The sequence below is a fragment of the Arachis ipaensis genome, chromosome B8 (genome assembly GCF_059453495.1).
Source record: "Arachis ipaensis isolate K30076 ecotype BB chromosome B8, ASM5945349v1, whole genome shotgun sequence".
Classification (NCBI taxonomy): domain Eukaryota; kingdom Viridiplantae; phylum Streptophyta; class Magnoliopsida; order Fabales; family Fabaceae; genus Arachis; species Arachis ipaensis.
Window position 1 is genome coordinate 25600510 of NC_142443.1, and position 72089 is coordinate 25672598.

The window sequence follows — 72089 nt, forward strand, 5'->3', positions numbered from 1 at the left end:
TGCAATATTAATTATCTATTAAGTATTACTTAAGTAAAATTAAACATGTAACACCCTAACTATCAAAATGTCACGCTTCCGGCTGCGCCACTCTGATAGCTCGAGTATTACCACGACTCTTATAATATTTAAGACTAAAATATGAGCCTGTTTAAAACTTAAAACCGCATAACCTTTCGATAACTCTTTTTTGTGAAAACCTAAACATACATGTACATGCAAAATCAGATACAACTTTAAGATATATATATATATATATATATATATATATATATATATATATATATATATATATATATACATACACACACACTAATTTACAAATATACATATCATAATTTCCTATCCCTCTTACAAACATAATAAAGATAAAGGCGAGGGAAAACAATAGCTACGGTAATACAAAAGGACCGAATAAACAGAAAATGAACATAACTCTCCTAAAGCTTCGTCTTCCATATCCTGAAAAAGAATAACCTGTAGGGGAATGAGAACGTCGTCCTCGCTTGTTCTCACTATAGGATTACAGAAATTGCTATAACAAGATACGTAAAGATAAAATCATTCTTAGAGTTCAGTGACCATTACTCGTCTTATGAGTCTTTCCAAAAACCATAGGTTCACATTCGTAATCCAGAAAGTTCCTTTTTGAAAACTTGCTAAATTTCTCAAATATTCTAAAACAAAACCTTTTTCCTTTCTTAAAGAAAATGTCTGAAAAGTTTTCCCTAGACTGCAACCATGAAAGCAGTTACCTACGCGGTATAAATGATCATCCCGTTCCAAGCATAGGTTCATTAAGTCTATACTGAACCAATTAGATACTTTATACAGAACTAGGACTCAATATACCAATCACGGCCTCAAGCCCATCCAATCCAACACGGCCCCCGGCCCAAACAGCTCAATCAGCAACCAACTCATCACAAACCAATCAATTCAAACACAATCACAATTAATGTGGTTCAAGCACAATCAAGAGCAATTACAACAAGTATAACAGTTAGCAGTTAACATAAGTATTCACATAGGCAAACCAAATACAATATGCACACCCAAACAATATCATATAGATGCAAATGATGAATGCCTGTCCTACTGGCTGTGATATCACATTGTCGGTTCAATTGCCAACCCGACACATTCCCATGGGAATGTTGCCCTTCGGTCACGTATAAATGGGAACCCTCTGGGATAACGTGCCCGCCACACGGTCCAGGATGTTAGTGCCTGCACACTCTAGTGATCCGAAAGGATGTGAGTGGGATACTTTGCCTCCGACCTCACATCTACACGTAAGCGGGATTAACCACCGTCCTTACGCGGGCGCTGCAACCTCGACAAGCGGGATTAACCACCGTCCTTGCCAGGCGCAAGCGACTTATCAACAATCTCGTCATTTATCAATTCTCTCAGCATAAGCGGGACGAACCCGGCCCTTATGCCTACCAACCAATAACTCATCAATCTTGATGATATCCACAATCAATCAGGCTCAATAACTGATTTCAAATTCATTCTTGGCCCATTTCCTTTTAAATAACAAACGTATTCAATTCACATCTTGCCAAGAATTACTTTTCAAAATGGAGCCACTTTCCAACTCTTTCCAACACTTCCAAACAATCACGAAACCAGGCCAAACTCAAATCTCTTTTGAAAGACTCAAAATCATTCATTTCTAAATCAGGATTTGGTCATAAAATTCCTTAGCAGAGTCTCAAGACTTTAGGGGAGAATAACCTAACTCATTTCGTAAATTCATTGAAAACCTCTGAAACCTTAACTTCTTGGTTTAATTAAATAAAATTGAATTTAAACCAAAATAAAATCATGTGTCCAAATATTCCGAACCAATTTCAAAACCAACTTACTTAGACCAAAACCAAGTCATTTAAACTGAAAACTAATTTCAGTTTCATTCTTCATTCTGTTTCCAAAGGCTTGTGAATTGTATCATTTTTACTAAGTCAAAGTTCTAGTTAATACTTCAAACTTTTCCCAAAATGTCATAAAGTGAAATAGATTAATTGAAAATCAAGTTTCTTTTAAATCCATTAAAACCCCCTCCAAATCTGTTTACTTAAATCAAATTCCAAAACATAAAAATTTTCATATTTAAATTGATTTTTAAGGCATAATTCCTTTCTTAATAATTACACCCAAATTATAAAAATTTTCTTAATAAGGCAAGTTCAAACATAATTTATTTATCAAACATTTAATTCAAATCATAATTCATTATTTTCAAAATAACGTTCCAATCAAGGTATCAGATTTTTATAGAAATTTCGACAGCATCTCCCCTAAAACTTGGACTTTGCCACCCTTTCCGGGTCCCAACCAAACTAATCCTCAACTCTTTTTAAAAGGGATTCAAGACCAAATCAATTTCCAGTAAGAGAAATTAAGACTTTAATTACTAAAATCATTTCAATTCAAAACAACCAGAAACCTCTATTTTGAACAAAATCATACATTATTTCAATCAAACCAGCAATCATATTCATCCAATACAAATCAGGCAATTTATAAGACTCACTTAATCACAAAAAATGCATTTCGCACATCATATCTATTTATAACAATTCTAATTTAAAATAAATGAGTTTATTTAAAAAGCCCCTACCTTGGCTCGTTGAAACCATAACCCAAACGCGTCATAGAAACCTTCTCTCTCAACTCGAAATTACCGGCAGCTTGAATCACAGCTTCACTCACGTTCGCAGTAACCATAGCAACTCTAATCGCAACATATAATAATCAGGACTCGACCCCACGTTACCAAAACTCATATTCATTAACCAAACACAACCGAATACTAACGCGAGGCTTTTCGAAACATAAATTACTTACTGAGCTAGCGAAACGAAGCAGCTGCGAACTCCGAGCACGACACGCAAGCATCGATATACAACCCTGTGACAAATAACGTTACAACGCCTCAGCCGAAATTATCAGAACAGCGACAAAAGGCTCCTCGAACCAAAATGCTTACGAAGACCGAGGGAGAATGGCTGAACCGAATAGCGACGGTCTCCGAACCGATTCGGCGACAGCCCGGCAGCCACCTTAAGCGGCAGCAAGGACTTGAACAACATGTAGCGACAATGAAGTTTCCAGAAGCTCAACAGAAAGGAGAACCAGCTTAAAAATCCTTACCGACAAAGTTTTTCCAGCGACTAAGTTGCATTCTCCGGCGGCAGAGACGGCGAAGCAGCTCGGAACGGCCAGCAACAGTGGCGGCGCTAACCCAGCACCAACATCCACCATCGTCACCACTTTCCTCTCCGGTCAGACCCAACGGCCGCAACTCAGCCGCAGCAACGATGAAACGACAGCAAAAGGATCAGCCTCAACCCGCGATGGTGGCTCTTCGGCGCGACACCAGCACAACAGGAACGGCGGCGGTGAGATCCCAACAGCGACGAGTTTCCCGGCGACAGAACAAGCAGGACTGGCGATGGCAAGGAGGCCCGGCGACGGCGACCCAGGCGGCGATGGTCTCCCCTGTCGCGCCCTCCCTCTCTTTGCTGTGCAAACTCCCATCTCCCTCTCTCTTCATGCTCGCCGACAGAGGCAAGATGGCGGCGACTCAGCAAGGATGAGCTCCTCTGGTTCGGTGACAAAGGCGCGGCTCAGGCTCCAACGACGAGACGGCAATGGCGGCCACGACATGGTTCAGCAACCGCGTGGTGACAGCGCGAACAGATCCTTCTTCTCCCCTCGGCTAGCAACGGCGGAGACACTCCTCGCGGTTCCGGCGATGAGGATAACGGCGTCTCTCTCTCTCTTTCTCTCTCTCCACATGCAGCGAACTCCTCTCCTTCTCCCTCAATGTTGTTTCTTCCTTCCTTCATCTTGTAGTTGCTGCTGCGGTTGTTTTAGTTTGAGGAAAGGAGAAAGCAAAATTGCGTTGCTGCTGCTAGGTTGGGTGAGGACGAAACCGGGTCGGGTACGGGTTACTGGGTTAGGGTTTCATTTTGAAAATTATGGTTAAGGACATTAGGGTAATTTCACATAAAATTGGGAATAATATAGTAATTGAAACCCAAGTTAAACCCAACACTATTTGTACATAGAAAATACTATTTGCTCATCAATTTTATAAATTATTTTCAATAAAATGTCCCCACCAAATAATTAGAAATAATATACTTATTTTCTTCATTTTCCAAAATAGTAATATCAATACTCTAAAATATTAATTATTTAGTCCAAATCATATAAAAATCCTTATTATTTCACAACTACCAACTTTACAATTTAAATATATAAAATAACTCAATAATTGTAAAATTAGATAAAATCTTAATTTGAATAGCCCAAACTCATTATTTTTGGATTTCTAGAACTTTAAGTTGTAAATAGAAAAATAATCCATAATTATAGAGTTTGGATGAAAACCTTAATTTATTTTAAATCCAATTAATCAAAACTACCTTTAATTACCTTCAATAAGATAATTTATAAAAATAAAACTATAAAAAATATAGGGTTTGAGATTAGTTCAAAATAGGACTTTTCAAAAGTCTTGGGTCTTACATTCCATCCACCTTATAAAAATTTTCGTCCTCGAAAATTAAAATAATACATAGGATCATGCATAGCCTTAAATACCTTTTAGAAAAGTAAGAGATCTTAACACATATATATACATAAGTTCAAATACCTGATATCCATAAGATTTAAACATAATGGTAAAATATAGTGCAAGGCAGAAGATAAAGATAGCCTCAATGCAAACAGGTTATATGGTTTCAAAACCTTACAAAAGCTTGGAGAAACAATATAGGGTGCAAGTCAAGATAGGCGTTCACAAAGCAGAGCTATAGTTAATGTGGCAAGAAGGCTACAAGACAAGTTGGTATTAAAACAATGGATATAGCGTTCCCTCACAGCTCTCTTACCCAATCGAAACTTCAACTTCCCAACTCCATCAATCACTTCACAACTCCATAACCGCTCGCAAGCCTACATCCACAAACTCATCTGCGAGAAACAAAACTCTCACACTTCTCATAACGTTGCACACTTACCGCTTCACCTTCCGTATCCACAATCAGGTCTTAAAGAACTAACACATCGCATTACTATACCTAAAGATCACACGCGACATTACAACAATTCTCGAGTTTACTCAGAAGGATAAAAGACTTTGAAAAGAAGGACAAACAACAAGGATAATCTCCGCAAGAATTTTGAAAGGACTACTGAATCTTCAAGTAAACAAAGATGTACAATCGATGAGAAATATTGGAAGGAAGTTTAGTTTAACAACCTCAAGGATGACTCCTGAATCAGAGATAACTGATAGGAACACAAAAGCATAAGCAAGGCAGTAGTTTGAAACTAAATCAAGCTGAGTTAAAAAGGTATAAAATCATAGAAGAAGGTTAACTAAAGCTAGTGATGACACCCTCAAGGTTTAAAATTTATGACAAGTACACATAATACATTTGAATATAAAGAATGAAAAACTAAAAAAGATCACCTCCTATGCTAAAAGAAAGGTATGTAACTCGCATTTCACAAAAGGGTGACAGAAATATATATCAAGACTGCAATAGGGTTGAAATAAAACTAAATTGCATTTTGTCCAAATAGTTTCCAAGTAAAAGATAGAATAGGTGAGGTTTGGAAAATGAAAATCAGTCGAGTTAAGGCCAAACAATTTTTTAAAATCCTGAAAGACATTTAGGTACTCAATCAAATAAAGGTATACACTGAAATCGTGGCAAGTTTGTAAGAAAATCAAAAGTTTGTTCAAGATTTCTCAAGGTTTAAATTCAAACAAGCGTGTATGAAATTTTATAGCAAATATGGAACAAGTTAAACTCTATTTAGAAAAGGAAACTCCGTGGTAAAGTTTGCTTATCAGTCGGTTCCAAAACTTTATTTAAAACAGTGCATGCCAACTCCAAAACAACTTTGTCAATTTAAAGAATAGCTATGGATACAATTTAAGCAAGGAGAATTGATTTAAATATCTTAAGAGAATCCAAAACTTGTTTCAAAAGTTCACATCAAAACTCTAAGATTACACTTGAAATTGCCATCACATAAGAACATTCAGAAATATTAAGGTGTACTTAAAAGGAAATCAGACCAAACAAGAAAGGATCTTAAGTCAAGGGAGTTCAAACAAGATCCACGAAGCGTGGGACACCAAACAAACTTTCTATTGGTCCAAAAGAATGCAAAACTCGTCAGGAAAGACAACTAAATCAACAGTGAATTTTCAAGAAAGAACCTTCGACTAAAGAAGAACAATTAAGAGGACAAACAACACACTTGATAAAAACAAATTCAAGTTGACTCGGATGAGTATGAGATTTACAAGGGAAGGGAAAACTAAGACTAATAGTGATGTTCATAAAGTAAAAGAATAGTAAAAAACAAAATCAAGTATTACAACCATAGAAACAAAAGTTTAAAGAATTAGCCCATACTTGAGAGGAAAGGTATGAACCCAATATTTTCGAAAGAACAACGAATGCATAAATAACGTATCATGCCAAATTAAAGTCAATTTGTCAAACAAAAGCTAATTGGAATTAAAGCAAAATCTTTTCCTTTAATAATAAAAATTTTACCTAAGTACATAGTCAAATAAAGTTACGTATAGAAACCGTAGAAAAATTATTTGAAAAGTCAAATTGTACTTAAAGTAAGTGTAGTTCCGTAAACCAGTAAAAGAACATGCGAGGTATCAGAATTGCATAAGGAATTTTCAAAGTTTTATATAGATATGTGCATACCAAATCAAAAGCGATTTTATAAAAGTTTGAAAATTGGTTATAAATACAGTCAAAAGTTTTTTTTTAAAGGACTCGGAGCAAGGACCTATAAAGGCACACTGCATCAAGACAAGTTCAAAGTCATGCATCACATGGATCACGAAAAAGAGTTCAAACAGAGAAAGACAGATACACCAAGAAATTCAAACTGGCATATACAATTTAGGATCAAATAAGAATGCATATAAACAGAAAATAGAATTGGAAACACCCAACTGCTTTCCAAAAGAAAAGGCAACAAGAACATCAAGATAGGTTAAGAAACAATAGGTCACATGACTCCAACAGAATCTAAAGCACACAACTGAGTAACCTCAAGAATAGTTTCTAACGTTCCCAAAACCCACGAATCGTGTTACCTATTACTCGTATCTTGTCTATGATAACCCATCAGTGCTTTCATATACATAATTCACAAGTATTAAGCCGGCCAAACTTAATATCAGGAATTATGCAATGCAAGACTAACAGCAATAATCAATAGATTGTCATATGCACAAAGATCTAATTCTCGTTATTCGAACAAGACATAGTACATGACAAACGCTCAGAGTATGCAATTGAAGCATAGTCGGTCCATTCCTCAGGCTGTACAGAAAAGACCGTTCTGATACCACAAATGTAACACCCTAACTATTAAAATGTCACGCTTCCGGCTGCGCCACTCTGATAGCTCGAGTACTACCACGACTCTTATAATATTTAAGACTAAAATATGAGCCTGTTTAAAACTTAAAACTGCATAACCTTTCGATAACTCTTTTTTGTGAAAACCTAAACATACATGTACATGCAAAATCATATACAACTTTAAGATATATATATATATATATATATATATATATATATATAGACACACACACACACACACACATACTAATTTACAAATATACATATCATAATTTCCTATCCCTCTTACAAACATAATAAAGATAAAGGCGAGGAAAAACAATAGCTACGGTAATACAAAAGGACCGAATAAATAGAAAATGAACATAACTCTCCTGAAGTTTCGTCTTCCATATCCTGAAAAGGAATAACCTGTACGGGAGTGAGAACGTCGTCCTCGCTTGTTCTCACTATAGGATTACAGAAAGTGCTATAACAAGATACGTAAAGATAAAATCATTCTTAGAGTTCAGTGACCATTGCTCGTCTTATGAGTCTTTCCAAAAACCATAGGTTCACATTCGTAATCCAGAAAGTTCCTTTTTGAAAACTTGCTAAATTTCTCAAATATTCTAAAACAAAACCTTTTTCCTTTCTTAAAGAAAATGTCTGAAAAGTTTTCCCAAGACCGCAACCATGAAAGCAGTTACCTACGCGGTATAAATGATCATCCCGTTCCAAGCATAGGTTCATTAAGTCTATACTGAACCGATCAGATACTTTATACAGAACTAGGACTCAATATACCAATCACGGCCTCAAGCCCATCCAATCCAACATGGCCCCCGGCTCAAACAGCTCAATCAGCAACCAACTCATCACAAACCAATTGATTCAAACACAATCACAATTAATGTGGTTCAAGCACAATCAAGAGCAATTACAACAAGTATAACAGTTAGCAGTTAACATAAGTATTCACATAGGCAAACCAAATACAATATGCACACCCAAACAATATCACATAGATGCAAATGATGAATGTCTGTCCTACTGGCTGTGATATCACATTGTCGGTTCAATTGCCAACCTGACACATTCCCATGGGAATGTTGCCCTTCGGTCACATATAAATGGGAACCCTCTGGGATAACGTGCCCGCCACACGGTCCAGGATGTTAGTGCCTGCACACTCCAGTGATCCGAAAGGATGTGAGCGGGATACTTTGCCTCCGACCTCACATCTACACGTAAGCGGGATTAACCACCGTCCTTACGTGGGCACCGCAACCTCGACAAGCGGGATTAACCACCGTCCTTGCCAGGCGCAAGCGACTTATCAACAATCTCGCCATTTATCAATTCTCTCAGCATAAGCGGGATGAACCCGACCCTTATGCCTACCAACCAATAACTCATCAATCTTGATGATATCCACAATCAATCAGGCTCAATAACTGATTTCAAATTCATTCTTGGCCCATTTCCTTTTAAATAACAAACGTATTCAATTCATATCTTGCCAAGAATTACTTTTCAAAATGGAGCCACTTTCCACCTCTTTCCAACACTTCCAAACAATCACGAAACCAGGCCAAACTCAAAATCTCTTTTGAAATACTCAAAATCATTCATTTCTAAATCAGGATTTGGTCGTAAAATTCCTTAGCAGAGTCTCAAGACTTTAGGGGAGAATAACCTAACTCATTTCGTAAATTCATTGAAAACCTCTGAAACCTTAACTTCTTGGTTTAATTAAATAAAATTGAATTTAAACCAAAACCAAATCATGTGTCCAAATATTCCGAACCAATTTCAAAACCAACTTACTTAGACCAAAACCAAGTCATTTAAACTGAAACCCAATTTCAGTTTCATTCTTAAATCTGTTTCCAAAGGCTCGTGAATTGTATCAGTTTTACTAAGTCAAAGTTCTAGTTAATACTTCAAACTCTTCCCAAAAATGTCATAAAGTGAAATAGATTAATTAAAAATCAAGTTTCTTTTAAATCTATTAAAACCCCCCTCCAAATCTGTTTACTTAAATCAAATTCCAAAACATAAAAATTTTCATATTTAAATTGATTTTTAAGGCATAATTCCTTTCTTAATAATTACACCCAAATTATAAAAATTTTCTTAATAAGGCAAGTTCAAACATAATTTATTTATCAAACATTTAATTCAAAGCATAATTCATTATTTTCAAAATAACGTTCCAATCAAGGTATCAGATTTTTATAGAAATTTCGACAGCATCTCCCCTAAAACTTGGACTTTGCCACCCTTTCCGGGTCCCAACCAAACCAATCCTCAACTCTTTTTAAAAGGGATTCAAGACCAAATCAATTTCCAGTAAGAGAAATTAATACTTTAATTACTAAAATCATTTCAATTTAAAACAACCAGAAACCTCTATTTTGAACAAAATCATACATTATTTCAATCAAACCAGCAATCATATTCATCCAATACAAATCAGGCAATTTATAAGACTCACTTAATCACCAAAAATGCATTTCGCACATCATATCTATTTATAACAATTCTAATTTAAAATAAATGAGTTTATTTAAAAAACCCTACCTTGGCTCGTTGAAACCATAACCCAAACGCGTCATAGAAACCTTCTCTCTCAACCCGAAATTACCGGCAGCTTGAATCATAGCTTCACTCACGTTCGCAGTAACCACAGCAACTCTAATCGTAACATATAATAATCAGGACTCGACCCCACGTTACCAAAACTCATATTCATTAACCAAACACAACCGAATACTAACGCGAGGCTTTTCGAAACATAAATTACTTACTGAGCTAGCGAAACGAAGCAGCCGCGAACGCCGAGCATGACACGCAAGCATCGATATGCAACCCTGTGACAAATAACGTTACAACGCCTCAGCCGAAATTATCAGAACAGCAACAAAAGGCTCCTCGAACCAAAACGCTTACCAAGACCGAGGGAGAATGGCTGAACCGAATAGTGACGGTCTCCGAACCGGTTCGGCGGCAGCCCGGCAGCCACCTCAAGCGGCAGCAGGGACCTGAACAACATGTAGCGACAATGAAGTTCCCAGAAGCTCAACAGAAAGGAGAACCAGCTTAAAAATCCTTACCGACAAAGTTTTTCCGGCGACTAAGTTGCATTCTCCGGCGGCAGAGACGGCGAAGCAGCTCGGAACGGCCAGCAGCAGTGGCGGCGCTAACCCAGCACCAACATCCACCATCGTCACCACTTTCCTCTCCGGTCAGACCCAACGGCCGCAACTCAGCCGCAGCAACGATGAAACGGCAGCAAAAGGATCAGCCTCAACCCGCGATGGTGGCTGTCCGACCCGACACCAGCACAACAGGAATGGCGGCGGTGAGATCCCAACTGCGACGAGTTTCCCAGCGACAGAACAAGCAGGACTGGCGATGGCAAGGAGGCCCGGCGACGGCGACCCAGGCGGCGATGGTCTCCCCTGTCGCGCCCTCCCTCTCTTTGCTGTGCAAACTCCCATCTCCCTCTCTCTTCGTGCTCGCCGACAGAGGCAAGATGGCGGTGACTCAGCAAGGATGAGCTCCTCTGGTTCAGTGACAAAGGCGCGGCTCAGGCTCCAAGGACGAGACGGCAATGGCGGCGACGGCATGGTTCAGCAACCGCGTGGTGACGGCGCGAACAGATCCTTCTTCTCCCCTCGGCTAGCAACGGCGGCGACGCTCCTCGCGGTTCCGGCGACGAGGATAACGGCGTCTCTCTCTCTCTCTCTCTCTCTCTCTCTCTCTCTCTCTCTCTCTCTCTCTCTCTCTCTCTCTCTCTCTCTCTCTCTCTCTCTCTCTCTCTCTCTCCCCACACGCAGCGAACTCCTCTCCTTATCCCTCAATTTTGTTTCTTCCTTCCTTCATCTTGCAGCTGCTGCTGCGGTTGTTTTGGTTTGAGGAAAGGAGAAAGCAAAATTGCGTTGCTGCTGCTAGGTTGGGTGAGGATGAAACCGGGTCGGGTACTGGTTACTGGGTTAGGGTTTCATTTTGAAAATTATGGTTAAGGGCATTAGGGTAATTTCACATAAAATTGGGAATAATATAGTAATTGAAATCCAAGTTAAACCCAACACTATTTGTACATAGAAAATACTATTTGCTCATCAATTTTATAAATTATTTTCAATAAAATGTCCCCACCAAATAATTAGAAATAATATACTTATTTTCTTCATTTTCCAAAATAGTAATATCAATACTCTAAAATATTAATTATTTAGTCCAAATCATATAAAAATCCTTATTATTTCACAACTACTAACTTTACAATTTAAATATATAAAATAACTCAATAATTATAAAATTAGATAAAATCTTAATTTGAATAGCCCAAACTCATTATTTTTGGATTTCTAGAACTTTAAGTTGTAAATAGAAAAATAATCCATAATTATAGAGTTTGGATGAAAACCTTAATTTATTTTAAATCCAATTAATCAAAACTACCTTTAATTACCTTCAATAAGATAATTTATAAAAATAAAACTATAAAAAAATATAGGGTTTGAGATTAATTCAAAATAGGACTTTTCAAAAGTCTTGGGTCTTACAAAACACATATTTCTAAATTTTAAAAAATACTAATAATGATTCTCATTATCTTCCTAAATTCATTTTCTAATAACAATAATAATTAACTTCCTAACAATGATAAATATAATTAACAAAAATAAACTAATGTTCTTTCTTTCAAACATTAATACTAACCATTCAATTTTTATTCCTAACTGACACCCACAATAATATTTAATTTCCTAATAATTATAACTAAAAATTTAAAACAGATTTAAAAAAAACATTGTATAAAAAAAATTGATAATAATCCGGTTTGCATTGTATAATTTATTTTCTAAATATTAATATTCATTTCCTAACACTGTTATAACAGATATATTAAAAAAAATTAAACAAATTTAAAAAAAAACATATGTTTTACCTAAATATAACTATCATCCTATTTACATTTCCAGATTTGATGTCTAACAACAACAATAATAATTAAGATCCTAACAACAATAATTTTTAAAAAAAATTAATAAAAAAATTTTAGAAAAAAAAATTAAAGAATAATCCTAACCATTCTATGTATATTTCTAAGTTCAGATCCTAACAACAACAAGAACAACTAAATTTCTAATAATAATATTTATAATTATAAAAATTAAAAAAATTTCAAACAAACTTACATAATCAGAATGAATGAGATAGTGTCTAATATGAAGCTTTGGGCGATCAACATCTTTAATTTTATATTTCTTTGGCATTTTTCTTTTTTCTCCACCATACACACTCACTACTAGCAGAGGAATGAAGAAGAAGAATGGAGTTTTTGGGGTTGAAAGTGAATGTTGAAAGTGAGTTATCGGATGGTGGAAGTCCCTACTGCATGCACTATGTTGGTATATTGGGCACCATTTGGGGAGGCAGCTTTGGGTGACGCGTGTCCAGAGCCACACAAAACGGACCATCCATGTTGCGAGGGGATGTCGCACGGTCCGAGTTGCTAACTCCATGTCGCACGGTCCGATTTCCTGATGTACTGACACTACACCCATGTGCTGCACTCCTCCTTTCCATAACTGGGTGCAACACCAAAGAGCTTTCCATATAGAAATTAAAAAGCGTATTCCTTCAAGAATTTAATTTGATTAATTTAAATATTATATTATTTAAATTAATTTAATCGGTACTTGATAAAAAAAAAGATAAACAAAAAGATAAGGATTAATCAAACCATATGCATCATATATTGATTAGATAATAATAATATAGTGTTGCATGAAGTTGTTCCAACCTAATACATAACCCTTTTAGCCAGCGCCTGTTCAAAAGAGGCGTCTGGGACGCTTGTCCTTTTTTGTTGTTGTGGCTTTCTATGCAACAGACACATATTTTTTATGTGACAATAACGTGTATTTATGTGACTTCCATCCAGTTTCATCCTGTATTTTTATAACTGTATTATGGCCTCTTGTGTTTGTGATGAAAATGCAATATACATACATTAGATATTAAATGTGTAAACATGTTTTTCAATTTTTGGTGGTTCAGTGGACTTTTTAGTTCGGCTGATTAAATGTATGAATACATTTTTGGTTGGTAAGGTATGCCCTTTAAATGTGTGAATATATTCTTGACCAAAAAAAAATTTGTGAATATATTAGAAAAGTGATACGTTTTTTGTGAGAATATTTTTGCACACTGGACAAGAAAAATTGTAACAAACTGAACCATAGGTAAATATTAAGAATTAAATGATTGTTGTGAGAATGAGACCAAGAAGAACAGCAGCCCTAACCTATTGGGGAATGAGTATGCAATCAGATTGGGGAAGGAAGTTGCTGCAAGGGAAGGAAAGTGCAGCGCCTCTCTTGCACAATGAGGATTGTTGTGGCAGCTTAGGAGTTCTATTGGGCTTGGATTGTGTTGGCCCAGACCTTAGTCTAAAAAAAATGATTGTTGTGTGTATAGCCATAAAAAAATTTAGTTGTTTTGTGTTAACCAAAAACAGAGTTGTTTTGTTAAAAAATGCAGAATTATTTAAATAATTTATTCAGTACCGAAAAATTAAATATTTCAATAAGTTATTTTTTGGAGTTAACTTAAAAAAATGATTTTAACAATTATGAAATTTGATTCTAATTCTATAGAACAATATTATGTAGTTGTCAACTCCTTTTTTGTTCGTAAATTTGTGAATACTAATTTGAGCATGGTATTTATTGGAACATTTTGTCGTCCAAAATGCATTAGTGAAATCATGACACATTAATTATTACGGGAAATGTAACTAGTAATTGTCCACTTCCTTAAATAGTTTTTACCAAAATTATATTAGCGAACGTTTATCACATATATTAAACTTATTAATTGAAAAATTTTTATATTTATTTAAATAAAGACTATTAATTTTTTATTAATAAAAATTTTAATAAGACATGCTAAGTAAACTCTTGTACTATGGATTTATAGCCATCAAATCTAAAGGAAATGAAGCAAATGAAAACAATTTGATGTAATGAAAGCATTCAAATAATGGTTAGCTTTAGTTAGAAAAAAATTTAGGTAGATAATAAGAATACTAAATAATGTGAATAATGGGTATGTCGAATGTTCGATTCAATAGGTATGCAGATGATTATGTTCATTTTTTTATTCGATTTACTCATGCACAGTTAACAATGGTTGGATGTTCAATTCACTAGGTATGCAGATGGTTATCTTAATATTAAAGTTTAAGAGCTAATTTGGGGTGGAGTACTTTTTTACTTTATTGGGTCAATGCTAGAGTCCATTGTTTGCATTGTTTACAAAAATCATTGTCTACTTAATAAAACCCAGTTAGTTATTAATGCATGTCAATATTTTAATTTTCATTTTCCATGTTTTAAAAAGAAGGGTTTTGCTATCCTATATTTTATGGACATTGGTTAAGTATATCATAAAAAAATATTTTAATATTTTTGATATATTTAATATGTTAAAAATGTAAAAAAAATTTGTAATAAATAATATTAAAATATTTTCTTTTATTATATGTTTAACTAATGTTTTTAGAACCTATGATAGCAAAATTCTAAAAAAAAAATAATATATTTCATGATTTTTTTAAAAAAAATTGTTATTCATATAGCACGACTGTTACATAATTATATGTATAAAATTCATATAACTAATGTGAAGTATATTTTTTCACATACTACTACTAGATTTTTTTTTTTTGGGTTAAGTACAAATGATTTTTTTTTTATGATAAGTACAAACTAGACTTTTAATAGTCATTTAATGTTGCAAAAAATTGGACTGGTCTATTATTATAGAAGACTAGAAGAGCAAGTCACGGTCCAAAAAAAGTTTCATGAAATTGTGGGGCTATTTTCTAACTATTAATAACAAAAGTAGTCTAAATTCAGAAAGTACTATATCTAGTGATCAAAACTGAAAATAAATATAAACTTACAAATGATCGACAAACCTGTGTCAAAAAGTACGAGGCGTTCCAGACGCCTCTTTTGAACAGGCGCAGGCTAAAATTCACCAAGAATTCACCTAATAATATAGTGTTGCATGAAGTTGTTCCAACCTAATACATAACCAAATATTAACAAAAAGAGGCAACAAAATAGCCCTTAGCAAAAGAGTGAAAGAAACCAAATTGTAATGGGTTTATTACTACCAGTCAAACACGGGCACATTTAGAAGCAAAAGAAAAGCAAAAAATTGTTGGACAGTTCACTAGTTATTTAAAGAGAAAATTATGGACCAACGTTATTTAACGATGAACTCCACTCATAATAGGTGCACTAGAAGTTCTTCCTCTTGCTGTTTTGAGTGGAGTTCGCACTCCAACGTTCATCATCTCTTTCATCTTTCTTATTTTGTTGGTTTATTATTGACCAATACTCACTACTACCTATCATGATATTCAAGGGTTTTAAGAATTGAATTTGATGAGAAAGACGGTGAGAGGTTTTAGAATTTCAAGTCAAGAAAATAAGATCATAAAAAAACATTCATGGAAAAAAACGACTATGTTTTTGTTTTAGGAAGGGAACAAATAAGTTTTTTACCTTTCTTTGCTGTCCAATTTAGTATTTAATGGTAACATCATCATTGTTACATTATACGTGGATCATTTCCATTAAATTTTAACGTTGGGTAAGACAAAAAGGGCAATGTATCTCACTGCAAACAAAGACAAGAGCCGGATTGTACCTTTTTTGGACAGAGGATGATGTGTCCTTTTCGAAAATGAATAAGAGTTGAGTTAGATCTTTAATAGTGATAATGAGGTATAGTGACACAATTAAAATCATGAAATAGCACTTATAATGATAAAGACGAGAAAGATGGTATTAATAGTGGTGGTTGATTATTTTGTTACTTATAATATTATGAATTTTAAAATTCTACAATTATAATCAAAATTGATATTAAATTAATTTTTATTTGTATTTGATAAACCTTTTAATAAAAGAGTTAATTTATCCCAAAATAATAAAGTCAATAGCTATATTGTCCCTTTTTTATTATCAAAACCCTATTATCTCAAAGTTGACTTGGCCTTCGAAAAAAAATAATTTGTCTAACTTTAGTTTTAGAAAAGAAATTTAGAAGTGCTTTTGAATTACAATGTATGTCCCTCCACTCTATTCTAAGTAGTTCTTGAAATTTTCTATCTATATGTACTTTCAAAATTAATTATGATGCTAGTTATCCTGATTTTGGTGATAGTGCTAGTTTTGCTTGCGTTATCAGAGATTGTAATGAGTGTTGGTAAAGAGGATGTTTGGGAATGATTGAGAGTGATATTATTCATCAAGAAAATCTGTTTGCTATTTGGCGATGTTATCTCTTAGCCTGAGATGTGGGTCAACGAGATGTTATTTGTGAAACGAATTGTGTGGAGGCGTTTAATCTTATTACTAATCATCAATATGCTTTTGAGTTTATTGATTTGTTGTTGTTCAAAATAAGAGATATCATGGATTGGAATTGACGTATTGACTTTCATTTGATTATGAGAGATGCATACACGATAGCGGACACCATAGCAAAGATGGCAATGAGGTTACAACTTCATCAAGTGGAGCTTCCCTCAACTTAAAAGGAATTTGAGAGTAGCCTTAAATGGGGGGTGGGGCTGTCTTTTTGTTTAAGCAGTTCATATTTTTTGTTTTTTGTTTAGCTTCTTTAAGTCACAAAAAAAAATTTTGTTATCTTTTTATGTAAATGAATAAAATTCAAATTAGGTGGTTATTAATTTTCTTTTTTGAGTAAATTACCAATTATGCCCCCAAATTTATAAAACGTTGACAATAATAACCCTCATGTTTGTTAACGATAATTATACCCACAAAAATATTTAAAAACGCTACAAATCTGCCCAACTGTGAGAAGAACCCTTCTCTGTTAAACAGAGCTTGGTGATGTGGCAGATGAAAATCCAATGTGGCATCCGTTTAGGGTTTCAATCCCGTTTTTTCTTTATCCCTAATTCATGAAACCCTAATTGCCTAATTCAAATTAAATGACTAAATTAACCTTAAATGAAAGACCTTATTTGACTCTCACTATATACTACGCACAAAACTGAAGAGTTTCTTGGTGGTCAAGTGGTGTTCTCTTTTTGTCTTTGTCTCTTGTATCTTCACATTCTTCTCTTGGAATTGGTAATATCGCATGCAGGCTCACGTTTGGCATTGATGCTTAGTATATAAATCTCCATTGAACAACTAAGGTTTGGGTAAGCATTTTATGTTTTCATTTTGTTATTATCAATTTGTTGGGGTTTGCATAGTATTGGTGATTAAGTGGATTTTTTTTAAATGGAGGTTCGATGATGGTGTTTTGATGTGTTGATTTAACTGATTATCGCTTATTTGATAATTTTTGTTAGATGACAACTCATATCACATTTGTCTATCACTATCGGGGTTGGTTAGAGAAGGATGAGGATGGTGTGCTAAAGTATACTGGTGGGTTAGTGAGTATCATCGAGAGGGTGCATGTTGATACATGTAATATGTTCCTTGTTGAAGGTTTTTTTCTAGATTTAGGTTATACTAGGTATAATGAAGTGTATTGGTTGGAGCCAGGGATGGATTTAGCTAATGGGTTACGGGTGCTGAGAAGGGATGTTGATGTGGTTAAGTTGTGAAGGTTACAGAAGGAATAGAGAAGGGGATTGAATCTATTGCCTTCTTTTACTTTAATGAAATAAGCCTTTAATTTCAAACTTTCAATTTAAATCTGTTTGAACTGTGCAGCAAAAATTTTATGAGATAATTTTATTTTGTCTCATAAATATCAGAAAAAAGAACTTAGAGGAAGAGAAGAAAGATGACACAAGCATATATCTTGGTTCAGTTGCCTTGTGTAATGCAACCTACATCTAGTCTCCACCACAACTGTGGTGGAATTTCCATTATAATTAAAGTATTACATACACCAATCTCTTAGGATTCACTCAATCTTTTCTCTCTCAAGTTTTTATCTAACTTGACTTGGTTATGCTAATCCTTAACTCTTCACTCTAAGTGCTAACCCAACTTAGAAAGGGGCACCTCACAGGTACAAAATACAAGACACATAAAACAACCTAAAAAAATCTGAAATCACTCTAAGCTTTTATCTCAAGTGTTTCACTTTGCCTTTTGTCATTCATTGACTTTTTTCATGAGCTTTCTCATTCAGCCTTTTACCTCTCAAGAAATTACAGAAAGATATACATTGAAAATGAAATACTAACTATAAAACATGAAGGAGATTAATGCATCAACAACCTCTGTTGCTATAAGTTGAACCGGATTTAGCTGACTCTGATTAAGTTCTTCCTCTTGGCAGAATGCTTCTTTAACTTAGAAAACACTATCCAAAGTTGATGAACTCTTCCTAGAGAAGCTCTTCAGAACAAACTCAAAATCTGGTTCTCTCTCCTTGTCTTCAGAAAGTGAAAAACTTTTTCTTTTTGTACCTCTTGCCAAGTTACTGTTTGTATTTCTCCTTAGTCAACTCGTCGATCCTTGAGCCTCCGATGCTTGTCATCTCACTTTCTTCAATTAATCCCCAAATTAGGAATTTCAAAACAGGTTCTTTTGCTTGACCGAAGACCCCAGATCAGCAAGAAAATGTTGTTCAGTGGTAAACTCAAATCTAAACCCTTGAGCAAGTGCTTTGTCCCCAAGAAATATTTTTAGCCTTTGATTCACAACAGTGATTATTCAGAGAACACTTTCTCCATTTATCCCAAATTGGAGTTGCAGAAATTTGGAGAAGGAGTAAAAAAAGTAAATTCCATGCAAATGGAAATAAATCACCTTTATCCTCTGACTTAGCTCGATGCTTTGATTTGGGTGATTAGACATTAGCTTTTTGTGATTTATCTTTATCTCTCTTTCTCTTCTGATGAATGAACGAGAAGAAGAATGAAGCTCTCTCTTTCTTTGATACTTTTATTTGGGTTTAGATTGAAGATGTGGGCAGCTCCTTTTCCTTTGTTTTTCAACTTGTTTGGACTGCTGCATTTTTATTTCCTTAGCCTGCATCACTTAGCAAAGGCTGATCAAGAAAACAATTGGGTGTTTAACCCAATAAAATAATGTTTGTCATCATCATTTATATTTGTATATACTTAACTCAACAAGTTGTGTGATACTATACTAAAGGATAAAAACAGGGTCCACTTGTATTTTAAGCATCATGTTGATGCCGAACCAGAGTATGTTGATGAATTCTTGGTTTCTGATGATACAAATCAGGCTAGTGCAATGGTTGGAGGACTTGATAACGAAAAAATAGAGGGACCTCCTTCAGAAAATTAGAAAAATCATCATGAGGATCCCCCACAGCATGAGAAGCATGGAAGACCAGATGACGAAGAAGTAGAGGGACCTCCTTCAAAAAATCAGGAAAATCATCACGAGGATCCCCACAACATGAGGAGCAACAGAAAGAAGAGGGTGAACCAATGTTGAGTAAAGGTGGGAATGATGAGCAATTGCAAAATGTCATAGCTATTGAAATGCTACCTAATCAAAGTCAAGCTGCAACAATTGCCAATGAGGCCCCCCAATTTAGGAGACAACCATGATACACAAGTTGAAGGTCAAGAAGGGCAATCTAACCCTGAAGAAGTTGATGGGGAAGGAGACGCAAGAAGAAACATCTAAGGCCCCAACCATCTGGTAGAGCAGAATGTGCACCACAGAACAATAGTGATGCACATACAGGTTAGTATATTTTTTAACGCATGTATGATACAGAATATGATTATGTTTTATAATTGTATATTTGTTGTATATTTTTTATTGATTAAAACACGAAATTATTTACAAATATCATATTAAATGAATTGTAGATCCTATACGAATTTTGTTTAATGTTGTGATTCTATTTTACTTGCAAAAACTTGTCGGTTAATTAATAACCTAATTATATGACTGCGTCACATTGTTGGATTAGATGAGGATGCCTCTGGTGGGATACAAGGTAGGAGGCATCATCCAAGACCCCTTGCATCTGCTCAAAGAATTATACCACCTAAAGAAGAGAATGAGGCACCAAGGGTGATTGTTCCTAACCTAAATGACCATGATGACGAGCCAGCAGAATATTAGTACCACTCTAAGGAGTTGCATACCCCTCCCGGTTCTGATTCCAAGAATGAAAATCTAATATTCCCTTAGCACAATCCTGAGACAAAGTTTGGGAAAATTAGATTGGAGTTTGGCACGGAGTTTGGCATGATGGAACAGTTTAAGAATGCAATCAGGAAGTATAGTATTCAAATGAACAGAGAGGCATTTTTTTCTCAAGGTTGAGCCACATAGGTGCAGGGTCATCTGCTACAATGAAACTTATTCATTGGAGGTTTACTGTGCAAGGAGAAACTAGCCACCTAGTTACCAAATTAAAACATTGGTGGATGAGCATACGTGTCCTAAGAGTAATAGAAGTAGGCCAGTCACTTGTAAATGGTTTTTGGAGGAGTTGATTAGCAAGATTAGGATCTGTCCCAATTTGTCCCACAAAGAGTCTCAAGACTTGTTCACGGTTGAGTTTGATATATGTGTCGGAGAGAGGATGATGTTTAGGACAATGGAAAAGACTAAGGATGTCTTTGAGGGCACATAAAGGGAATAGTATTTGAAGTTAATGACTTACTTAAATGAGCTGCGTAAGGCCAATCTGGGATCCACTTGCCATATGGGTACAACCCCACAACCTGAAGGGTTGCCTAAGTTTAAAAGCCTATACATCTTCCTAAATACCTGCAAAAAGGGATTCAAGCAAGGATGTAAGCCTTTCTTATGTCTTGATAGAGCATTTCTGAAGGGTTATTTTGGGGGGCAGCTGCTGACAGCCATTGCTCAAGATGCCAACAATCATCTATTCCCAGTTGCATATGGAGTAATTGATGTATAAACAAAGAGAAACTAGAAGGAATTTCTAGAATATTTGTTGGCAGACATCGAAGACTATAAGCAATTTGATTGGCACTTCATGGCAGGAGAGTTTTTGGGAGGAAACCATAAATGCAGTAGAAGGAGCCAACACAAGGCCACCCACACTCTGAAACTGATGAAGAGGTATTACATTACTCAATGACTGCTGTTCATAATAATGTGACATGTAGTAATTATATTTAACTTGTTGTAGTAAAATATAAACATATCCGAATAAACAAATCATGGTGCTGGAAGGAGAGGAGCTAGAACCAACCTTGCAAAAAGAGCACCCAGATCTGCCAGAAGTGCTATATCAACTCCTAAAACTCCCTCCAATACTGCTGCTACTAATGCATCTACTAGCAGAAAAAGAATCAGGGTAAAGATGCCTATTATGAGGCCCTCATCAGTCCAATCCCATGTGAGACCCATAGCTCCAAGTTCAACAGCCCAACTTCATATGAGGCTTACAGCTCCAGCTCCAAGAGCACCTCCAAAGCCCAACCCACCATTTAGGCCCCCACATATTAGGCTCATTGTTCCTACTTCAGCTGCTGCTCCTAGTTCAGGAGTTCCAAACACCACAAGGACTCTAATGGTGTCAAATGAAACCAGGAATGGAGCAAGTAAAACAACCACTTCTAGATTCTCTAAGTTCATGACAAATCAGTCAACTTGAAGGATGCTTGGCTCTCTAATTTGTTCTTCTTTTGAGTTATATGTTGATGTTTAGTTTGGATGATTTTTCTACTTTTGGGTTATATGTAGATATTTAGTATGAATAGTTATGTGCCTTTGTTGGACACCTTTAGTATTTTGGTATTTGGTATTAAGACTAATTAGCAAGTAAGCAGTATTTTGGTTGGAACAATTTGTGTTAATGCTTAATGTTATGCACTTCAATATTTTTGGTGTTAGTCTTGTGCTTTTGGCAAATTTAATTTTTTAAGTCTATTTCAACTTAGTTTTTGTTTCTTAGTTGCTGTTTTTAGTTAGTTGCACTTCATTCCATTCATACTTTTTGTTAGTGATGTAATTGAATTTAAGATACAAATCCACTTCATTAACAGGCAAATAAATAGTTACAATAATGTCAACATAACTTTCAGACAACAATAATACATAACATCCATCAAAAAACCATGTCCTACATGCAACCTTTGTCTTATCTAATCAAACAAATCAAACTCAGTACAAGTTCAAACATGATGATGCATAGAAACAATGCAACTCTCTTTGTGTGCTCCATCATCATCTTTTGATCTCTGTGTATCGTCTCAATCTCAATACTGGTAAATCTCCCTTTCAAAACTCCACTTGCATTGCATACTAGTGTGCTATTCTTAGAGCATTCCTGCACCCCAACTGATTCCTCATTAGTTTCGTCCATCCACCGAGAATAACGACACTCAGTGTTCTTCGTCTGCCCAATACAAAAGCCATCCATCAACATCAATTCTCAATAAGAGGGCACAAATGAAACAGTAAATTCATACATACCTTCCACATAGGACACCTGAAAAATAATCTCCTTGGATTTCTCTTCGTCTTCTACTTTGACGCCACCACCTGAAGACGGCAGAAGCATGTCCTGTCGTAGGGCTTGCTCCCATGTTCTTCGATCCCAGAGCTACCATTTTCTATTGACTGTGTCCTTCGATTATTATTGGACATGTCTCTGCTTCCACCAAGCATGACAATGGTTAGGGTTTTGCTTTTTGATGAAATTGGAGAAAACGTTGTCTCTCAATTCCATATAAAATAGAAATGGGATTGAAACCCTAAAGGAATGCCGCGTTGGATTTCCGTCTGTCATATCACCAAGCTCTGTTTAATGAAAAAGGATTCTCTTCGCAGTTGAGCAGATTTGTAACATTTTTAAATATTTCGAGGATATAATTGTTGTTAACAAATATAAAAGTTATTATTATGAGCGTTTTATAAATTCAAGGGCATGATAGTTTATTTATTTTGAGTATATTCGCATTTGTTCCAAGTCCATCCATTAGCTGCCTTTTTTTTTCTTTGAGAGGTTTCTAATGTTACTTTTATTGGGAAATAAAATTTTCCTATAAATTTCTCCAAAATGAAAAAAATTGGTTAAAATAAAAAATTAAGATTAATAATCTTTTAATTAATTTTTTAAAATTAAAAAATTAATAAGTAAAAAGTAACATTTTTAATATCTATAAATCTCAATAACAAATTAATTTAACTTAATAATTATTTAAAGGCAAACAAATTCAATGGATGAACGGATTAACCTCTCCACTATCTTTTCCCTTTTCTTGATATTGTAAAATTTGTTTATGGTGAGGAAACTTGCGTCTGGTCCTTTAGGTAGCGTTTGGCAGAGAGACAGAGACTGAGAGACAGATACTGAGAGACAGAGATAGAGAGACAAGAATTAAAATAAGTCTTAGTATTGTGTTTGGTATAAAATATCATTCCAAATAAAATATAGAGACTAAAATAAATGAAATGACCAAATTATCCCTACTAACTAAAAAAAAAAACCCAAATCCAATCCTTCAAACAACCATTTCCCCTTCCTCCTTTCTCAATCCCTAATCTCCCGTCAGTTCACCCAATTTCGCCGCGTCAATCTCTTGCTTGGCGTCGAGTTCGCCGTCGACGAGGAAGCCTTGCCACCGTTTCATCAATTCCTTCGCTTACGGTTCTCTCCATCTGTCTCTCTCTTTCTCTCTTGCTCTCTCTCACTTTCTTCTGTTGGTTGCAGGGGAAATTCGGTTGCTAGTTATGCTGGAAACAGGGGCTATCCTCCGAATAAGGTATGTAAGCTGATGATTATGATCATTTTGATACCAAATTTCTGATGTTTCCTTGTCTTTGCAAAAGGGTAAAAATTTCAACAAAGGGCACCTGTAAAAATTTGAACTGAACTGTTCTTATTACAGAGATGATTATTTTGAGCATGATAGAATTACATATATACTTGTAAGCAATCACTGGTTTCTCTGACTACTGCGTCAAGTTTTGTACTAAGTATGACCCTTCCTTTTCCAGGTTGTCTGTACTGAAGGACCAGACAGAGTCAGAGAATTAATTGCCATAAGCACTTCATTTGATCATGGAGAAGATGGGAACTTGCCTCTAGTGAGGGAAGGGGGTCATTCACATCGTCGAATTGTTCATGCTGCTGATATGATTGGAAAAGAAATTGAAAGGGCTCTGCTGAAGTCAGTTGTTAATAATCCTAATATTTTTGTGTTTGAACACCATTTCGCTATAGATCTTCTCACTTGTCAGGTTTGTTTTCTCTGATATTATTTTATTTTTATACTAATGGTTTTGTACCGTATACCTTGCTAGTACCTCGCTCCAAGCATGCTGGTATTTGTCAAACATTTGAAGTTTTAAATTCATGGGCTCCATTCACGTGAAATTGTTGCTGTTCAAATTTTACTAGGTACATTTTGAATGTCTCAGTGCGTTCTCTAACTAAAAATCTAAAACATGCCACTGGTGTTGCAGGATGGATTTGATATCACTTGTGTTGGTATTGACACTCTGAATACTGAAACATTAGAGGTGGGGAAAGTGATTTTGTGCAATTGCTTGAGAAAGATGTTATTGCTATTGTTGAATATATTTTTGAATTTTCATCTTTTTAGTTTTTAGGTGGTAAGATTCCTTTCAAAGGTGACTTTGCTTGCATCTGGTGGAGCTGGACATATTTATCCCAAAACTACAAATCCTCTGGTAGACCTCTTTTCTATTAATAAGATAGTTATATCTTGAAAACTAAAGTTTACAAATAAACTACTGATTATTGTTACTTACTCATTTGCAACATCTTATTAATTTATTCTGATGATACACTATAAATTTAGAAATAGCATGATTAAAATATAAACAGAATTAATAAGGTCTAGTTTAAGCTGAAATTGTTGATTGATTAAGTGGTTTTCTTTGTCCTTGTAAGTGTTAATTGATGGCAGTGAAGTGATCCATCTTATTCTGGTTGCACACTTAATATGTTGACTTGCTTATAGTGCATGACCTGCATTTTATGGTCTTATTTCTTTTAATTTAACTTGTTTATCTTTTTGTTATCGAAGGTGGCTACGGGAGATGGAATTGCCATGGCACACCGAGCTCAAGCTGTGATTTCAAACATGGAGTAAGTAGATGAAGGCAAAAGGATACATAACTTATGCATCACAGAATCTCTTGAAGGCAAAAGGAACTACATATTAAGTTATAGTGTTGGGTTTTAATTTGCAGCAGGAGTATTTGTGTGTAATTTATTTGTATTTGTAAACATGTTGTAAAAGCATGTATATGAATGAATTAGATTGACTGATCTGTTGACATTAAATTCTTGAAATTAGATTGGCTGTTTTGAAAAATTCTTGTATTCTTTACCTAATTCCAAACAAAACAACTGCAAAATCTGATCCAACTAAAAAGTTATATTATCATAATATCATACAAAGCATTTTATATAGATGGGAATAACAACTTACTAATAACATAGATGGAAGGACACTGAATTTAGCATATTGAACTCATTAACATAAATTCATGAAGCATTAGTTTGAATATTCAGTATCTAACATTACCTTGAAAATTTATGAAGCAATAATTTGAAAAGTCAGAATCTAATAATAACTTGTGAATTAGGACATTTCACCTAATAATTTATTGAATTCATAAAAATTACTAAATCATCCTAATAAGTTAATGAATTCATAAAAATTACTAAATCATCCACTAAGTACATAAACAAAGCTCATATCTCGATTACACACTCCTAGGACATTAGTACATATTTTACCCTTCCTTGTTCGATATCTTGACTTATCAGACTCGGGGACTGTCACTTCTATATAAGTGCCATCTAATGCTCCCAAGCAACCCTATAATTCACAAAAAAATACAACTTTTAGATAGACAATCCTTCCAGGCTAAAAACAAATTACATACATAATCCATTTAGGTTTACCTTAAACTTTCTCCATGTTGGGTCTATGCAATCCTCTTCAACCGGTGAGGCCTTGGCGAATAACAAGTTTTGCATACGTATAATAGCCTTTAAAACCTTGTTGAAATACTTACTAACTGTTTCCCCAGACCTACAAAATCTAACTTGTAGATTACGGTTTTTCTTGTGATGAGCTAAGATAATTAAAAAAGTTGCAACTTGTTCCGGCAAGCTTACTTGACCATCCTCACAAAGTCCTCCTTGGACTTGAAGCAACTCGCACAAATTAGCAAAGGCATTTGTGTTCATTCTTAACTCCCAAATACAATTCCTATCACCTTCACCAATAATACGCTCTAAAGCATCATGTCTAATTCTACTATTTATTCTTCCGCCTAATGACACTTTCCCACTACTTCTATTCCTAAAGTACACAAATAATGTAAGAACAAAGTTCAACATCAAATTACCATGCTTCGATCTCATTGTTTCATAAAAAGAAACACATCATTTAATAATCTCCGACCGTTCCATTCCTTTCTAACAAAATCATTTCATACAAAATAAGCATAAACATTTAATTTACTCAAATCAAAATCTAAACTAGATATAATTATTCAATGTCTTTTGTCACATGTACTTGAAATAAGAACAGGTTAATAGCCAAATAGCCAAAGTAGTACAATTTATAGCAATGGAATTAGTTACTTAATACATGCTATTGTCATTTTTGTCCATGTCAACTTCATGTGACTTGAAACATGTCTTCATTTCAGCATAAAGGCAGGGGCAACTCTCACAATTAAAAACATTGATATTCAAATTTCAAACCTACCAAGTCAAAATCAATTCAATAAACCAGTAACATTGATTTATTTAATATATGGTTAGTACCATACCCACATCAACCTTATCACCCTTGTTTTGCATGCTGTACCTCTTTACAATCTCCCATGTATAAAAAAAATAATCAATTAATTCCATACTCCTAAGAACTTAGGAGTAATATTATTTGTACAACAAAAGTTAATAACTTTATTTAGAATACTAATTTTCTTCTCAATATTTATATGAACTACCAACTTACTTTTCTACTAAAGACAAACACAACTAGCATTTCTGGCTCCAAAGATCAGAGAGTGAAGATTGGAGTATCATAGAGCACAAATTTAGCTCAAAAAGTAAGTAACCTACCAAATCATAAAACTCATATATTTGGTTCTTCTGTTGGTAAAAGATGTTAAATAAATAAATAAGTGCCATCAACTGCTAACATCCTCTAATATTTGATGCAAATTTTGCAGCTGTCTACTTTTTCAAGTTTTGAATTGTAATATACTCAAAAGGGTCATTAGTATGGTGCTCCCCTTGAGCATCAAAACGTTGTCCCCCACAAATAAAGCCAGCTTTATTAGCAAAAAGGGTCAAAAGGGGAAAAATAAAAATAAAAAAGAAAATCAGAAGCAACACAGCTTAGAAAAATTCATGCATTTGCAGTTTGCATAGACCATGAATTAATTAGATACCCTGTGCATTGCAATTCTAGATCTGAAATAAAAAAATTAGCTTCGAAAATTTTCATTGGTTATTACAGAAAAGTTTCCAACTTGCAAATAAATGCAGAATAATTTGTGAGAAATAAATCGAGTACCATATGAGCTAGATATTAAAAATTGAAAAAATAAGAACGAAACTGCGGGCAGAGACGAATTGTAGGTGTGAAGATGAATTCACCGGAAGGGAGCTAGGGATTCGTCTCAGAAAACTGCATAACAAAAACACGACAACAATTTCCACGCAAGCAATTCCGAGTACAAATTTAAATTATGACTATACAGATTGCATTATATATGGTACGATCTGGAAGTCTGAAAATCATTTAATTTTCATTTCATTATATATGCTAAAATAAAGTTGAGGCAAATGTTGAATGCAGATTATATAACACAATAATTAAGAAATGTATTAATCAGAAAAGATTTTATTTTATACATGCAAGGCATTGGCATTATTAAATGGAGGAAAATAAATTTGTCCTATTCAAGCAATTCAACTCTATTATTATATGAATGAATTAACTAACCCTTTCAGTAGCACCAACCCAATTTAAACAACACATATGATCCACGACAATATATATAGTACCAGAGAACAAGATTCAGCACACTTTTCTGATAATAATACTTCACACATTGCATTTAATTTCACTAACATATAGGTCAGAGAGAAAACAAAATCAGTTCTACATAAGATAAGAAAAAACCATGACTGGTCCACACTCCACAGATCATGGTTTATGAACTAAATACACATATCACATAAAACACACTTCCCAAATACATTTAACAAAAACAGAAAATATCGAAATAGAAGATAATCTGCAGAAGGCGCTGAAATTTACCAAAAATTTCAACAAGTAGAGCAGTAGAAATTTTGAATTAAAAATCATATAACTCCATACAACTATAAAACTGCAATAAAAAACAACACAAATGCTTAAGATACATGAAACAAAATGCAAATATGGAGGAGAAGAGAAGAGAAATAGAAGCTTCATGAGGATACCATGAATTGAAAAATATGCCTATGAAGATGAAGGTGTGACGGCGACTAACCTTGCTCACAGTGGTTCAACGATTTCGACGACGAGGTAGTGGTCTTGCAGGCGGCGATGGGTAGCGGCAGTAGCTTCAGGGTTAGCTCCAAGGTCTGATTGATATGATATTAGAAGAACTCAACCCTGATTATTTGATTTGGTCAAAAGGGCAAATTAGGAATTAGATAATTAGAATGAGGGTATTTTGGACATAAATTGTTATTTAAATTTCTGTCTCCGTCTCTATCTCTGTGTCCCTACTTTTTGGAAGTATTGAAATACTGAAATTTTTAAGACAGAGACTGAAATTTTAGTACCAGTCTCTAGGCCAACAAACATGATACTGAGATGGAGTCCCCTAGTCTCCGTCTCACACTACAAGAAAAAAGGCCTGTGGCCACGCTTTTTTCTTGCCACGCTTCAAAAGCGTGGCCAAAAGTGGTCAATGGCCACGCTTTTATGAGGGTGGCGGTAGATTAGAGATTTGGCCACTTTTTTTTTGCCACGCTTCAAAAGCATGGCGAAAAGGATCAACGGCCACGCTTTTGTAAGGGTGGCAATTGATTAGAGAAACGGCCATGTTTTTTTTCTGCCACGCTTAGCATGGCCATAGAGAGAAACAAGGACGTTTTAAAAGCGTGGCAACAGGGTTTCATTACGGCCACACTTACAAAACGTCGCCATATCCTGGTACTCTTTTGGTATGCTTTAAAAGCGTGGCCAAAAGGTTTTTTTTTTCTGCCACGCTTCAAAAGTGTGGCCGTAGAGAGCTACAGGAACGGTTGAACCGGACAGAGAACCGACCGGTTTAAAAGAAACTTCGTCGTTTTTGCCAAATTTGCTTACTTTCACTCTTGGTTCTGAAGCTCCTTCGTTTCTTTCTCCCTTTCTCCCTCCGTTTCTTTCATTCACAGAAACTCAGCCAAAAAACCCTAACACTGTAAGCCTACACCACCGCCGCCGCAAGGAGTGGCATACTGTTGCCGTCCGTCTGTCTATTTAGCTTCCCTCGTGCTCCAAGTCTTCAACTCCCGTTCGCTGTCACCGATCGCAGCTGCTTCCTCGAGCTCGGCGTCCGTCGTCTTTGTCTGCTCAGCCGCGCTTCCGCCGCTGTTGGTTGTCGTTAACGTTCGCGTCTTCGTTCAGCCGTCGTCTTCGTTCGCGTTCTTCGCCGTTCAAGTTTGCTCGACGTTCACCGTTCGCGTTCACTCGCCGTTCACCGTTCGCATTCACGTTCGTCTGGAAGCCACGTTGCCCTGCTTCAAACTCTGCGACCAACCCGTGTGCTCCACCTAGCCGTCGAACTGCTTTCGTTTGTCGCCGCCGTGAGTTCCCTAAACCCACCACCAGACAATACACTCACACAACACCAATACTCTGCTTATTTCTATTACAATAAGTAACTATTTGATTTGGCAGTGGTTTAGATTTTTTTTCATAGACTGAATTAAAGTATACAATAGTTATGTTCTCTTCTCTATCACACTGATACTAAGCTTTGAATTCTCTTATTTCGTTTCAAGTTTACCGCACTCAACATGTTTGATGAAATGCTTTAACCATATTTCGGGTTGGTTTTATCATTTCTAGCTTTTAGAAACTTAGTAAGTTGATTGCATGTGAAATTAGAATAATTGGATCTTAGTAATTAGGAAATTTTTGCTGCACAAATAGCATCTTTGTAGAAAACATATTAGCATGATGATTCCACTTGCATTAGTATTTTTCTGGTAAATTTTAACTGTTAGTGTGAACTTGTTAATTTGCTAATTGTTCTTGTGTTGTTGTTCTGTTGTTCTTCTGTTATTTTTATTTTTATTTTTTGTTGTGATTTTCTGTTTTTGAACCTGTTAAGTTGATAATTTGCTAAATTATTGGGCTGCTGTTGTTTTAATTTGCTAAATTGTTAGGTTTCTCAAATCCTTACATTAATGTTTTGGTATTTACATTTTGACAATTGTCCTTCTCAAAAGCAAATGGTCACGAGTTAATTATTCTCTTGCCAAAATTATAATTCTTGGTAGGTATTCTTGATAGAGGTATTCAGCTTAATGGTCTTGGCATGAAGAGCTTCATGACTTATGAAAGCAATGTACTTTTTTCCCTTCGCTTCATGATTGATTGCAATATAGCTGGTGGTAATTGGATTGAAATTCCTGCTGGGAAATATAAGAAGATAGCAAGAAGCTTGTCTAACTGTCAGTTAGAGTTTGATTGCTTCGGTTAGAGTTGACCCTGATATTATAATTGGATATAACATCTGCAAATTTGACCTGCCATATCTTATTGAGGTATTGGTTATCTTTGAGATTAGAAAGTATTACCAGTTAATAATTAGAAGCTTCGGTTAATTTAGTCGTGGCTGCTATTTTATTACATGTTTAGTTTATGCTTTTCTTGTTTTCAGAGAGCTCAAGCCTTGAAAATAGCAGAATTTCCTATTTTGGGCCGTATCAGGAACAGTAGGGTCCGAGTAAAGGATACAACTTTTTCATCTAGGTAAAGATAAGAAATAACACGTTATTCTATGGGTTCACTCTCATGTTATTTGTGTTAGTTAAATTTCTGGAATTGTAGTAGATGGTGGGTTTCTTACGAGTGCATCAACTTCTATAAAAAAATGAGGATTTTTGGTTTCAAAAGTAATTACAACATTTTAGGTCCTCAACATTTTCTATGAATTTTAAAACTATCTCGTTTACCATTTGTGTTTTTGCACTGTTAATTGTTTCAACCACTTTCTCGGTGTTACTTGATGGTTTTGTAGACAGTATGGAACCAGAGAAAGTAAAGAAGTTGCTGTAGAAGGGAGAGTTCAGTTTGATCTGCTCCAGGTAATGTTGATTTTGCTTTTCATTAACTACCCTCTGTTTGGATAATCCAACTTTATTACTGAGTAAGTTTTTTTGGCTTTGTTTTATTTGAAGGTTATGCAAAGAGACTACAAATTAAGTTCTTATTCTTTGAATTCTGTTTCAGCACACTTTCTTTCTGAGCAGGTAAGGCAATGTTTTTTTATTTCATTCCATGTAATTATTTCCTTACTCCATTCTATTTTTAATATATCTTGGAACTGTTCATAAGACATGAATTATTGGTAGAAGAAACAATTGACAAATCTTTTTTTGCCCTGGCTTTTTGCTATTGTAAATGTGACATCATGGACTAAATGAGTTATAATAATTTAGCAAAATAAATCTTGATTAGTATGTGTTAGTTACTATTCGTATATTTGTGCATGTGTTTCTATTTGCTTTTTTGCTTTGTGTGGTTCTATTCTAATGGCCAGCACAAAATATTTAAAAAAACTGAAATGTTGCACTTCCATCATGCCTTCATTGCTTGATTTATTTTTCTTTCTTTCTTTTTCTTTTGGAAAAATATAAAGCATACCAATTTAACAAGCCTCTGTCTGTTTGCATGCTGCAGAAAGAGGATGTTCACCATTCTATCATATCTGATCTTCAGAATGGAAATGCAGAAACTAGGAGGCGCCTTGCTGTGTATTGTTTAAAGGTTCATATTTTGATTTGTTTCTCTCGTAGTATGCTTTGTGCAACTACCATTTGGTCTGCATTTTAGCTGGTGCCCCTTACCTTGGAGGAGTTGTGGATGAAGACAGGCAGCTGATTCATATATTTATTTTTTATTTGTTTTGTTTATTTACATTTATATTTATACTATGCATGAGGGGAGTTTGTAACCACTTACAATACATGATACGTGTTCAGGAGGGCATTTAACACGTATTAGTACATTTCTGCTAAACTTTTAATACCTGAGTTATTAAACATGATCACACAATTTGACAATTTAGTTTAGTGTACTTTATCTATGCTAATAGATTCATTAATAACTTCTCTAAACCTGAAGTTGGCTTTAGAATCTATGCTAATAGATTCATTAATAACCTGAAGTTGTACTTTATCTATTTGGCACATGAATTTGAAAAAGGAATTAAACTTTTTTTCCCCTCCTTTCCTTACAGGTACTTTCTCAACTCCTTAGGAAGGCAAAGCAGAAGAACCTGGTTCTTCCTAATGTAAAACAGGCTGGTTCAGAACAAGGAACATATGAAGGTGCCACTGTAAGTTCATTTTAATTATTCAATTGATGATTATATCAGGCTCTATCTTCCTTAAATATGCATAACTTCATGTTTTCTTTTTGTCATGTCTCCTAATACAATGTGAAATTAAGACACTGAATAAGCTTCCTGCCAGCAAAATTATTTGACGATTTCTATGCCCAAAGGGTTTTCCAATACTACGTTGAATGAAATAGATTTATAGATACATGCTAAACATAAATGTTGTAGCAAAGTAGGACATTGCTGTCACAGTGCCACCTAACATCAGAGTTGCTGAATGCTGACATGTTTGTGGATTTGAAAGCTGTTTATAGCTCAATAATGTTATCACCAAGTCTCTTCTAGTAGCTGCATTCTGTAAAGACTGTTTTCTGTTTTTATTTTTTGGCCACTTTCTTTGTTTGTAACCATATTTGTTACGCTCAGAAAAGATGTGGTAGAATATTTTTTACAGTTTAAAAAAGGTTTAGTAGAATTTATACGAAGTCCTCTGCTTGTATTAAATCGGAGTTCTTAAAATACTTTTCACTTGTCTTATCCCTCTTTAAATAACAAAAACAAAGAGTAAAAGAAAAAAAATGAAAGCATGATTTTAAGTGTATATATTCTTGGCATCCTTTTCCTTATTTTCCGTTTGGATGTTTATTTATCCAACTTTTGCTTGTCAAGCACAAGATCATGATTCTTTTAACTTCTGCAACTTGCAGGTATTGGAGGCAAGAGCTGGGTTCTATGAAAAGCCAATTGCTACAATAGATTTTGCATCACTACATCCATCTATTATGATGGCCTATAATTTATGTTATTGTACCCTGGTAAATCTTAACTCTTCATGTTTCTAGCTGCTACCACGAGCAACTTAGTGTTTTTTTATCCCCTGTTGTATTTATTTTTATTCATTAGGGTTCATTGATTTTTTTGGGGGGGGGGGAGGGTAACAGTTTTGACTTTTGAGCACTTCTTGTTTACTGTTTTAAGGTGACTCCTGAAGATGTTCGGAAACTTAATCTCCCTCCAGAATCAGTGAACAAAACTCTGGGGAAACATTTGTTAAATCATATTTGCAGAAGGTCTGTTGCTTTTAGTTTGGTATTTTGAGCATAGTTTAGTTTCGTGTTATTGTACTTTTAGATTTGCATTTACCAATCAGTGAGCATAGTTTAGTTTCTGTTGCTTTATTGTTCTTGATATTTTGCTGCAGGCTAGTATTGGAATGGATAACTTGAACGCTTAATGCACAAAGTGGAGCAGTTTTAGGTTGATTATGATCTTTTACTAGGTATTTAGGCTGAAGAGCATCTCTATTAGTGTAATTTGATATATTATGAGCAGTTCTAACTTGTATTGTTTTTGTATTTTTCTTCGGTTTTTAGTTTTGGAATTTGAACTCGAGATTTATTTTGCATTTGAATATTAGTTTTTTAATGTATAAAACAATTATAGTAAATTATATATGTCACTAATTATTGTTTGATATGTCTTGTAATAAAAATTGCATACTATATTTGTAGGTTTGGTAATAAAAAAGGATTGAAAATTTATATTGTGTAGCAATGAAGATCAAGCAAGGAAAAGAATTTTTTTTTTTTAATTTAACAAGGCTTTCACCACGCTTTTAAAGCGTGGCTGTATATCTTCTACTGCCACGCTTTAAAAGCGTGGCCGTATCTCGTCTACTGCCACGCTTGTAAAAGCGTGGCCGTATCTCTCCTTTCGCTACGCTTTAAAAGCGTGGCCATATCTCTACCTATCGCTACGCTTTAAAAGCGTGGCCATATCTCCCACATACAGCCACGTTTTTAAAAGTGCCAATTTGTAAAAAAGCGTGGCAAAAAAAAAGCGTGGCGATAAACTGAAAAAAGCGTAGCGATAGAGCAACCGCCACCCTTTCATAAGTCACCTTTTAAAAGCGTGGCGGTAGCTCAAAAAGCGTGGCAATAGACGTGTTTTCTTGTAGTGTCAGTACCTCAAAACAAACACTACCTTAAAGACCGTGTAGGAATATTCTAATTGTGTGGTAGAAATTAACTCCGTACATGAAATATTATTTGTGTTATATCTGACCCATAATTTAATATAATTACAAATTACAAATTACAAATGAGTATGATGCGGTTCGTTTGGTTTAGCAAATTCAATATTGGTTTTTTTTTTTCCTGGTCAGGGGCAAATTCATATTGATTAGGGTGCTCATGTAAGAGGTTCAAGGATTATTGGCCTTAGTAGGCTTATTTTTATAATCAGCCCTTTTTTATGGAAGATACCCAATTTTATTTTCATTGGTTTAGACTATTATAAAGAGATTTATTTGAGTTATTTTTTTTTAATTTGATCAAATTGGATGGTTAAATAATAGTTGTTTAAAGTATATATTTATTTATTGACAAAAAGAAAGTATATATTTATTCAAGTGAAAGAAAAAGAAATATATATTTACAATTAAAAGTAAAAAAAAATTCAATACAAAAAGAAAGAATAAAAAAATTTCATGTCCAAAAAAAAATAAAAATATATTTTTTTAATCAATTTGTTGTTTTGATAATAACAGTGAAATTACAAGTGTAATATCTTCTCATCAATAATAAATGAGATTACTATTTAAAAAAATTGAGTTATTGGAATAAATCAGTAAAATTATATTTTGTCACTGTAAATGTATGATATTTTGTGGTGTCAGTAGTTCTTGTGCTTTAATTATTGAGTAAATAAGAAATGAAGTAATAGTAAATAATGAATTAATAATTAATTTTCTTTTGGAATAAAATACTAATTATAAAAAGAAAATTAATCCTTTAAGAATCTTAATTAAAAACCGCTCTGAATATATTGACTAAATAGATAAATATACAACAATAAAAAAAATAATAATCATATTCTAATAAAAATAAAAAAATTTTATTAAAAAAAAATATACGTCTTCAAATTATGGCTTAGAATTACAGTTTTCAGTTTTGATTTTAGTAGTAGTAGACTAGTAGTAGTAGTACAATAAAGACAATGATAATAACATTAATAATTATAATAATAAGAATAATAGTAATAATAATTTTAATAAACAAAATAATACTAATAGTAATTATAACAATAATAATGATAATAATGATATATTATCATAATAACAGTATCGATAATAATGACACTAATGAGAACAATAAAAGTAATAATATAAGCGAGATAATAATAATAAGAAGAACAATATAATAGACCAAAAAAAAAAAAAATTAAGAACAGTATAAAAGCTAAGGTTGCAAAAAAGATATATCCAAATTTGTTCCATTTGTTAAATTTCACTATTTGCGAACCCGTCCCTATAGTTTTGGTTATCTTCATTTATTTCTTGGTCCTTCAAGGTCTAAATTATACTTTCTTCACCTACAAAAAACTCAGATATTTTATTGTATTCGCGTCACACATAAACCCTGAAAAAACCCTAATTTCAGCAAAAATAAAAAGAATTCCCTATTTTCTATCACCATCCCCAATTCCTCCACCCCTTCTTCATTCTCGGTCGAAGAACGCTAGAAGCTCTTCAATGGCGGAGCAGGACCACCTTCCGTTCCCGAAACTTTCCTCTACGAAACCCTTAGTCCCATCTCTTTCTCCGCCGCCACCGCCGACGACGACAACAACAACGAGTCCTACTCTGTCTTCCGCAATGAGATATCCCTCTCTGAAATTCCATCCACCGCTCCAGGTTCCGCTGCTATCGATTTCTTCTCTCTCGACATTGCCAAAGAGACTTCTGATCGGGACTCTCTCCCGCCGATCGTCGTGGCGAAGGAGCCCAAGACGCCAGCACTTGCACCCGAGCCAAAGCTCGAGAGCAGTTGGTTTCGCGGAAATTGCAAGTTCAGGAGCCCCATGCTTCAACTGCATAAAGGTATCGGATTGATTGGAATTTTGAAGCACCAATCCATGCTGCGAAAGAATATCTATTCTGCTGTGTTAGATTCTTACTTAGTATTTGGATTTTTTTTATGTTGGTTTCAAAACAGTTGGTTTTTAGAGGAGGAAAAAGGGCCGGGCGGGGGAGCAGTTTTTATTTGAATTGTAACTTAAACTAAGCATGCCATGTTTTAATGTGTTTTTGAATTTGTTTATTTTATGATTGAATATCAAAAAAATTATATTCAAATATTAGTTTTTACCAATTTGTTTGGGGTGGGGGAGGCGTTATGATTCACTCTTTCTCAGGATGATGGTTTTTGTAATATGTCCGGTTATGCTTGATATGTGCAGAGATAGTGGATTTTTGTGAGTTTTTGTCTTCAACATCTGAAGAGAAAGCTGCACGGGACACGACAATAGAATCTGTGTTTGATGTTATAAAGCACATATGACCCCATTGCCAGGTAATCATTTAGTAATTCTATGCTTTGGTCTTGTTGTTGTTGTACTAAATTTTAATGATGGTTATAATTTATATGGCTTTCAGGTAGAAGTCTTTGGATCTTATAGGACTGGGCTGTATCTTCCGACTATTGATATTGATATTGATGTAAGTCTTGTTGTTACCCCCAATGTGGATCTATATTAATTAATAAGTTGGTGTGCGAGTAGTTTATTGATACCATTGTTATGAAATTTCTAAGTCCAGTTCATCAAATCCTTAAACTACAGGTTGTGATTTTGAAGTCAGGCTTGCCAAATACACAGCTTAGCTTGAATGCACTTTCTAGAGCATTGTCACAAAGGAGCATGGCTAAAAATATTTTAAATAGATTGCTCGTTAAAAATATTTTTTTAAGAAAAATATATTTATAGATATTGAGATTAAATTATATTTTATAAGTGATTTTTTTAATATTTAAAAAAATATCTTTTAAATGATATCATAATTATATTTTTTATTTTATTATAAAAAGTAAAAAAAGTGTAGTGTATTTTATGAAGGGAAATTATAGCGTACAGAGGTAATGTTATACAGATTTGAAGAGATTCTGTGTTGTTAAAGGTTGTCGTGACAAGTGGCGTGTTGATAGTTGTAGAGGAGCAGCTCGGCAGAGGTGTTTCAGGCGTTGTCGGGGCTAGGAGTTCTTGGAGCCGCGCTAAGTGGTCATAAGGAGGGAAGCCCGTAACGGGCCTTGGATGTGGGTTCCGTAACCGTTATTGTATAGAAAATGGACTATGGAGGAAACAAGTTGGACCAAGTGTGTATAGATTGTTAGTGGGTTTAAGGAGTTAGAGTTTCATGTGCCCAAAAAAAAAAAAGGGAATGAGAGTTTCAGGATTGTTAAAACAGGGAAAAAAAAAGTGTCAAGAATGGTAAGATTTGGCTTGATTTAAATGTCTTCTTCTTCTCGTAATTTTTGCAACAAAAATTTATGTAGACTTAATTAGATACAAATTAATAATGAGCATGTAAAAAAATAAAGAATAAAATAGCATAAATTAAGTATATTTAAAAATCAATACATTTTATACCTAAAAAAAATCAACACATTGTTGCTGGATGTGATAAAATGAAGATGAAATTTTACATAGTCATAGATAAATGTTATTACTTTTGTTTATTTTATAAATCGTATTTAATTCGAAGGCAGTATGAAAAAAAGATAAACCGAGAACTTGTTATGACTATGACTAATTTTGATATATGAAAAATTATCCCTTTAGATTTTATATTTACGAAATTAAGCTATATTTTCATTAATTTTGTAAATTTATTAATGTTTATGTTTGTTATATCTTATGTTAGGTAATGTTTGACTTTTTATGTTATCATTCGTTCAAACACAAGTTTTATATATCTAGAAATTAATGTATTTATTTATGAATTTGGATTATCTAAATTTTGAATTTTTACTCTAGAAGATAAAGTGTGATCTCTCACCCTTGAATGATTTCTCTCTCGTATTTTTTCTTAGTCCCACTTATAAAATAAATGGTAAAAGATTACACTTTACACTCTAAAGTGAATTTCAAAATTTAGAGGATACAAATCCATAATTTATTATTGTATTACCACATAAGGTTTTTATGTATGTTGTAATTTTTCTAAATTTGAAAAGTATTTTTAGCTGTCTCTATTTGGTGAAGACTTTCTACTGACGTTACTCTCTAATTAATATTATGAATTTCATTAATAATCTCTGTTATTATGGTTATAATTGGACTCCGAAATATATCTCGTCGACATCAAAAAAGGGTTCCTACAATGCCTGCTTCCTGTGTGTCGTGCTATGGGTTTCTCGTTAATTCGACTAGTGCGTGAAACCTGTGAAAAAGACAACGACGCTCAAGCCAGGGTCAAACTTCAGAATGCTTAATATCTAAAGACACAATGTTTTTTTTTTTGTCATTGTATTGAAACATGTGATGCCCCTCTATAGCTCGCATGGAGTTGTATTTATTATCATGTTGCAGTAATCAACTTAGAGGCGTAGTCTGAGAGTGATGCTGCTTCTATAATGGTGTGAAACAGCTATTTGTTTAAACTGGTTATTGGAAAATGGTTGCTCAGAGGTTGAGAGGCTAGTAGACATCCTTTGAATCAATATCCATATCCGTCACTCGATTGATGGATCTTCCGCCCTCTGGCCATCACGTTCTTTACCCAAGATAGCATTTATTGTACAGGAACTGAGTAGGAACTGCTGCATTAACAATAACAGTATAATTCACACAGTATCGCCAAAAAAAAAAGTGTAAAGATATGTTGAAGTGAATAGTGTATAAATGCAGTTTAGATGTGTTGTGTCAGTGTCATAGTTGTCAAAATCGAAAAGTGTTCAAACCAGTCAGACCTATAATTTACTGGTTTATTGTTCCGATAGATGAATAATTAGTTGAACCGGCAGAACCGATCCTACGTAAATTTAGAATATAAAATAGTCTAAAGTATAAATTTTAAAATTAAAATATATATGTTCATTAATATTTTAAAAACAATCAAGTGATAACAAATTATAATTAATAAGTTATAATCTAGTTATTATTAAATAAGTATATAAAATTTTAGTATTTTTTTATAATAACAATTGCTTAATTTTATTTTTATATTATAATATTTTTTTATTTTAATAATTTATTAATTAGTTTATATTATTTATTACATCGTTATATACTATATGTGTTTATCAAAAAATAGTATTAATAAATATCGTATAATTATATAAAAATAATTATATTGTAAATAATAAAAATATTTAATATTTCTTATTTATAAGCATGTTTAATTATATTTAGATTAATAAATATGAGTAATAAATAATATAATTAATTACGACTATACTAAGTTGTTTGTTTTTGTGAAATATACAATGTATAATTGCTGTGCCACTGGGAATGTTCTAAGTTTGAACTATAACCACATAAATAGATTTTTCTTTACAACATATATTAGTTCCTAATCTTTTTTTGTTTTTTCTAAGTTGTTGACATTGTATAATATTATAATCATTCTAAAATAATAATTAGTTCTTGACCTTTCACCTTTCATAAAATAAAAGATAAATTAATCTTTAATCATTTTTAAACAAGTTATAAACCAATTATTTATTTTTCTAAAAAATAGCATTATTAGAAAATTAGCATCCTAATTGCTTTTGTTAAACACTAATTTATTCAAAAAAAATTATTTGATTCTGATTTTGTAGAGTCGGCTTGCACGTAGGGTGTCCCCCACTCTTGTCTCGAAGCGCTAAGGAGCTAGAGTTTTTGAAACTAGGGTCGTAGAACTAGCACACTAACTTCATCTTGCAATACTAACCGAATTTTGCGATTAAAAGTATAGACGCAATCAATTCGCAACGTGTATCCTCCGAGAATCGGGGAGTATATCCTCTTTCCTTAGAGATCTAAAGGTCGTATGTGAGGCAATGAGTTCTATCAAGATCATCAATCCAATTCGCAACACATTGCATATAGAAAATGGAGGAGGTGGTGACGTGAATGAGAGTGTGTTGACATAAGAGCCTAGCAAAAAAAATCTCTACGGAGTCTTCGCGTCGACCCATTTTGTTTCTTAGGCACATGATATTAATCTTCTTCCTTGTCATGATATCCATCACCTCCATAGATTTTCTTGTTAGAGTGCCTATATTCCATGTCTACAATCTCAACTTTCTGTTGTTTCGACCTTTACCTTTACCTGTTTCTTTGTGAAATAACTTATTTATCCTCATCCGTTCACGAAAACGCGGTTACTCATTTAACATTACACCCGAGCACCGATACAGCGGCTCTTTCTCATTTGACACTGTACTTGAGCCATACAATACGTTGCTTCTGGACAATGACTTAGTTTTAGCGCAATAACGTTTTTGATTCATGTCATGAATATTCAACTAAGTTTTTATGTTGGTTGTCAAAGGCCTAACACAACCCTCCTCCTTTATCCGGACTTAAAATCGGCTATGTACTGCAAGTATAACATAGGCAGAGTTAAATTTATAATTTTAAAAATAAAAATAAAAATATTAAAATAATAAAAAGTGACCAAACAGACATAATAGAGTCAGTTGAGCCGCTAGTTTTAACGTGAAAATAACTTACTTAAATTTAAAATATCAATATTAAATTATTAAGTGAAGATTTGTAAGCAATATTTTTTTATGTTAAATAACATTTAGGAACAGCCATTTTAGCACATAACAATTATATAGTGTTAAATTAATTGTTTCTAATGAAATAACGGTGATTGTATTTATATTTGTAACATGACGAGATTATTGATAAATGAAATATATCTATTGGATAATTTATTTTTTTTTTCCAAAAAATAGAAACAATATAGACAAAGGTCATACTATATAATATAATGAAATTATGTAAATAAATGCTTGCTAAATAAGTCTTTACTGTTTAACGAAAAATAATTAGCAACTAATAACTATGAAAACAAAATCAAATTCTCACAAAAGCTTATTTTCCAAACAAAATATTAAACATTAACTAAAAAAACATAACTATGTCCCCACAAAAATATTATTTTCTAATTTAATGGCCAATGTCCAATTCCTATACTCAGTGTAATGTTTATGGGTTTGTTTTTTTACTCTCGTCTCTCGTATTCATATAAAACAATGGCCCAACAGCCCATCATCAAGAACGGAACTTGGTTAACTCCGTTCAAAATGTTGGCTCAGCTTCAAAACACCCAAGCCACATTTGGGAGAAGCTTTTCTGCAAAACCTGCTCCTTTCTAACCACGTGTAGCAACGACATTTAAATAGGAGAATATCTGTATATTGAATCTTTACCGTAGAACGACCCTTTTATGAATAGATTATATTTCCCTCAGTATGACTAAGTATTCTTTAAAAGTGATTCTTTATTTAGTCCTTTATTTCAATAATTTAAAAAAGATCAAAACAAATACATTTAGATAGATTTAGTGTCTTTTTAAAATTAAATACACATCGGCAATCAGGGTTTTCAAAACAATCAAAGATGGCAAGATTGTCGATATGCCGAAGAACTGATCTCTGTACTTGTAGAACTTGCGGCGCGGTTTGATGAACTTGTAGAACTTGTAATTTTTAAACTACTTTGATAGTCGCTTGGTCGGCTTATAATTACCGTCTTTTTCCACTTATTCGGCAGTGCATTTTCGCTTTATTTTATTACCGTTTTGCTGGTATTGGCTTGTCGCTTGCGTTTGTTTACCGTTGTGTTGGTAATTTGACGAAGCCAAGTTGTGGCTTTATTATTGCTATAGCCGTTTGTTATGGCGTTAATCTGGTTGGTTTCCGGGGTGATCAGTCCCGGGATACCGTGTCGTCGCCTTGTTTAACACATACCATAAGAAATTCGTTGTCATGGGATGGATAAAAGGGAAAAAATAAATTTGAACAAGAGAATATTAATCGGCAGTCGGACAAATCTATGGCAATGATAAGTATTTAACGCAGGTAAATTGTCTAATGATAAAGCAAAACCCGGGTTACTAAGCTTGTCGGGTTCCTTACTTGGCGTGTTTGGACTATGAATAAAATCTTCTTAAGTTACCCGCATTCCAGGTTCTCGGGACTTCTTTGCCATCGAGCCTCTCCAATTTGTAGGCGCCCTTACCAATCACCTCTTTGACCCTGTAGGGACCTTCCCAGTTAGCCGCCAGCTTACATTCTCCCTGAGTCGGCATCCCGATGTCGTTGCGCCGCAGGACTAGGTCATTCTGTTCGAATTCTCTTATGAGTACTCTGACGTTGTAGCGTAGGGCCATTCTTTGCTTCAACGCTGCTTCCGACAAATGGGCCATTTCTCTAGCCTCGTCTATTAGGTCCTTCTCTACGACTTCCTCTACTCCTCTCAGAAGCAGCCGTGGGCTCGGCTCGCCGATCTCTACGGGTATCATAGCATCCACCCCGTATGTCAGGCGGAATGGGGTTTCTCCTGTGGACGATTGCTGGCTTGTGCGGTAGGACCAGAGGACGGAGGCGAGTTCGTCAGCCCATGCTCCCTTTTTCTTATCAAGTCGCTTTTTGAGGCCTAGCAAGATGACCTTATTCGGTGCCTCAATTTGGCCATTCGTTTGGGGATGTTCCACAAATGAGAACTTCTGCTTTGTGTCCAAATCGGCGATGAACTCTGCGAACTTCTTATCAGCGAATTGCGTCCTGTTATCAGAGATAACGACCTCAGGGATGCCGAATCGAGTTACTACTTGCCTCCACATGAACCTCCGACAATTGGATGAGGATATGCTCGCCAATGGCTCAGCCTCTATCCACTTGGTATAGTAGTCGATAGCAACTATAAGGTACTTGACTTGCCCTGGACCGACCGAAAAAGGTCCCAGGAGGTCGACTCCCCAATGTGAGAAAGGTCGGGAGGACATTAGTAGACTTAGCTCGGTTGCCGGTGCCTTGTGGAAGTTGGCGTTCTCCTGGCACTTGGCGTATTTCCTTACGAATTCTTTGGAGTCCTCCATCATTGATGGCCAGTAATAACCGGCTCTGATGAGCTTTCTTGCTAGGGCTTTGCCCTCGATGTGGTGACCACAGCACCCCTCATGGACCTCCTTAAGCACATAGTCCATTTGGTCGGGATGCAGGCATTTTAACAAGGGTTGGCTGAGTCCCTTCTTAAACAACTGCCCTTGTATGATTGCATATTTGGCTGCCTCCCTTCTCAACGCTCTGGCCGACTTCTCGTCATCAGGGGTCTTGTCGCTTTCCAAGAAGTCAGTGATCGGGTCCATCCAAGAGGGGCCTACCTTTGTCAAGTGGAGGGTGACCGCTGGCTCTTTTATCAAACCCTGAATGAGAGATCGGTTGCCGACCCCTGGTTTTGTGCTTGCTAGCTTGGACAGGAGGTCCACCCGTGTGTTCCTTTCTCTCGGAACGTGTTGGATCGTGACCTCCTCGAATTGTTTGCTCAACTCTTTGACTTTCTCCAGATACTTTTGTAACAGGGAGTCTCTGGCTTGGTAGGTCCCATTGACCTGAGAAGTGACGACTTGCGAGTCACTGCATACTTCTAGCCTTGTGGCTCTGACTTCCTGTGCTAAGATTAAGCTGCCCAGAAGGGCCTTGTACTCCGCTTGATTGTTTGACACCGGGAACTCGAACTTGATGGACTGTTCATATATGACTCCAGTGGGGCTCTCCAGGATGAGTCCCCTGTTACTTCTACCAAGAAGTCGGTCATGGCCTGTGCCTTAATCGCATGCCTGGGTTCGTATTGCAAGTCGTATTGGGATAGCTCGATGGCCCAAGTCATCATTCTTCCTGCTAAGTTTGGTTTTTGGAGTATCTGGCGGATTCCCTGGTCTGTCCTCACGACTACCTGATGACCTTGGAAGTACTGTTGTAATCTGCAGGAAGAGGTCAGGAGTGCAAGTGCCAACTTCTCTAATTTGCTGTATCTCAATTCTGCTCCTTGCAGTGCTTTGTTCACGAAGTAAATTGGTTGCTGAACCTTCCATTCTTCCCGCACCAAAACCGCTACCATCGCTTCATCCGTTATGGCCAAGTACAGGTAGAGTGGTTCTCCGACCTTGGGCTTCCCGAGGACAGGTGGTGTTGCAAGAATCTCTTTGAAATGATTGAATGCTTCCTCGCACGTCGGGGTCCACTCAAAGGCTATCCCCTTTCTCATCAAGTTGAAAAATGGCAGGGCCTTCGCAGCCGACGTCCCGAGGAAGCGGGATAGTGCGGTGAGCCTTCCTGACAACCTCTGAACATCCTTGACACAGTCCGGGCTCTTCATTTGGAGTATTGCTTGACACTTTTCAGGGTTGGCCTCCACCTCTCTTTGGGTTATCATAAACCCTAAGAACTTTCCTGCTTCCATGGTAAAGGCACACTTGAGTGGGTTGAGCCTCATGCCGTGTTGTTGAAAGGAAGCGAACACGTTTCCTAAGTCGCTTAAGAGGTCCTCAGGCTGGGTAGTCTTTGCAAGGATATCATCCACGTATACTTCCACCATTTTCCCTATGAGGTCGGTGAATATCTTGTTCATTAACCTTTGGTATGTGGCCCCGGCGTTCTTCAGGCCAAACAGCATTACCTTGTAGCAATATATTTCCCCAGTGTTATGAACGCTGTTTTCTCTTCGTCTGGCCGGTGCATCGGTATCTGATTGTAGCCAGAACAAGCATCCATAAAGCTCAGATACCGATATCCTGCCGCCGCGTCGACGAGCGCATCAATGTTGGGTAGGGGGTAGCAATCCTTGGGGGCATGCTTTGTTGAGATCGGAGTAATCCACACACATCCTCCATTTTTCATTGTGCTTTCTCACTTGAACTACATTCGACAGCCAGGTCGAGTAGTCGAGTTTCCGAATAAATCCGCTTCGAGGAGGTTGGCCGTCTGCTTGGCCACCTCCTCTACTCTTTCTTGTGACATTTTCCTTCTCCTCTAAGCCACCGGTCTGGCCTCCGCCTTGACGACCAAGTGATGTGACATGAGTTGGGGGTCTATCCCCGGCATGTCGGCTGGCATCCAAGCAAGTAGGTCGACGTCAGCCCTGATCATTTCCATTAGGGGTTCCTTCAGGTCGTGTGGGAGGTTTCTGTTCACGAACGTGAACTTCTCCTCTGTATCGCCGACTTTGAACCTCTCTAAGTTTCCTTCCGGTTCGGGTCTTGGCTTGTTGTTGACTCTAGCGTCCAAGTCGGCGAGGAACACTCCCGATGCCTCTTTAGATTTCTTCCTTAAGGAGAGACTGGCATTGTCGCAAGCGACTGCCGTTTCTAAGTCTCCTTTTATGGATCCCACAGATCCGTCATCAGCGATGAACTTCATTAGCAACATCTTTGTACTGATCACCACCCCGAGATCATTGATAGTCTTCCTTCCTAGGATGACGTTGTAGGCCGTGGAGTCTCGCAGAACCACGAACTCAATCATTACCGATCTTCGCCCCTGTCCTAGTCCTACGGATATTGGCAGGGAGATTGTCCCGTCTGGCTTGATGAACTGGTCGCCTAAGCCTACGACACCGTGTTGGTGAGTCTTTAGGTCGGCATCCCGTAGATCCAAGGCATCGAACACGTTGCGGAACATGATATTCGAGTCAGCCCCGGTGTCTACGAGAATCCGCTTGATGAGGCCGGTTCCACTCTGGCCGTGATGACCATGGGAGGGTTTTTCGCGACCTCATCGAACCATTGGTCCTCCGGACCGAATGAGATGGGTGGAACCCTCTTGAAGCTTCGCACGGAAGATGAGGAAACCGCCAGGACTTTGGCGTTTTTCTTGTGTGCCGACTTCGACCTTGGAGCCACGTCTCTTGCTGTTACCACGTTCACTATGGTAAGGCTGTGCTCGTTGTCCTCCGGCTCATGACGTCGCTTCACTGCGCGGGTCTTGTCCTCTCCCTCGCGGTCGCGATCTCGTCTCCTCGGCTTCCTGTTGAGATGGTAGAATTCGGCCAGTTTTCTGTCCCGGATCGCTTGTGCTAGCGCGTCCTTCAGGTCAAAGCAATCCTGTGTCTTATGTCCATAACCCTTATGATAATCACAATAGAGGCTCTTGTTCCCCCCGGTTTGGTCTTTTAGAGGTCGGGGCTTCGACAAAATTCCCTTCTCGGCTATCTGCTGATAAAGTTCTATGATGGGGACGGTGAGGGGGTGTAATTGGTGAATTTTTCGACTCGGGGAAACAGCCTGGACGTCTTGCCCGGACCGCCGTCTCTGGCGTGCTCCTTCTGCCTTTCTCCGCCGCCGTGCTGCCGAGGTTGATTGTAGATGGGCTGCCGCTTGTTGGCAGCCACGACTTGACTGACTTCTTCATCGTTGATATATTCCCTGGCCACGCCTAGGATCTCCTGCATTGTCCACACCGGCTTCGTGGTGAGATGCTTCCTGAAATCCTCGTTCATAAGTCTATTCGTCAAACACAGACTAGCTACCGAATCAGTTAGCCCGTCAATCTCCAAGCACTCGTCATTGAACCGGTCCAGATATTTTCTGGTCGGCTCGCCGGGCCTCTGTGTCACCCCGAGCAAGTTGATCGGATGTTTTGCCTTTGCGATTCTGGTAGTGAATTGGGCCAGAAAGTGCAACTAATGTCCGAAAAGCAGGCCACTGAGCCTTGCGGGAGGCTGTTAAACCACCGTATTGCAGGTCCCGCCAGAGTGACTGGAAAAGCGCGGTACCTTACTTCGTCTCCCACTCTCTCCAGGTTCATTCTGACCTCGAAGGTCATGAGGTGCTCCTGTGGGTCTTGGGTTCTGTCGTACCTCATGTCCGTCGGCTTATCAAAGTGCTTTGGTAGCCGGACCTCGAGGATGGAACGATGAAACGGGGTTGCGCCCATTATCACGGGTCGCCGCGTTCTCCTCGGCCTTTCTCCGCTGTTTTCCCGGTCCCGTTCTGTGGCGCGTCTCCTTTCAGGTCGGGTGTATATCACGGGGTCCCGACGTCTTCTTAGGCGTCCTTCTTCCTCTCGGACGCTTTCGGATTCAGATCGTGGGTTCGGCGTTCGCTGAGAGTGACTTCTCGGAGGAGAACGGGAATAGCTTGCTTCAGGAGTTCGTTGACGATGTTCCTGATCTGCCAGCTGGCGTTCCAGGTTTTGCATCCTGTGACGCAATTCCTGCATTATTCCGGCGCTATTGCTGCCTGTTCCCCCAAAGGGGCATCTTTCTTGAGATCGTGAAGACGGCTCGGGTCGTCGTGGAGGGGACCTCGTGCGCTCCCGGGAGGAAGCCACAGAGGCTTTCCTTTTGTGCTCGGCCTGGTTCTCCGGGACCCAGTATGACGTCCATTCAGGCGTAGTCCCCATAGATGGCGCCAATGTTAAGTAGCACGGGTACCAGACGGTTCGGAGGGATCCTTGGGTTGATGAGGTGGGGTACGGCCTGGTCCTCGGCTGCGGGGTGAAGCTAGAGTAGCCGACGTCTCGGGATCTTTGTATAGAGAGGGGGTGTCACATGCAAAGACACTCCGACGCTCTAGTCAGTTAAGTGTGCAGGCGAAGAGTGGGTAAAGTAATGGGTGTGACGTACCTTGGGGGAGGGATAGGACCCTCCCCTTATATACCATGTCAGAAAAGTGGGCCTCACAGGAGGAGGTCTCCTTCCAGGAAGTTTCCTTCTTCCCAGCTATTATGCAGCTGGCAAGGAGGGTGCGTGGCCGGGTCGCCAGATAGGCGGGTATGATGACCCGCCCAAACGGAGCGATAGGTCTCCGAGTCGGGTCGGTCTCCATGCCTAGCTGGGTTGGGCCGTAACAATATAAAAAGAATTAGTTTTATTTTTAACGTTTAAATAAATTAAATTTTACATTTATGATTTTGGATGTGTTTCAAATATATTTTGTATATAAGTCAATAATTTTGGATGTGTAATAATTGAAAAAATAACCAATTTTTACAAACATACATTTTAATAATTTTAAAAGCGTTAATGTTCAAATAAATAACGATAAAATCTAACAAATAATAAAAAATAAAAAATATTAAATAAATTTTTATCGAATAAGATATAAAAAATATTAATTTTATATTTAACGTTTAAATTTAATTTTCTAATTTATGATTTTGGATGTGTTTCAGAAATATTTTATGTATCACTTAATAATTTTAGATGTGTTACAATTGAAAATGAATTTTTACGAACATACATTTTGATAATTTTAAAAATATTAATATTCAAATAAGTAACGAAAAATCTAACTATTAATAAAAGAGAAATATTAGATGAGTTTTTATCGAATAAGATATAAAGAATTAATTTTTTTAATGTTTAAATTTAAATTTTAGATTTATAATTTTGGATGTGTTTCAAAAATATTTTTTGTATAACTTAATAATTTTAGATGTGTTACAACTTACAATTGAAAAAAAATTAATTTTTACGCACATATATTTTAATAATTTAAAAGTGTTAATGTTCAAATAAGTAATGAAAAAATTCAACTAATAATAAAAAAAATTGTTGAAAACTATAAACTTTTATTAAATTTTTATTTGTTATCTATCTTTTTTCTCCCAAAAATCTGCAATTGCTCATTTATTTATCTTTAATTCGATCTAATTATTTTATGTTGGTGGTATTCTCTTATCATTCTAGAGATAAAGATTAAAAAAAATAGAAAAAAAAAAAAGAAAAAAAGAGAGGGAGGAAGAAGAAATGAATATTGATACATAGAATAGACTGATAATTCATTTATTATTTAATTCAAATGTTGATATAATCTTATTAAAATTTCATTCGACAATATGATAAATAAGTTTTGAGCTAGCATGCAAGTCACTCGAAATAGAAACAAAATAGCACGACTCATCTAATAATAATAAAATATTAAATATGAAATAATAATAAATTTAGTGATACTCTTATATGGAGATTCTTGTGAAGAACGTAAGAGAGAAGAAGGAAAAAACGTACGAGAGACACGTACAAATAAAAAAAATAAATAAAATAACCACTTTATGAAGTTAATAAAATAATCACTTTAATTTTTCTATTCTTAATCAGCAATAGAAAAATTCTAGTATTTGAAATTTAAATTAATTTTAATTACTAACATATTAGCTACAAATTAAAAATGTGTTTTAATTAAATTTAATTAAATAACATTATTTAAATTTTAAAGGCTGATGAAAAGTTGAATTTTATTGTATAAGTAATATTTTTCTTTAAATATATATAACTTAAAAAAATGTTACTGAATAAATGATTTTTTTATAATGTTCCTATTGAATTTTAGTAGGAATAGGCATTATGAATGTTAATGGTAAATGAATGAAATGTACAAATATGTTTACATGAGAAATCATGGTTCATTGACTCATTGTCAATGAATAGATAAAAACAAAACTGTATGGTCATGAAAAAGAAGATATAGGTGGTTGTTTATTTTGTTATAATATGGAATATATAAAAACTAACAAACAATGTGCTTGAAAGTTATAGGTCAAATTGGGAGTTTCAAAAGATAAACTTAAAACTGACTCTTAGAATAGTGGATAAAAGCTTGGACAAAAGATTTGTTATAAAGAATATGACGGCTATTCCGCTGGTGAGTCATTTGTTCTTGATGATAATGTCAATGAGATAACTCTAGAGGTGATAATCAAACAGTGGAAGCAAGAGTTAATCAAAAGGAAAATAGCTGGTTCAAGAGTCTTAACAAGTTTTATTTGATGTTGTCATTAAATTTTCATGCAAGTAGTTGTATATCTTAGATATTTTTTGTATGAACTTTGCATCATTTTTCTTTTATTTCTTTAAGTTTGATATTTGATTTATTGAAAAAAATACTCGCAAAAAGTGACTCTGAAAATTAACACAATAAGTAATAGTTTTTAATTATATAATGATAATAAGGGTAATTCCCACATATAAAATAAATCCAGCCCAAAATTACACTAATGTTCTAAATTAAATTGACCTATATGTATATTTCGTTTATAATTCTATGTAAATCGAATTTAATAATTTAATTTATACTATTTACATGTAAATTGAATCAAGTTGATTCGATTATATTTTTATAGTATATTTAAGATAAATATATTTTTAATTCTAAAATAATTTGATTCAACTATATCATTAAATTTTAAAATTAGTTTCAACAAATTTTGTCTTTATGGTCAATTTTTTAATAATTAATCATTAGTCAATTTTTTATACAATTTTATCCCTCCCAACCTAAATTTATCCCCAATCCAAATCCTAGTTCTAAATAAAATAATTGTTAAAAAAGTAATTGTATCAACGAAATTAAAATTTATTTTAAATCATCAGTGACAAAATTAAATTAAATTAGACGTTTGTACTCTTTTTAAAAACTGAAATGGGCAAAAAATCTACGTTACCCATATTTATACAATAAGTTAATCACATTTATTCTTTTTAATGATTATTTATAAATTAAATATAAAAAATATTATGTATATATTAAAATTATATATTATATATTTTTTAGTGTATACTTTATATTAATAATTAATTTTAATAACTGATTTTAGTATTGTTACGATCTGGCCCAAACCTTCCACGGGTCGGTCCGACCCGAGCGCCACCCGACCCGGACGGTCAAGGGTGAGGTGCCCCGCAACCGATCCGGACACGCATCCCAGACAGTTCATTTACAGCTGTGGGAGAACGTCTCAGAAAAAGTGGGCTTGTCCTTGTAGGGCCCACCTCTGACACAGTATATAAAGGGAAGGTTTTACCCTTCCCCCAAGGTACGTCACACATCACTCTCCCCCCTTTTCGCCTGCACATTACTGACTAGAGCGTCGGAGTGTCTTTGCAGGTGACACCCCTTTCTCTACAAGAAGTGCTCGGGACCCCGTCTACACCGGACCGGCAGTTCACGACGAGGCGAGACCCCTCATCACCAACCAGTATACCAACCCGATCCGTCCGGTACCCGACCTACCGAACATTGGCGCCGTCTGTGGGGACTCGTCCATGGACTTCGTACTGGTCCAAGGTGAGACAGCCCGCGAGGCCGAGCCCGTAGGGGACCCCACCGCGACTGCTCCCCGGCAGCGCACAGGATCCCCTCCGAGACACAACACAACCTCACCAGAGACGCCCCTTCGGGGGAACTGGCGACAACCACGCCAGAATAATGCAAGAGCTACGCCACAGAATGCAAGACTTGGAACGTCGGCTGGCGAAAAGAGAACACGATGAGCACACTCAAGGAGCCACTCCAGACGCACGCCCAGCCCCTAAGCTGAGTCCAAGAGCGCTGGGGAAAGGGGACGCGCGAGAAGAAGCCATGACCTCATCATTTATGCCAGGCATGAGAGGCGGCATACTACAGATCACGGAACCGAAGACGCCCGTGGGGAGAACGACGAAAACACGAGGACCCGTGATAATGGGGGCGACTCCATTTCATCGTTCCATACTCGAAGTCTGGCTGCCAAAACATTTTGACAAGCCCACGGACATGAGATATGACGGAACGCAAGACCCTCTGGAGCACCTCACGACCTTCAAGGCCAGGATGAACCTGGAGGGAGTGGGGGACGAGGTAAGATGCCGCGCTTTCTCGGTCACCCTAGCAGGACCTGCAATATGGTGGTTCAATAACCTCCCGCAGGGCTCGGTGACCGGCTTCGCGGACATCAGCCATGCCTTCTTAGCCCAATTCACGACCAGAATTGCAAAGGCGAAGCACCCAATCAACCTGCTTAGGGTGACCCAACGACCCGATGAGTCGACCAGAAAATACCTAGACAGATTCAACGACGAGTGCCTGGAAATCGACGGGCTGACAGACTCAGTGGCAAGCCTGTGTTTGACGAACGGACTCCCGAACGAGGACTTCAGAAAGCACCTCACTACGAGGCCAGTATGGACAATGCAGGAGATCCAATGTGTGGCTAAGGAGTACATTAATGAAGAAGAAGTCAGCCGGGTCGTGGCTGCCAATAAACGGCAACCCCCCTACACCCAAACCCGGCACCACGAGGGCGGAGAAAGGCGAAAGGAACACGCCAGGGACGGCGGTCCGAGCAAAACACCAAGGCCGTTTCCCCGAGTCAAGAAGTTCACCAACTACACCCCCTGGCGGCACCAATCGTGGAAGTTTACCAACAGATAGCCAAGAAAGGAATACTGTCGAAACCCCGACCTCTGAAGGACCGAACAGGAGGAAACAAGAGCCTTTATTGCGAATATCACAAGGGGTACGGACACAAGACCCAGGACTGCTTCGACCTGAAGGATGCGCTAGAGCAAGCAATCAGGGATGGGAAGCTCACCGAATTCTCCCACCTCATTAGAGAGCCAAGGAGACGGAATCGCGACCACGAAGGCGAAGACAGGCCCCGGGCGATAAGGCGACGCCAAGAACCGGAGGGAGACGACCACGGCTTCACGGTGGTGAACGTGGTAACTGCCAGGAATTCGGCCCCGAGGTCGAAAGCGGCACAGAAGAAAGACGCCAAGGTCCTGGCCGTCTCCTCCTCATCTGCGAGAAATTCCCGGAGGCTCCCATCCACCTCCTTTGGTCCCGAAGACCAGTGGTTTGACGAGATACTGGAAAGTCCCCCTATGGTTATTACGGCCAGAGTCGGAACCGGCCTCGTCAAGCGAATCCTCGTGGATACGGGGGCGGACTCGAACATCATGTCCCGCAACGTATTTGACGCCCTAGGGCTGCGTGACACCGACCTAGCGACCCACCAGCACGGTGTGGTAGGGTTAGGTGACCACTTCATCAAGCTGGACGGGATCATCTCCCTCCCGACCTCAGTGGGACAAGGACAGGGGCAGAGGACAGTAATGGCAGAATTTGTGGTCTTGCGAGATTTCCCAGCTTACAACATCATTCTGGGGAGAAAAACCATTAACGACCTTGGCGCGGCGATCAGCACGAAACTGCTTGTAATGAAGTTTGTTACTGATGACGGATCTATCGGATCCATCAAAGGAGACCTGAAAACGGCAGTCGCCTGCGACCACGCCAGCCTCTCCTTGAGGAAAAAGTCTAAAGAAGCATCAGGGGTTTTTCTAGCCGACCTGGACGCCATAATAGATGACAAACCCAGACCTGAGCCAGAGGGGGACCTGGAAAAATTTAAGGTCGGGGACACGGAGGAGAAGTTCACGTTCATAAACAGAAATCTCCCCTATGGATTGAAGGGACCTTTGATGGAGATGATCAGAGCCAATGCCGACCTGTTCGCTTGGACACCGGCCGACATACCGGGAATAGATTCCCAACTCATGTCGCACTGTCTGGCCGTCAAGCCGGAAGCCCAACCAGTGGCCCAAAGGAGGAGGAAGATGTCGCAGGAAAGGGTGGAGGAGGTGGCCAGGCAGACGGCCAGCCTCCTCGAAGCGGGGTTCATCCGAGAGCTGGACTACTCGACTTGGCTATCGAACGTGGTCTTGGTGAAAAAGCACAATGGGAGGTGGAGAATGTGTGTGGACTACTCCGACCTCAACAAGGCATGCCCCAAGGACTACTATCCCCTCCCCAACATCGACGCACTCGTCGACGCGGCGGCGGGGTACCGGTATCTGAGCTTCATGGACGCTTACTCTGGGTACAATCAAATACCGATGCACCAGCCCGACGAAGACAAAACGGCGTTCATAACGCCTGGAGGGATCTATTGCTACAAGGTGATGCCGTTTGGCTTGAAAAACGATGGCGCCACGTACCAGAGGCTGATGAACAAGATATTCAGCGAGCTCATAGGCAAGACAGTAGAAGTCTACGTGGATGACATCCTTGCGAAAACCACACGACCCGACGATCTCCTAAGCGACCTGGGGGGCGTGTTCGCGTCCCTCCGACAAAACGGCATGAGGCTCAACCCGCTCAAATGCGCCTTTGCCATGGAAGCCGGGAAGTTCCTAGGGTTCATGATAACCCAAAGAGGGGTAGAAGCCAACCCTGAGAAATGCCAAGCGATTCTCCAGATGAAGAGCCCGGGTTGTATCAAAGACGTACAGTGATTAGCAGGAAGGCTGACGGCGTTATCCCGTTTTCTCGGCGCATCGGCAGCAAAAGGCCTGCCCTTTTTCAATCTGATGAAAAAGAGGATAGCGTTCGAATAGACTCCTGCATGTGAGAAAGCGTTCGACCACTTCAAAGAGATCCTAACATCACCTCCGGTGCTCGGGAAGCCAATGGCCGGAGAACCACTCTACCTCTACCTGGCCGTAACAGAGGAAGCGCTTGCAGCAGTGCTGATACGAGAGGAAGGGAAAGCTCAGCAACCAATCTACTTTGTAAGCAGGGCGTTACAAGGAGCAGAGCTGAGGTATAGCAAATTGGAGAAACTGGCGCTGGCACTCCTAACCTCCTCCCGAAGGCTGAGGCAGTACTTCCAGAGCCACCGTGTTGTCGTGAGAACGGACCAAGCAATTCGACAAGTACTCCAAAAGCCTGATTTGGCAGGAAGGATGATGACATGGGCCATCGAGCTCTCCCAATATGATTTGCAGTACGAGCCCCGGCATGCAATCAAGGCGCAGGCAATGGCAGATTTCCTAGTGGAGGTAACAGGCGATCTCCCCGAGGAAACGGGCACACGGTGGAGGCTTCATGTAGATGGGGCCTCCAACCAGACGTCCGGGGGCGCTGGGGTCATCTTAGAGAGCCCAGCCGGGGTCGTGTACGAGCAATCGACCAAGTTCGAGTTTCCCGTATCGAACAACCAAGCGGAATATGAAGCCCTCTTGGGAGGACTGACCCTAGCTAGGGAAGTCGGGGCGACAAGGCTGGAAGTGTGCAGCGACTCACAGGTCGTCACCTCGCAAGTGAACGGAAGCTATCAAGCAAGAGACCTGTTGCTGCAAAGGTATTTGGAAAAGGTTAGAGAGTTGACTAGGCAATTCCAGGAAATCACGGTCCAACATGTTCCAAGGGAAAAGAACACACGGGCGGACCTCCTATCTAAACTAGCAAGCACAAAGCCGGGAGCGGACAACCGGTCTCTTATCCAGGGCATGGTAAAGGAGCCAACGGTCGCCCTGCATTTGGCGGAAGCAAGCCCCTCCTGGTTGGACCCTATCATAAACTTCCTGAAACATGGCACACTACCTGATGATGAGAAAGCAACCAAAATGTTGAGAAGGGAGGCGGCCAAATATGCAATCATACAAGGACAACTATTCAGAAAGGGACTCAGCCAACCCCTACTGAAGTGCTTGCACCCCGACCAGACGGACTACGTACTTAGAGAAGTCCACGAGGGATGCTGCGGCCACCACATCGGGGGCAAAGCCCTAGCAAGGAAGCTCATCCGAGCTGGGTATTACTGGCCATCAATGATGAAAGACTCCAGGGAATTTGTCAGAAAATGCGTAAAGTGTCAAGAAAACGCCAACTTCCACAAAGCGCCGGCTTCCGAGCTGAGCCTACTAACGTCTACCCGACCTTTCGTTCAATGGGGAGTCGACCTCTTGGGGCCCTTTCCAGTCGGCCCAGGACAAGTTAAGTATCTCATAGTTGCCATCGACTACTACACCAAATGGATAGAGGCTGAACCGCTAGCCAGCATATCCTCATCCAATTGCAGGAAGTTCATGTGGAGGCAGGTGATAACCCGTTTTGGCATACCAGAGGTCATCATTTCGGATATTGGGACGCAATTCACTGACAAGAAATTCACAGAGTTCCTCGCCGGCCTGGGGATAAAGAAAAAGTTTTCCTCAGTTGAACATCCCCAGACGAACGGACAAGTGGAATCCGCAAACAAAGTCATCCTACTAGGCCTCAAGAAGCGCTTAGACAACAAGAAAGGCGCATGGGCCGACGAGCTCGCTTTAGTCCTCTGGTCCTACCGGACAACCGAGCAAAGCTCCACAGGGGAAACCCCCTTTCGCCTAACATACGGGGTCGACGCGGTGATACCTGTGGAGATTGGCGAACCGAGCCCACGGCTACTTCTTGCAGAAGTAGAAGAAGCAGTGGAAAAGGACCTGGTGGACGAGACCAGAGAGATGACCCACTTGTCAGAAACAGCACTGAAACAAAGAATAGCTCTACGCTGCAACACTAAAGTCCTCAGGAGGGAATTTGAGGAAAGAGACCTCGTCCTGCGACGCAACGACGTCGGTTTACCAACCCGAGGAGAAGGAAAGCTGGCGGCAAACTGGGAAGGCCCCTACAGAATCAAAGAAGTGCTCGGCAAAGGTGCCTACAAGCTGGAGAGACTCAACGGCAAAGAAATCTCGAGAACATGGAATGCAGGTAACCTAAGGAGATTCTATTCGTAGCTTGGGCACACCAGCCAAGCGGCCTGACGAGCCAATAGATGCCTACTCCATTCACGTGTTAATTGCTAGCGATTTATCTTTATCAAATACCTGCCATGTTCACAAATTTGTCTGGCTAACGACTAATTTTTACTTGTCTAAATTCTTTTATCTACTATTCTCCAATACGTATTCCACACAATCGCGTTCTTCAACGAAAACCTGGGACTGATCACCCCGGGAGCCTGTCAGATCATAGCCATGACTAACGGCCGCGATAACACGACCAAGACGGTTCCAACCGTTACCAACATAAACGGCAAAACGGACACAAACAATAAGTCCACACCAGAAAAACAGTAACAAAACATAGGTGCTACTAAACAAACAGAATAAAGGCGATAATAAAAGGCCGACCAGGCGACCACTAAAAAGTAGCAAAGGTCTCAACAGTTATAACAAGTATCTTACAAAGCCACACAAAAACACAAAGTTACAAGAGCTCATTTTCGAGGCATATCAACAATCTTGCTGTCCTGGATTGTTTTGAAGACTCCAATAGCCGACGTATCGAATTCTGGGACCACGATCTTCACCTGGGCCTTGAGAGCCTCCTCGGTCATAAAGATCGCGTTCTTTCCCTGCTCCCTGACCGCCTTGTATTTCCTCTTCAACTCTTCCGCCTCGGCTCGCGCAGCCTCAGCCGACGAGACGGCCGCGTCACGTTCCTTCTCCGCAGCGATCACCCGACCCTGCGCGGCATTGAGCTGGCTCTCTAGAGTCATCTCCCGCTCGGTTAAACGGGAGACGGTGGCGTCGGAGGCATTCATTTTTTCCTCAAAGGACGCAGCCTTCTCCTCGGCATCCTTGCACCCCCTCTCTGCCGCGGCCAATTGCTCCTGAAGCTTTTCAACCTGGACCTTGAATTCGTTGTTGGCCTGGGCGGCAGTATCGAGCTTCCTTCGCAACGCCTGCATGCCCAACAACTCGAACTCGGCCTTCCGGGCTATCACCACCCCACGGAGAAGGGTACGATACATCCACCTCGCCTGCCCCGCGAGTTCGGTTCCAAGGAAGTGATCCTCCGTACCGGGAATCAGTTGATTATCAATAAAGGCCCCAGCATCGAAGTTCCTCTCCATCACGGTGAGAGCTCCCTCCGGGCTGGAAGATGCCCTTCGTCTTTTGGGAGTGGGGACAAGCTTCATATCATCATGCTCCCGCCGAGTAGGGGGTGACTGCTCAATACCGGCCGTCTCATCGGGAGTGGGAGAAGCCTGCCTCCTGGAGGAATTCTTATCGGACGTCTCGACGTCCCGGGGGGAAGGTACAACTTGATTCTCCTTCTCCCCGAAAGGGCCTTTCGGCTTCCCGGCATCCTTCTCGTCAGCCTTCTCCTCATCGCTATCCTCCAAGAAGGTCTTGACCAAATTTTCGAGTCCGGTCACCGAAGTAGACATCTCCACTACAACAGAGAAACAAATACGTTAGTCGTGAAGTCGGGAAGAACAAATTAAAAAGCAAACAATGCAAAAGCACAAGACAGAACAGCTCACAAATATAATTCCTGGCGGACTCCCGTTCACCCATAAGGAGGTGGGGGTTCACGGGGTTCTTTCCAAAAAGGGCAAACAGCACATCGGCAATCCTCTTATTTACAGGGGACATTCCCTTGTAGGTCATCTTAATGAAAGAATTAGACCCCGCCCCGAAGCTCCAATAAGTCAGGATGAGGCGTTCCCCCTCTAACGATAAGCAAAAGGGATGGCGACCTTTAACGGGACGAACTTTGAAAAATTTGTCCTTGAACCCATGATAAGAGTCCTCGAACAGGCCAAATATCCTCCGGCCTTGGGCAGACCGGAAGGACAGGAACCCTTTTCTCACCTTCCCTTGTTTTGAGGGGTTGGTAAAGTTGAAGAAGAAGAGGAAGACATCCACTGACGCCGGCAGCTCGAGATATTCACAAACCATCTCGAAACAGAGGATAGAAGCCCAGCTATTCAGATGGAGTTGCGACGGCGACACGGATATCCGATTAAGAAGCGACATCTGAAAATCGGAAAATGGTAGGCGAACGCTAACCTGGGTGAACATGGCTTTGTAAAACCAAATCCAGTCGGCGACCCGGGGAGAACGGAAATTAATCTCATACAATCGCTCGTTGGGGGCAGGAACGAAGGTCTCGTAATTGGCCTCCTCATCTATCCCCCCGCACAGATACCCGGCTTGCCGGAACTCCGTCAACTCCTCCAGATCCATCTGGTTCGGCGAGTCCTTCACATTTGAGGTCACCCAGGCGTAGGGGTCATAGTTCGCGGCAGAAACAGAAGCCCGGGAGACGACGCGAGGCATACCTACAGTGGGGGTACCACTCCATTAGTCTATGAGGTCGGGAGTCCGGAAAGAACCCAGAAACTATGTCCATGCTATTCAACAGTTAAGCTCAAGCATGGCCAAAGCTACACCTATCACGCAAGCCACCTAAAAACCTACCCTGGAATGGTACCCCTCCCCTAACACATCTACTTAGCACTAAAAGGTCATCTAGCAACAAAAACTAAACAAGACAGCAAGAACACAAAGCAAATACAAACAACAAGCGTACAACAACAAAGCAGAAAAGAGAGAGGTCCAAGGATTACCTGAATTTGTTGCAAAAACTGAGAAGGATGAAGGGAAGATGCACGAGAATACTGCAACAACGCTCTGAAATTTTCGAAAGAAGAAGAGGGAGATAGCAGGGAGATGGAAGAAACAGGAGTGTAAAGGGGAAAAAATTTGAGGCAAACTGTTTAAAACTGCCACTCAGGAAGTGCGAAAGACTTGGGGGCAAAATAGTATTTGCGCATGGGGTTTAACCCATTATGAGCATTTAATGCTCAGCGCGAAGAACGAAGCGACGAACGGTTGCCTCAACAACCAAGAGACACGTGCGCAGGGGACATGTCCCTTCCACGGGCGGCCGACCTGACGACGATGCATGGAACATGAAATAACACGCCACTAATAGCTCCCACGACTATCACTGGCGCGTGGGGGCACTGTTACGACCTGGCCCAAACCCTCCACGGGTCGGCCCGACCCGAGCGCCACCCGACCCGGACGGTCAAGGGTGAGGCGCCCCGCAACCGACCCGGACACGCATCCCAGACAGCTCACTTACAGCTGTGGGAGAACGTCTCGAAAAAAGTGGGCCTGTCCTTGTAGGGCCCACCTCTGACACAGTATATAAGGGGAAGGTTTTACCCTTCCCCCAAGGTATGTCACACATCACTCTCCCCCCTTTTCGCCTGCACATTACTGGCTAGAGCGTCGGAGTGTCTTTGCAGGTGACACCCCCCTCTCTACAAGAAGTGCTCGGGACCCCGCCTACACCAGACCGGCAGTTCACGACAAGGCGAGACCCCTCATCACCAACCAGTATACCAACCCGATCCGTCCGGTACCCGACCTACCGAACAAGTATATATATATATATATATATATATATCACATGATTTATTAAAAATTAGTATTTTTATTCATGGGACAATATCATTTAAAATGACTCACATGTTAAATCTTTTATTATCGATGCTTTATTAAAATCAAATTCTACCGTTTATATTAGACAATTTTTTTAAAATTCAAGCAAATATTTTTTTGGTGTCCAAACATGCAAAAACAAAAAAAACAAAGCAAACATTATTCTACATCAGAGTCGATGATTTGTTAGACATCAATACAAGGCGTAGACCAAATAACATGATTAAAATTATTCTTAATTCCATATGTAGTTCTATTGATTTTTCGAGATACCTACTCAACGTGAACAAACCAAAGACGAGATAGGAGCTCCTAAATCTTGTGAATCAAATCTATTACTTCAGATAAATACACACTCGTAAGATTATGCATGAGATGCAAAATGTCAAGGCAATTCGTTTTATATATAATATCTCTCAAACTGCAATCCCAAGCTAAAACCAATCCCTCCAAACAGCAAATAATTTACATCTAATAATAGATCAGGAAGAGTGCTTTCAGAGCAGCTGAGATCCAACCTCCCTTAGAATCTCTAATAAATAATAATACACCCAAATCCCACCAAATTTGAATCCAGATACAAGCTTGCATCACAATTAACTTTAAAAACGTTGCTTGCCGGTGGTTTTCACCAGAGGCGATTTTGGAAAGACCTAAAGGTATTGTTTCGATTCCTATAAAGCTATAAGTCCTTAGCGGTAATTCTGGCCAAGACAATAATCTTGTGGGATGTCTAAGGATTGTCAACATTAAATATGTCATTGCACCTATGTTGCTATACCCGCCAAAGTCCTGCACCAAAAGACTCCTCATTGTCAACCAAGGCCTTCTGAAACCAAACTTTAAGAGCAGTACCAACCGTCGAGTCCAGAATACGAGGATCCAACATCTGCCAAATTGCCTTTGAGCACTCACAGTTTCTAAGACAATGCTCCATTGTTTCCTGCGCCTCGTTACATCTCTTACACATATCTGAAGAAGCTAAATGCCGCTTGAAGTGAAAGGTCTCAGTTGGTAGAACATCATGTAAGCCAAGCCACATAGTGAATTTGAACTTCTCCGGAATGCTAGGATTCCACAACTAGTTTCAGTTGCTATTAACATTTCAATTCAAGTTTTTCTCTAATAACTATCTATAACCCTCCTTTGTACTATACTTTTTTGTTGTTGTAGGCCACCAATTTCACTGTGACTCCAACTCAGTCGGACTAGGATATCTCAGACCACGAATGAACTGCTTAATTTCATGTGAAATAGGTGTGGTAAGACTATCAACCTCCCAAGATCCCCCTTCCACAAGTCAACCATTATGAAATCTAACTCGGAAATATGCACATAAAGAACAAGATTGCAAAGCTTACTAAAAGAAGTCCACTCATCATACCATATTGATTTGTGGACATCCCTAACATTCCAACGAAACTCTTCCTTGAGATGATCATAGGCACCAATAATGTTCTTACAGGTAGGTAGCCGATGAAGAATATCTGCTGTTTCTGATCATACCAGACTGATTTCTGAGATATTTATGCTTCAGAACCTGCACACACAACTTCTCGCTATTATTTAGACAATCTCATACCATCTTTTCCAGAAGCGCCATGTTTGCACAAGTATCCCTAACACCTAATCATCCTATCCTTTTAGGAGTTATGGCAACCTCCCACTTAACTAGGGGCAGCCCCTTTTCTAGTCATTTGGCCTTTCCACAAGAACTGTCTCATCAAGGAATCAATCTTATTACATGCATATTTTGGAAGAAGAAAAAATTGCATGTCATAAAGCGGGATAAAAGCCATAACCGATTTAAATAGACAAAGCCTCCTTGCCTTATTCAGCAAGCATCCTTTCCAACTCGAGAGCTTTTCGAAATTTTTTTTAATAACCTCTGGAGCTGTTCTCCTGGAGGCTCTAACATGGCCGATGTTAATACCCAGATATTTACCCAAGTCATTTTAGAAATTATTGAGAGAACCTCTTTCCTCCTCTCTGACACTCTACTGGAATACTAGGCCTTCGACTTATGAAGATTTACCTTCAGACCTAACGTTATGGAAAACAAGTCCAGACAATGCATAACCTCAACTTGCTGCAGCAGCTGCAATTGCAAAACGGTGGCGTTTTAACGGCTTTGCCGGCTGCGACGTTCCCTCGTAGGCCTTCGAAGGCCCTCCTTCACATGCCAAGGGAGAAGGAGAGGGTGTGCCTCTCGATTTGCCGGCAACTTGGGAGAGGGAAGGTGGTAATGTTGCTTTTGGTTGGTCTTGGATACTTGGTTTTCGTTTTTGGTTGCTTTATGATTTACAGTGGTTAGTCTTTCAAGTCTCCCTTTTGTTCTTTTATGTTGAGTAAATGGAAGTTGGTTTATGATATGACACTATAGAAAAGCTTTAGAAGTTTGAAACTTGACTAGACTAGGTATGGTTTCCAATGGGACATTATGGCCATGTTCAATAACTTCGTCGGAAGTATCTCAGGACAGAAATTCAGGGATAATGAGAGGCACAAACTTGTTTGGAGAACCAGATAGATAGAGAAACAGGCAAAATGTGTCTTGGACCAAAATTTGCTCAATTTAAACTGGGGACAATGATAGTGGCAACTTTCGGTCATGTTTCAATCTTGGTCTCTCTGTATCTTTTTCTCCTGGGACACTTTCCGAACACAACCTATGTGCAAGTTTTAGATTTCAATGGATTAACTATAGACATGATTTTCAAGTTTCAACAACACACTATGAGGATGCCAATGCAGTTGGTTTTATCTATTAGGACAATACTCAACTGTTGTTATTGTTGTTTAAAGTAAAGTCGGTAGCTGGTTTACTTGGAATTGGAGGTATTAAGGAGGAATGTCAATCTGTTTACAATTAGGAATGTATATTGATTATTGAGTTTATTTGAATGTAGTTTCAGCAGATAGTATTCCTTACTGAGTTTTGAGGAGGTCTGGGATCTACATTTCTTTGATTGGTCGCTTACTTTACCCATTTAATTTCTAATCGTTTCAACCATTCAATGCACTTTCTTTGTTGTGGTCTTGAGACGAACCAAAATCATAGGCTTCAATTCAGTTATTTTCTTATGTAGCTCACTATCATAGTTATGGCCTTCTTGGAGAGTTGGTTTGTGACAAAACAATAATGGTGTCATTTACGTCTTGTAGAGGGTCTCACACACTCACCCATTGCCAAAACAAAGTTATGCTGTTGAGTTGTATTGGTTTAAATAATATACTTCAGAATAATGTGTTCTCATTTGGGACTATCACTGATTCTTAAGCATGTATTTGTCTGCATACATTTCTTTTTTATTATATGCAGCTCAAAATCTGTATGTTTTACGGCGTGCTTTTGGTACTGTGATGAACTAGGTGAAAATATCTCTAGTGAAATTGAAGATATAAGATCTTATACCGTTACTAGGTATGAAATTGTAAAATCTGATGAAGTAGGAGATAAGTCACGAGATAGTAATTATTCTAGGGTGACCTCATTGACTACTAGAGAGCAATGCAAGTTAAAGCCACCACGAGCACTTGGGCCACCATCTTTTTCCAAGTCTAAAGGAAGAAAGGGATATTTTCCTACCTTGAGCCATCAATGTGACCATTTTGCATTCCCTCCTCCCCCTCCTGCTGATAGAAGACGACCTGGACCGCGTCATAAGCTTTTTGTTCTTTTTGTCTGGCCTTTGATTTAAACATTTAAATATGTGAAGAAAGTGCATGTTTAATTATTATCGATGTAGAATTCTGATAATCAGGTTCTTGGTCACCTTGTTTTCTGCATGTCCTGTGTGTTATATACCAGTGGAACAAGCAATAGCTAGTATGCCGAGCTCCCCATCAGTGTCTCCTGTGCTTCACAGTTTGACTTATGTGCAAGATGAAATTCCAATTCAAACTTTTATGCAAAAAAATGATGATCCAACTAAAACTCAACCAGATGGTTGCTCCGATTTTGGTGGATATCCTACTCTGCAAGAAAGGGATGATGCTTTTGATATAAAAGAGGCCATGACAGTGTATTGCGGGTTAGTTCATTTTTGTTTTATCTTTTTTTTTCATCCCTAATGTTTGAAGATTGATTTTCTTGAAATAATTCATAATACTTCAATCCCCATGTTAGTGTCCAATGCTCCCTAATAATTTTTTCCTTATTGAATGCATTTTGATTTCCTATCTTCAATTTTCATATCTGGTTAAAATATTTAGATTTGTCAAAGGAAGAAGACCAGGTCGCTAAACAGGATTTGACTTTGACGAGGCAGATCTATTTGAGTTGGATCAATACCATGACGTCATTGTTGCATCTGCCATATTTGGTATGACTGATGTGCTCTAGGCATGTTTTTGTTGTTGATTTTATGTTTCTCATAGTTCCATCTCTTCCATTTCAGGAAACTATGATCTCATACAGCAGCCGAGGAATATCAGTGAAGAAGCAAAGAAAAATATCCCTTTCTATATGTTTATTGATGAAGAAACAGAGTCCTTTATGACGAATGCCAGTATTTTAGGTGGTAGTAGGAGGGTTGGATTGTGGAGAATCATTGTTGTCCGTAATATTCCTTATACTGATGCTCGGCGAAACGGAAAGGTTTATGCCTTACATTTTGTCCCTTAATTATAATTCTTTCATTTACATTTCATATAATGTTTACCATTTTGAGCATATATAATGTCACATTGCAATCATTTTGTTTGTTTTCTCTTTTGTCGACATTCCACCATTGAGTATGTTTTGGGAAATGATTTTGCCATTAGATGCATTTTTTAAGCTAATAGACGTGCAGTTCAATTAAAATACTTATAATTTAGTGTGTGTGTGTGTATATATTATAGTTGGTCAATTATGCTTGAGTTTGGTTCTTTACCTACCTTAGTATGTTTGTATCATCCAATGAAGGGCTTTTGTTCAAGAAACTTTAATAATTGGTTTTTTTTATGAACAATTTGATTTTTAAATATGTCAATAATCTGATTTGTACTGAAGTTGAATTAAGATTGTTAGTTACATTCCCCCTGCCTAAATTTACAATTTAATGTGTGTGTACCATAATACTTATGGTTTTAATGTTGGTTCTACACTTAATGCAGGTTCCTAAGCTTCTTCTGCACAGAATCTTCCCCAATGTCAGATATTCTATATGGATTGATGGAAAACTTCAACTTGTTGTGGACCCGTACCAAGCCCTTGAAAGGTGAAGCGCTCTATCTTTCTAAATTGTATTCGAATTCTTATGCCTTTCATCATCATATTGATTTACTTGTTTGTTTATAGTTTCACTAAAAATTATGATGATTTAATGACATTTGCAAGTAGGGTTGGAAGTGGGCTGAGTTACCCGACCGGGGTTTATGGCTCGGTTTGTTTTAGACCCAGCTCGGCTTGGCTTATTTTATTAAACAAGCCAGGCTTTGGCTTTTTCTAAAACTTATTAGTAAAAATGGCCAGGCCATAATCGTTAAGCCGACTCGTCAAAATATTTTTAAAAAAATAAATGATTCTTAATTTGAACTTTCAACTATTCACTCATAATAAATCTAAAGCAAAACTTAGAAAAAAATAGTAGTCAAGACTAGCTAAGATTCTAGTTTGTTTTTGTTCAAAGAAAAAGTTTATGCTTGTGGATTGTAAGCATGGTTATGATATGTAATTAACAATTGACATATAAACGAATTGTGACTTACAAATTATGAATTATAAATTATAGAATATGTTTAACGTTAATTTAGATTTTTTAAATTTTTTGTTTTAAGTTATAATTCACAAAATAGACTTTTCAAATAGGCTCGTGGGCTTGTCAAGCTTTTAAGCAGGCCGGGCTCGATCTTGAAAAAAGCCTGGGAAAGATAACATGCTTAGGCTTGGGCTTTATATTTACAATATAGGACAGGCTCAGCTCATTTTCACCCCTACTTGCAAGTTTAACTTGGTGCACTACATGTAAAAGTTGCTTAGCTAACCGAGAAGACCGTGGAGTGCCATAGGGCACTTTTATATGATGGCTTTTGCACATTCTGCTTTATAGAGAAATGTGAATTTATTTTGTTTCACGGGTAGTTTTTCTGTTGAGTTTTAACAATTTTCATGCATGTATACAATATAATGTTTTAATCATTTGGCTTTATATCTGTAGTATATTCACTATGATTTCGTTTTGTACCATTCAGGTTCTTGTGGCGCCCAAACGCCACTTTCGCAATTTCAAGACACTATAGACGCTTTGATGTCTTTGTTGAAGCTGAGGCTAATAAAGCTGCTGGGAAATATGAAAATTCTTCCATTGATCATCAGGTTCAATTTTACAAATACCACGATGGACTAACCCATTATTCGAAGGATAAGCTTCCTATAACTAGTGGTAGGAACAATGTTGATATACCTTAGTCTACATGAGAAAATTCGACTATATGCGCACGTTCTTTTTTTTTTTTTTGTGTTTGCGTGTGATTGCTGATTCCTTGTTAACATTTGAAATATTTCTTGTGGCTGAGTTTTCTGCAGATGTTCCAGAAGGTTGTGTTATCATAAGATAACACATTCCAATTACAAATTTATTTACCTGCTTATGGTTCAATGAGGTTGATCGCTTTACTTCTAGGAACCAGATAAGCTTTTCTACTGTCAGAGACAAAATCATGGCAAAAGTTGACTGGAGTATTATTATGTTCTTGGATTGTGAAAGACGCAACTTTGTGATACAGGTCAGTATTTTCACGTTTCCATGTTTGTGTCTAGATTTTAAAACCAATATGATCCTAGTGACTTAGAGCTACAAGTTTTTGAATTCAATATTTGCTTCCCAAAATCTCAGTTTAGTAATTTGCTCAAGACAAAAAATAAAAAACAAAAACCAACTTGGATTAGTTGAGTGGTAGGTCACTCGTTTTGCTTAAGCAACTGTTGGGGGATTTAGATCCTATCTTGTACATGTAGTAACTTATTGGTCAGCAATAAATTCTTAAAGAAACTCAGATCCGTGATGAATTAGTCATTGGCCTATCGAATTGGGAGATAATGTGAGAACTATGATGCACTGACATGGATACGGGACATGACACGACACGAAATACGCCGACACATAAATTTTAAAATCTTATAAAACATGGGACACGCATATATATAAAATATAAAGTATTTTTTGATAAATCGTAATGATATTTTGATATATATATATATATATATATATATATATATATATATATATATATAGCCTTCGCGAATACGAACTGAAACTTTAATTAAGAAAACATGAGGAGACTTTATATATATAAGATAAAAAGTTTCAGTTCGTATTCGCGAAGGCTCGATATTAAATAAGGATAGTATAAGATAAAAAGGTTTAGATGTAAGTGACGCCTGGACTTTTAGTACGATTATGAGGTGCTAAAAGTTAGGGTGTTATATTATGGTATTAGAGCTGCATACTCTGAGTGTCTGTCATGCAGTAGGACTTGTCCTAGTGACAAGAGTTTGAGTTTTAAATGTATGATTGTCTATTGATTAATGTTGTTAGTCGACCGTTGTATCTCTCATGGTATTAAGTCTGACCAACTTAATACTAATTATTTATGTAGATGGGAATACTAATAGATTATCATATACGAAATAAAAGTAATAGGTAACACGAATTACGAGATTTTGGAGACGTTAGAGGTTACTTTTGAGGGTTTACTTCATTTCGAGGTATGATCTTTGTTAGTGCCGCGTAACTCAATTCTCCATTTCCCTCTTTTTATCATTTGTATTGAAGTTTCTTGCTTGAGGTTTTTCTTTTGGAATATAATTTGACTATATTTCAACCATTCTTTATCGCTCTTGCATATCTCTGCTCGATTGTAATCCTAACTATTCACTTGATAAGTTTGAAATATATATTCATCATTGATATTGCTCATATTCCTCTTTATGAACCATGTATTCTTTTATTTGGCTTTGAACTTGGTTTCTTATAATAATGATTCTTAAGTTTTTGAAGACGTTAGATGTTCTTTTTTGATTAGTTTGCACCAAAACATGTACTCTTACCGTGCCACGTGATAGACGTACTGTTTATTCATTTATTTTTCATCTCTCCCGTCCCTTGTTTCAATTTTTTTCGAAACCAAATTTGATTATTTATCTTTATCATTATTTGTACACTTCTTCATAAATCCAACCCTTTGATCTGATTTTGAATTTGTTTTGACGCAACGCATAATTCTCAATATCTTCCTTTGTTTTGTATTTCTTTAATTATGCTTGAGCTTGTTTATGCCATGAGCAATTTCTGGATGTGACAAGCAATAGATCAGTTCTGCGGGATACGGTTATCACGAAAAACAGATTATTCTTTTCGTCAAGATGGCCTAAGGAAAATAGATCGCTTGCAAATGGATCCTTTCTGAACTTTTATCCTTAGCATTGCTTGTATTCTTCTTCAAGTATCTTGTACGTTTGATTTTGAATTTGCTTCGACTTATTCTATTACCTTTTCTTCTATTGTTCCTATCCAAGTTCCTTTTCTCAGATTTTTCCTTAGAATATAATTTAACTATCTTTTTGGCGGATTTCGTATTCTGTGCACTCCCGTTTGATTTAGATTCTACTCATCCTTTCGAATTCTTGTAACTATTATCCGTGATGTTCAACATTTTTCCTTCTGAATTTTGAATTTCTTTGTTCAAACTTGAGCTTATTCGTTAAAATTACAAGTTCTCGGATTCTAAGTTTAATTTGCATTAAACCTATCATACAATTTCTGCACCACACTACACTTTTTCAATCATTTTCACACGATATTATTTTCATGTTTGAAAACTGAACATGTCAAATCTTTTTGTTTTTCTTTGACATGTTTAAAAGGGAAGTTAGTATGAATCTTTTTTATCTTATATCAATTTTCGAATGCGAAAATTTTTGTAAGGTGAGTAAGATATAACAATCCGAATTTTTAAAAATTAAATAATGAGTTATTCATGATTTATTATTTTATTTAAAAAAAATTATTTTCCTAAAAGTAATTAAATTAAATTTATAATATTTTGAATTTAAAATTCATCAAGATCTTTAAATAATTTTTATTACAATAAAATATTTTAAAAAAATAAAAAATTATTATTATTATTATTGTTATTATTATCATTATCATTATTACTATATTATCATTATTATATTATTACTTGGTTTCAACTAGCCGAAACCATTAAAGGAAAACAAAAAAAGAAAATTGAGTAACGTGGCTTTGAATGCATATATATGTATATATATAACTATGACACCCAATGAAAGCTTATCAACACAAATTCTTATCCATTACCATCATTACTAATCATGTTCACTTTTTCTTTATGCATCACCTTTGTTCCTTTAATTTCATCATCGAACTAAGCTTAAAGAAAATAAGAGAAAGGCCGTGACGGAGAGAGAAGGAGAAACTGTGAACCTCCAAGTTTCCGGCTTTATTTTTTTAAATTCGTAATTCTAATAAAAAATTTAATTCAATAAAAGTGTTCGTATTTTCTTCTTCTATACGTTGGCATCATTTTTGTTCGATAAAATTTGACGGTGGTATAAATTTCCTTCCCCTTGAGTTCGGCCAATTGGAGTTCTGGGAGGCATAGACGATTTCTAACATTTTCTTCTTCGACAACTCGGTTAGAAAACTTCTCTAGAGTTTCGAGTATTTTGATTTCGTACAGAGGTAAGATTTGGTAAATTTAATATGAATTAAATGTATTCTTGATATGTGATTGTTGGCTTAATGAATATTGCTTGAATTTGAGTGATCTTGTGCTTGAAATTATGTTGAATCTCGTTGATTTTGATGCTTTAAAGTTCTGCCATTATAGATCTGACAAGAACTGAACTATTTTGATATATTTGAGGGCTGTTGTTAAGCTTTAATATTGAGAAAATTGATGAGATTTGGTGGTTGAAAGATTAAATTAAAAGTTGTAAAAAATCGGTAACCGAAAAGTTCGAAAACAGATTAAAACACATAATATTTTGAAAGAAAAGGGCTAAGAATTTCGATTTTGGTATAAGAGGAAGATTAATATTTAAACTTTATTTTTGAAGGGTAACATTGTATTTGTATATAAAGATCGAGATACAATTTGTAATTATATAAGTTTTCGGTATTTTGGGTAATAAATAAAGTACAGGGGTAAAAATGAATATTTTATAAAAGTTCAGGGTTATTTTTATAAATACCGAGATAAGTGAAGTTTCAAATATAATTTTATAAAAATGTTGAGTTAAAAATAAAATATTTAAAAATTTGAGGTTTAAAACATAGATAACAAGAGTTTAAGAATAAAAATTTTACGAAGCCAAGTTTTTAAGAATAGATATAAATATTATTTATTTACCATTTAAAATATCTTATTTATATTATTGTTATTATTATTTTATTAAGAATATTATCTAGTAAAGATATTATTAATATTATTATAAGTTAGAGAAGAGCAAATAGAGTGATCTTAAACGTTTTAGAGAACGCAAACTTAATTAAAGTACTTTATAATTCTTTTCCATAAGACACTTAGGGAAAGACGAGGGAATAATGCGAAGATAATTTATATTATGGAATGATAGAAAAGAAAAGAAGAGAGAAAGAAAAGAAGTAAAAAAATAAAAGAGAAAGATGAGAAAGAAAAGTAAAGAAAAAGGAACAAAAAGAAAAGGATGTATTAAGTAAAAAGGATCTCTGCTACAGAAGAGTAGAGAGCAGCGACTGAAAAGAATTTAATGAACGTCTGCCATAGTAGAGCGGATAGAAAAGAAGGTATTAATTAAAGATATCTCTGCCGCAGTAGAGTAGAGAGCAAAGATTAAAAAGAAATTGAGTGCTGTTTGAGCCTTAGTGCCAAGTGTGTAGTGGGGACGACGATACGTAACGCTCACTTGATACTATAGGGATGACTTAGTGGGGACGGCGATGCGTAATGCTCACTGGAGACCGAAAGGAAGATTCTCCCATGAGGACGGCGATGCGTAACGCTCAAGGAGGGGATGTTGGCTGAGATAGGGACGGCGATACGAAACGCTTATCTCAGGACCAGTGTCGGAAATTGAGTAACAAACCGACACATGAGCTCATGGCCTGTATAGGACTAGATATGCATCATACTTGTTTGCGCATATCTCTATGTTGTGAAACTCTGTGAACGTGTCAGTGTGTTTTTTGGTTAATTGACTTCTGAGTGAATTACTTATCATGCTTTGTTGAAATTTGTCTGTGTGGTGTGTTGCTGTTGATTAAGGAATAAAATTAAATGAACTTAACTTCTAACTCCGACCCTACTAAAAAATCTCCAGTTTTTACTCCCTACTTCCACCCCTTTCAGCTATAGGTGCGAAGGCTTAGTGTGGAGCTACAGGAGTATAGAAGTTTATTTTCACGAGTTGATTTATTTTTTCCTTGTCGTTTATTATTTTAGTTTTTAGAGGGGTAGGACTTGTAATTGAGATTCTTTG

At 37.4% G+C, this 72089-nt stretch overlaps 3 protein-coding genes and 2 pseudogenes across 4 annotated transcripts in view; 3 read left to right on the forward strand and 2 right to left on the reverse strand.

Moving 5' to 3' along the window:
- Nucleotides 1-3273, reverse strand: part of LOC148547486 (serine/threonine-protein phosphatase 7 long form homolog) — a 4979-nt gene extending 1706 nt beyond the window's left edge. Inside the window, exons 1-2 of the mRNA XM_088495462.1 lie at nucleotides 3163-3273; nucleotides 2857-2919 (exon numbers count right to left, since the gene is read on the reverse strand). Coding sequence (XP_088351588.1) covers nucleotides 2857-2919; nucleotides 3163-3273 — 174 coding nt within the window. The remainder of the gene's footprint in view (nucleotides 1-2856; nucleotides 2920-3162) is intronic.
- A 17110-nt stretch (nucleotides 3274-20383) lies between these two features.
- LOC148547487 (uncharacterized) lies at nucleotides 20384-21362 on the forward strand (annotated as a pseudogene).
- Nucleotides 21363-26115: 4753 nt separating this feature from the next.
- On the reverse strand, nucleotides 26116-26819 carry LOC107610749 (uncharacterized). Its single transcript, XM_016312752.1, has 2 exons — nucleotides 26355-26819; nucleotides 26116-26268 (listed from the first exon to the last, which is right to left on the reverse strand). The coding sequence occupies exons 1-2, from the start codon at nucleotides 26817-26819 to the stop codon at nucleotides 26116-26118; spliced, it is 618 nt and encodes a 205-aa protein (XP_016168238.1).
- A 9608-nt stretch (nucleotides 26820-36427) lies between these two features.
- On the forward strand, nucleotides 36428-37749 carry LOC107614479 (uncharacterized). Its single transcript, XM_088497400.1, has 4 exons — nucleotides 36428-36899; nucleotides 37259-37371; nucleotides 37455-37517; nucleotides 37640-37749. Exons 1-2 carry the CDS (start codon nucleotides 36552-36554, stop codon nucleotides 37262-37264), a joined length of 354 nt encoding a protein of 117 aa, XP_088353526.1. The 5' UTR covers nucleotides 36428-36551; the 3' UTR covers nucleotides 37265-37371; nucleotides 37455-37517; nucleotides 37640-37749.
- Nucleotides 37750-64320: 26571 nt separating this feature from the next.
- On the forward strand, nucleotides 64321-67781 carry LOC107610753 (putative hexosyltransferase MUCI70; annotated as a pseudogene). Its single transcript, XR_015896565.1, has 6 exons — nucleotides 64321-64656; nucleotides 64838-64947; nucleotides 65023-65222; nucleotides 65723-65826; nucleotides 66800-66990; nucleotides 67134-67781. The product of XR_015896565.1 is annotated as a putative hexosyltransferase MUCI70 (transcript).
- The last annotated feature ends 4308 nt before the right edge of the window (nucleotides 67782-72089 follow it).

What these genes read in the sequence shown, in the direction of transcription:
- LOC107610749 (XM_016312752.1), bottom strand. Translation starts at nt 26,819, where the DNA reads ATGAGATCGAAGCATGGTAATTTGATGTTGAACTTTGTTCTTACATTA. An exon ending in CAACATGGAGAAAGTTTAAG is followed by an intron (nt 26,269 to 26,354) that starts GTAAACCTAAAT and finishes TGTGAATTATAG; the next exon opens with GGTTGCTTGGGAGCATTAGA.
- LOC107614479 (XM_088497400.1), top strand. Translation starts at nt 36,552, where the DNA reads ATGGCGGAGCAGGACCACCTTCCGTTCCCGAAACTTTCCTCTACGAAA.